At 38.0% G+C, this 69,423-nt stretch overlaps 4 protein-coding genes, 1 long non-coding RNA gene, 2 other non-coding genes and 2 pseudogenes across 7 annotated transcripts in view; 5 read left to right on the top strand and 4 right to left on the bottom strand.

The window, feature by feature from the left end:
- Positions 1–2,108, top strand: part of LOC149098037 (uncharacterized) — a 4,927-nt gene extending 2,819 nt beyond the window's left edge. The window contains exon 2 of the long non-coding RNA XR_016203689.1: positions 1,940–2,108. This is a non-coding gene — a long non-coding RNA (uncharacterized LOC149098037). The remainder of the gene's footprint in view (positions 1–1,939) is intronic.
- A 7,867-nt stretch (positions 2,109–9,975) lies between these two features.
- LOC149098036 (substance-K receptor-like) lies at positions 9,976–11,115 on the bottom strand. The gene has a single exon (XM_089278099.1). The coding sequence runs from the start codon at positions 11,113–11,115 to the stop codon at positions 10,228–10,230; it is 888 nt and encodes a 295-aa protein (XP_089134225.1). The 3' UTR covers positions 9,976–10,227.
- Positions 11,116–29,556: 18,441 nt separating this feature from the next.
- LOC149098035 (uncharacterized) lies at positions 29,557–31,088 on the top strand (annotated as a pseudogene).
- Positions 31,089–34,837: 3,749 nt separating this feature from the next.
- Positions 34,838–37,476, top strand: LOC110050927 (sphingosine 1-phosphate receptor 2-like; annotated as a pseudogene).
- A 3,324-nt stretch (positions 37,477–40,800) lies between these two features.
- Positions 40,801–41,986, bottom strand: LOC149098034 (small cysteine-rich protein 1-like). The gene is made up of 4 exons (XM_089278168.1): positions 41,897–41,986; positions 41,542–41,666; positions 41,273–41,394; positions 40,801–41,024 (listed from the first exon to the last, which is right to left on the bottom strand). Exons 2-3 carry the CDS (start codon positions 41,657–41,659, stop codon positions 41,273–41,275), a joined length of 240 nt encoding a protein of 79 aa, XP_089134294.1. The 5' UTR covers positions 41,660–41,666; positions 41,897–41,986; the 3' UTR covers positions 40,801–41,024.
- Positions 41,987–51,388: 9,402 nt separating this feature from the next.
- On the bottom strand, positions 51,389–61,848 carry LOC110050945 (vacuolar protein sorting-associated protein 26B-like). The gene is made up of 10 exons (XM_089277737.1): positions 61,776–61,848; positions 61,550–61,693; positions 59,794–59,869; positions 58,521–58,677; positions 57,706–57,807; positions 55,471–55,533; positions 54,949–55,055; positions 54,219–54,287; positions 52,523–52,665; positions 51,389–51,764 (listed from the first exon to the last, which is right to left on the bottom strand). The coding sequence occupies exons 1-10, from the start codon at positions 61,776–61,778 to the stop codon at positions 51,657–51,659; spliced, it is 972 nt and encodes a 323-aa protein (XP_089133863.1). The 5' UTR covers positions 61,779–61,848; the 3' UTR covers positions 51,389–51,656.
- Positions 61,849–62,568: 720 nt separating this feature from the next.
- Trnas-gcu (transfer RNA serine (anticodon GCU)) lies at positions 62,569–62,650 on the top strand. The gene has a single exon. It is a non-coding gene; the product is annotated as a tRNA-Ser (tRNA).
- Positions 62,651–63,437: 787 nt separating this feature from the next.
- Trnas-gcu (transfer RNA serine (anticodon GCU)) lies at positions 63,438–63,519 on the top strand. The gene has a single exon. It is a non-coding gene; the product is annotated as a tRNA-Ser (tRNA).
- Positions 63,520–65,682: 2,163 nt separating this feature from the next.
- LOC110050899 (uncharacterized) overlaps positions 65,683–69,423 on the bottom strand; it is an 8,310-nt gene continuing 4,569 nt past the window's right edge. The window contains exons 3-5 of the mRNA XM_020756876.2: positions 69,066–69,413; positions 67,873–68,173; positions 65,683–66,634 (exon numbers count right to left, since the gene is read on the bottom strand). Coding sequence (XP_020612535.1) covers positions 66,289–66,634; positions 67,873–68,173; positions 69,066–69,413 — 995 coding nt within the window. The 3' untranslated portion in view covers positions 65,683–66,288. The remainder of the gene's footprint in view (positions 66,635–67,872; positions 68,174–69,065; positions 69,414–69,423) is intronic.

Genomic DNA, 69,423 nt, shown 5'->3' with positions numbered 1-69,423 from the left:
AATCCTGTCTTTATAAGTTGATCAATGTATATATGTCCCACTGACTTATACTTCAACATTTTATCTTAAAGTTTGTTTATTTGTTTTATTGTGTGGTTCTAGAAAATGTCCATACCCACCCCAAGGAGATTATTGGAAATTCCAGGGATGGGGAGGGTCTCAAAAGCCAAACTTTTTAAAGAAAAGTATTAATAAAAATTGGAATTTCCATAGGGATGGGATGGGGAGATCTCTGTTTAATAAGTACATAAATAATATGTACAGACCCATTATCTGATGTGAAGACTGTGCAATATGTCCTGGCCAATGAGTTGCCAAGGTGTAGCTTCCTTGTTATCAATTTCAAGTACCAAATTAAAGAAGATCAGCATGTTAGATGGGAGAGGGGAATTTTTCAAAATATCATAAACTAAAAATATATATATTTTCCAAACTCAATCATGTTAGTAGTGTTAGTGGCTATTTATTTATTTATTTATTTATTAACGAATACCTGTGAAGAGATAGTCATACATTCTTGCAAATATTCTGGAAGTCTCCCACATACCATTTAGATCATCCAGTCCCCCAGGAAAGTTATGAAATTTATTGTCCAAGTAAACTACTGAACCATGGGCTCCAGTTGGGACAGTGCTATTATGATGCAATTTGCAGATGTGCTACATAATATGAGCTTAACAGTTTTGTTGCCATGGCAACAGACTGCATTTCAGACCTTCCCTGATATTCTAGGCTTTTCTGGCCACCTCATGGCCTTGATTAATGCTTTTCAAGCTGAAAATCACTGCATTATTGAAATTGGTTTAGAGCGGACTGGAAAAGATTGAGTTGCCAATTGGGAACATATTTTTATAGCCATATTAGTGTGTTGCCTGTAGAACTATAAGGCTATCAAGTTTCAATGATCTCTGCTGTATATATGGTCTGCACTTGATGTAATATTGGGTTTGGTGTATGACATCATCAGTCCTCTCATTTGCATATATTTTACACATTTTAAACTTAAATATCTCCAGAATTAATGCAAATATTTGTTAAGGTAAACAGCATTAAATTTTTGTAATCTATAGTGGAATTCTATTTGATACTCCTAAAAATTCTGAATCAAGGGGTAAACATTTGATGATAGTAGCATGCCAAATCATTGAGTTGAATTTATGCTGCTGACATTTACATGTACTGTAAGGTGTTGAAGAGAATTTTGCAGGGGAATTTGGTGTGTTTATTGAATTGCCAGAGGTTGGTTGGCTGGTTTTGTTATTGCTTTGTCATTATCTTCCATGTATTTTTTTTTAAAGCAGAGTGGTTGGTGGCAAAAGCAAAACTGGCAATATTCTCACTTACCCGTGTTTCTAAAGTCATGTTTTTAGGTTTTTGTGGTCAATCTATTAGTAGCTGCACTATCTTAAATTACAATAGAAAAGATGTGATGTTAATTATGTAAGTTATACTTTGGTATCGTTCATACCAAAATTATAGTATTTTCTGCTTCAATGTTTGCCTTTGCATTAATTTGATTAAACTACTGTAATTTATTTTTTAATGGAATTTAATTCTGTCAAAAGGGAGGTGGGAATCTGAGAACAATAGTGAACTAGACCAACAAATATACAGAAATCTACCACCATTACTTTCATGGCTGAGTGGAGATGAATCTAAGTCAGACCAAAATTAGAAAAAAAATTACTGATTTATTGGAGGGTTGAAATGGGATCCTGGCTATGGGAGAGTAGGAATTGGGGCTGAGGGGGGTGGGTGGTGTGCTTGTGAATTTAAGAACCTCTCTGAAAGTGAAAACAAACTGTAGGTTTGAAAAGTTTAAAGCGGAGTTAAAAATTATACTTTAATATATCTTGTTTATTAAGGTGGTAATGAGCATAATACCCACTTAGGGTGAGTCATTGAAACAATGACATAATTTATGTTTGTCTTTTCTTAGGTGGTTACCTCCTGGCATATACACCCCACACAGGCATACAATGTTATGATTAGATGATGCAACCTGCTTTCCCATGTTTAACATACACGTAAGAGTATTGATCAGTGGACCAGTGTACAAGTGTGATTTCTCTACTGATAATGAGAATTATAATAAAGATACAAAGCCACTCTGGTGTGATTTATTTAATTATTCCTTAACGGTAAAGTGAACCAGTTAAACCAAAGGTTGCACTCTGTAAGATCAGGTGTACAAAAATTAAATAGAAAATTTCACTACATCAATTTTATTAATTAAGAATACTTCTTTGCAAAATATAGTTGGTATTTTGTTGTACTGGTAAGAATATAATTTGGAAATTTTTTATGGGAAATGTTTCCATTTAAAAATGTAGCTCAGATGCCACAACTATAGTTCTCCTTTCTGTGGTGGTTTCTTTTGTGGTAAATTGCGAAAACAAATTATGTTGACCTACATGTAAGTTAAAAAAATATACAAGTAGTAGCTCTTCTGAAAAAAAAAAGTTAATTTGTTGTTGTTTCTTCCTGTTCATTTTTTCCTTGAACATTTTTATTTTCCTAATAAGTAGGGGGGGGGTGGGGGGGGGGGACCTTTTCAGAATTTCCCTACAAAGATCACAAGGTACAAGGGAAGAAGCAAAAATAGAATTTTAAGTGTTAAAACATATGTTTTCATCATCAGTTTGGGCCTCTCTGTGAAGCTGCATAGTATACTTGAGGATCATGTTATACCCATTTTAATTCAAAATACAAATGGAAACTTGCATTGACAATCACTTAATCTCTTGGCACTGTTTTGTTTTTTAATAGTTGCCTTTTTTCACAAAACAGTAATTTGAACATCTTTGTTTCACAAGCTGGGAGGGGGGGGGAGGGGTATTCTACAAAGTTTTAAATGGAAAGGCCTTATCTCAAGGTCCATTACCCCTTACCCTTTTGTATACATTTGTACCATTTTGATAGAAATGGCACCTCTTTTGTCGACCTTACATTGCAAAAAGGTAAATGTACCCCTTTAACAAACCTATTTAAGAATACTGCATCCCTTTTCTATTCCCTTGGGAAGAAGTTAATAAATAATATTATAGAATCTCTTCATTCTGGCTGAGGAGAGTAAATGAGAGCTTTTCAACAACATTTTAGAACCAGAAGAATGGAATCCCTAAATGACAGATTTTCCTACCCTTTCATACACCTCAACTTGTGAAATCCCTATCATTAAGTTTATACCTGAAGCCTGAAAAAGGTACTCATCGTGAGCTGAGCCTCCCCATATAGGTCATTACAGAGAGCCTTCCCACATACACAAGTCAGGAACTCTTGACAAGTACTGTAAGTAGATGCTGGCTTTAAGACTGGTCTGAGCCAGCTTCTTCAGTTTTTTAGCACAAACTTGTTGTTCTCTGTCAATTTCTAGTACAAAACCTTTTCTTTGCTGATCTGGTCCAAGTTCACAGACACTAGCATCACTCTCACGACACTGACTCTATCACTGTCACTCACAGTCTGATTCTTCAGTTTCACTGCACCATGCTTCATCATCACCCATCATTGTTAGACATGAGTTCATTAGCTTGTAAAATTCACCAGCCTGGCAGTGTCACTGTTGCTATTGCCTGTTCCCAGACTTCCTTTTATGGCTAGGTGTAGGGGCATGAAATTTCACTACTGTTTACGAACAATTTGTTTAGATGGCATATTGAAAGTGATGAATTACTGAAAATTGTCAGTATTGCTAGTGTTCTCTCGTTTCCTTAGGGATTGAAATATCTTGACGTAAGATTACAAAGAGAAAGCACACTGAAATATAATGCACAATTTTTTAGTAACCTTTCAAAATGGGTTGCCAATATGACAGGGATTAATAGATGAGGAACTTGGTCTGCAAACAGGGCAAATGAGAGGGTTTGAAGAAATTAAAGGTGCATGCTTGACCTCAGTTGGGGGGGGGGGGGGTATTGGAACTTAGCGCTGCTGACGTCAAACACTGTTGAAACGGAAAAATAAATTTGATTATAAAGGAGAAAAAAACACGACATGTCCAAATTACTTCATCGCCGTTTTCCTCTTGCTTTTTTTTAAGGGGTTCACGGCCTGCCTGTAACGAAGCGTTTATCAATTAAGGGATTGCTTAGGGAAAACATATCTTGTTTAAGGTTCTTAACCAATCGTAACATATTTTATGGCATCAGTTTGAGTCATGAGCAAACACACGAGTTTGTGTTAGTGTCGATCGGCAAGAAAGTTCTGCAAAGCGCGTTATGTGTGTGGGTCTATTCTTGCAGTGATACGATTAACAGCATTTAAGTACTCTCGAGTGTTTGGCAACAGTAAATTTTAAAAAAGGCGCTTCTGTTAATAAGGTTCCCCCATGTCTAGAAACCTGTCATTGTGCATTTTTCTTAGTGTAATGCCTACCTAAGAGAATAGGATATTTTAATTGAGTGCAACTTACCTAGAATTCATTATTTCCACACAAACGATGACTCCTGTGGAATTCAGCGAGGAAGAAATGGCGACATTTCGTAAAAAACACGCCTTCAAAACAGCGTGATTTTGAATAAATAATTACCCTGTCCTTCAAACAAACTGATATGACGAGGAAGAAGACAAAATTTTGTCTATCGTGGCCAAATAAAACGTTAAAAATATCCGGCCGATTGCAAAATATTACCATTTTACTTACTGAGAGAACGATCATGCCATGTTCAAATTTGATTTTGCCGTTCAGCGCTCTTTTTTACCGGATGTGACGTCATTTTTTGTTGGATGATTCAGATACACAAAAAGTGCCAGGCGTCGCAGAGTGTTCTCCCCCGCCCCTGGGTCGACTAGGTAACTTGTTTTCGAACGTTTTCGAGATGCATCGAGAACAAGTCCCACATTTGAAAGTTTGTGTTTGATAGTCACTAACACTGGTTTTTGTCATGATACTAGGATCTGTCATTTCTCACCAATCACAACGCTGTTTAAAAACAAGTGACTGTTGTTGGAAATTCTTGATGGAAAAACTCGAAATTTGCATGCGCTTAATATAAAATTACCTAAAAGAGAACGTTTTTCATTAAGTTTCGTAGTTGGTGCTATTTTAATTGGAATGGTTATCTTTATTTGGGCTTAGTGTGATGACCAGGTGAAATGCTAAAATGCATTTTACCTGACCATTTTCCTGGAAAGATTTATTGTTATTGATGGTATGTTCTGTTCTTAATGTAAAGTTATATTTTCTTCGATGTTAAAACACAGCAAACCTTGTATCTCTTGTGAAGATTACAGATGCACAATTTTAATATCTCTTAGTAACACTCTTATTAAAAAGAAAAGGTGTTATTCGCGGAAAATCGTTTAGAAGTCGGTTTCATTAAAAAAAAAAACTTTACAGCACGTACGTTAATACCTATATGAATTGATTCCTGTTATTGAAACTATCGATAAATTAAATATTAAAATATGGAAAAGTAGGGCTGCCTTTCTTCTTCAATAAGTAAGCCTGAGTTGTTGTTTGATAACGGGTTGAAAAACAATCCTTATTTGAGTTTTTCTGTACATTGATGTAACGTGTATTTTAATTCAATTCTGTAAAGAACATTCTTGTAATTTTTATATTGCTCTCGTTGTATTATTTTTGCCAGACTCTCTTGAGACAATAAAGAAAATGTAAAATGAAAAAGATTTCGACTCTGGTATTCGGTCGAAGGAAAATATGGTAGAGATTCTCGTGCGCAAGCGTAGTGCTGCTTAACGCGAACTGCGCAAGTCCTTACGTAAGTCTAGATGTCAGCTTGATACTTGATTGGCAAGTATCGACCAGGTCAGCATAAAAAGCGAGAGCAGAATCTTAGGGTCAGAAGTGTAAGAGCTGTAAGAGATACTCCGCGTTACTCTGGAAGAAATAAAGAAGAAGCTTTCAAAAGAAGAAGGCCTTGTCATCCATTTGTAAAAGAGGTCGTTTCCCCCAGAAATCTTTCTTTTACAATGCCGCGTTCGTGGGCCAATCACTGGCTAGCTTCGCTCGCCTACTTGTCTCTCGCGGCTTCAACTTTGCCCGTTCCGCAGCGCATGGAACTTCGAATCCCTAGTCACAAAAATCAATCAACTTTCCCACGTGGGGCCTTCGCCTCTGTTTAATTTTAACCCTTTTATGCATGATTTTGCTTCAAAAATTTGTTACGAATTTGTTATCGTCAAATGGTTTTTTGGCATGCAATGTTGCTAAATCGCACTAAATTTTGCTAGAAATGCAATATTTTACATTTTATCTAGATTTTCGACTAGATTTTTGCATCAATAATTGAACATTTGTTTTTCCAGTAGCTCTGTCAGCATTAGTCAATTTTCAAAATGGACATACGTATGGAAAGCTCTATCTCTCCTTAGTTCGCTGTTTATCAGAACAATCTCTTGACGTAGAAATTAATGACGTCACTATTAGTTTTATGTCTACCCCTCCAAATGTTGTCTGCGGACAACACTGGGCCCGAAAGGGCTAAAAATTAGCCTGCGAACAGGCTCCCGGTTGGATTTAGTGCGAGCTTGCCGAGTGTCGTCTCATGACATGGACGCTTAGCTTGTGCAGAAGAACTCTGCTCAAAATACTTGCGTCACAGCACATTTTACTAAATGTTTGGAACAAAACTAGCTACTTCATGTAATTTTAAATGCGAGCTACCTGTCAAATTAAACGATCATGAATGATCAATCAGCTTAAACCTACCTGGTTGTTTACATTGCAAACAATAGAAGGCAAGTTGTTCAAAACAAGTCATTGCTTTTAATACAAAATAAATCAAAACTTTGCGTTTGTTATGGAACAATTATGTTTACAAAGTTCTCCCCTATCTTACAGTGGAAAGCTATTTATATGTGGCGCAATCACAGTTACCAATTATCTGGAACAACAGATGAATAGAAAAAGGTATATAAAAGTGTAAACAATAATAAAACCTAGTCAAAAGTAGACTATCGGTAGTCCCTCTTTCGCTTAGTCCGTCGTGCGGGACGCGAAAGAAAACTGCGGGAAAAAAATGGCCGCGCGAAATTCTGGGGGCCATTTTTTCTCGCTGTTTTGTTTCGCGTCACGCACGACCGACTAAGCGAAAGAGGGACTACTCGTAGTCTAGGTCAAAAGATATTTTTACAACTTTTGTTAAGTTCAAAATTGAAAAGATAAGTGTAACAAAATTCGTCTTAAAAAGAACTCCTAACAGCTCATTTCAAAACGATTGCGTCAAAAGAAGATGAAATTAACGGCAAAGATATGGTAACCAGCATTAACAGCAAATAAACTCTTCGAATCGAACCTGAGCAGCTGGGAAAACAAAGCAAATTTATTACGGGATATTATATACACAAAAAGATTACCGCATTAAATTGAAAGACTTAACGTATATCCGTGGTTTCTAGGCTGTAAACTCGATGTAAAAGCCATTTGATTTAATCAGCCAGCAGATTGAACTGATTATTTACTTTTTTGCTCTGGCGAATTATGTAGCCAAGCTCCGCGGGAAAAATTGAATTTTCAGAAATTCAGGAACGTTAGTTTAGGAACTCTAGCAGAACTTTTGTACTATTGCACTATTATAGATGCTTTCATCACAGCGTCCATATTCAAACCGAAAAAAAAAAGCCTGAAAAAAGCTGACATTGCCTCTTTTTCAGGGGAAGTCACTAGTGGAGACTTAGCGCAGCTATATTTAGTAACCAAATTCTTAAAAGTAGAGGTTCTTAAAAGCCGCTAGTCCCTGCAGACGCAACTAGAGGCTTAGTTCCTGCTGCAGGGTACGTGGCATAGTAGGAGGTCCGGGGGATGACTTGAATTTTCAGAACCCCAGGAACGCTATTTTAGTTATTCTGGCAGACACTTTGCACTATTGTAGATGCTGTCATTAGAATACCTTAATGTTCAAGTAAAATAAACAAAAGCATAACAAAAAGCTGACATCACCTCTGTTTTATCAAAAGGAAGTTATTTGTAGAGGTTGAAATATATCAAGCAACCAAATGTTATTTAGACATATTTAGCAACCAAATGTTAAGAGGAGTTAAGTTCCTGCTGCAGGGTACCTAACAAAGAAGGTGGGTCCGGGGAAATTCTCTCCTGAGAAATTGTTAACTTCTCAGAACCTCAGGAACGCTATTTTAGGCATTCTGGGGGAACTTTTGCACTACTGTGGAAGCCGACAATAAGGTGATATTTTGAGTGCTCCTCCATTAAACATCATATTTTTCATCTGCCCCCCCCCCCTCCTTTTTAACCATATTTTTAGGCATGGCTCCCCGGTAAATCCCACCAGCCCCTTCCTCCCCCCCCCCCCCCCCCACGCTCCTTATAAAAAACGAACGGTCCCTTAGTTAGCTAGACAGACAAAATGAAAAATGCTACAACATTTCCTTTATTGGATATTTCTCTTTAAAACAGAAAATATTGTCAATGATATGCTATAACAAGTATGTCTTCAAGTCTCAAGTAAGTAAAGTATCTATTTTGGCATTAAGTATATACTGAAAAATTTCTGAGGTTTCTTGCAAACCAGAAAGTTTACCTAACTTGTGATAACTGAATAAAGATGGTGAAGTTTAAACTCAGTAATAAAATGTGAAAGGTGAACTGATCAAAATGACACGAGCGTAGGACAATGCTGATCCCAGCAGAATGCAGGACGCCTGACACATATGAACTCAGTTAGTTAAATGACTTTGTTCTCCATGAGTTCTCGTAGCTCAGTGGATAGAGCGCCCACCCGGTGTTCGGGAGATCATGGGTTCGATTTCTGTCGGGGACTCAGATTTTTTCTTTGTCCCACGCTCGTGCCATGTTGATCAATTCACCATTCACTTAACTTGTAGTTCATTATCAGCTGTGTAATACATTATGTACGTGAGTTTCTGTATGTTACATATTGTTTGCAAATACATTAAAATTTAAATACTGGGGTCACTTACAATTTGCATTTGTAAATGTACACTTGCATTCAAGTGGATTTTATAATTGTAGGGCTGCAATTGTAGTTTACACTTGTATCCTGACTCGCAATACACGTGTAAATTCCAGTGTAGAAAATACTTATATTGAATTCTTGTATTTACAAGTCGGACTTTACACGTGTAAATTGCACGTGTAAAAACTACAAGTGTAATTTCTTTATTAAATTGACCCCTGGGCTTATACAACTTCGTAAAGATTTTTAAATGGGCCGTAAACGGAAGGGGCTTATATATATCCAGGGGAGGAGCTTTTAAGCGGAATAAAAAAAGGTTCCGAAATGAGCCTTAGAGGTATTAATCGAAATACCTATCTCATTTATTGGCTTTCAATTAACTTTTAAAGCATCATAGTCATATTAAACTACAGGTATACCCTTTGTTTACAAGTAAATGGACCTATAACTGGGAGGCCGTATAAGCAGGAGGGCTTAAAAACGGTAGTTTACGACATTGTGGCATGTTTACCACGTCAGTGTTAATAATAATCGAATTAAACTGCATTTGTGCATTTGTGCTCAAGTTTTCTTGCTGACCCGTATTTCATTTCTATTTAATGCTGATGTTAACTGGCTGCCTGGCTCCGCTAGCCTCTTTGGTTATTCCACGCAGCTAGCACTCTAATTTTTACTTTTAATATTTTCATTGAAATTGTAATTTTTTTCTTTAGCAAGAGTGAGTACAAATGAAGATTGATTAAACATGTGATATGTTACATTATGTAGTATATTCCATTTACCCGAGTGGCCCATCAGGCCGGCGCTTATCTCCGGTTTCTGTAGCATAGAGCGACTAGGAGTATTTTTTCTACGCCCTAGTTGGGATGCTTGTCCATCGCAAGGTTATCCCCAGCAAGTTAAGTTCTCCGGCGTCCATTTATACACCTGGGGGAAGAAAGGCACACTACACAATGCCCCCGGCCAGGGCTTGAATCCAGACCGCTCGATCCGAAGGTGAGCGCACTAACCTTGAGGTCACCGCGCCTCCATACTGCTTTTCTAATGTAATATGTTATCGTTTTTATAATGAACGAAAACAAGCATAATATCGAAATAAAGTTACAAGGCTTCTGTAAACATGCGAAATTGTTATGTATTTGTTAATTGCGTATTTCATGTTTTTATATGGAGGATGCCTTACAATCAGCCAAACTAAGGCGAGGGGCCTGGAAACGACTGGTCTTACTACAAATAAATCCCGATTACACTTCATACGATGTCGTATGAAAGAACAACTCAAGATATTCCTCAAGAAAGGGACAAACTCCATCATTGATCCATATCTGACTTACATGTCACGGAGAGGAATAACTCGATCTTGGTTCAGCTGCTGAGGCCGTCTACGAAAGACTGCAACCAGAGCTCTTCTGAAGTCTGACATTCGCGTTGTGTATAAGATTGGATTCACAAGCGAGTTTACATAATACAGAAAATTCAGAACACCGTGTAATCGTGAATACGTGGAAACTAATTTGGAATCCGAATTGGCATAGTCGACAACGTGAAATATGGTATCTGGTAAATAAAACAAAAGAGATACAACAGTTGTGATTAACAATGTCATGGTCAGTTTTCTTTCTCTACTGGCTGCACCATGGTGTTGAGGCTGCGCTCCATAACGGACTTTAAAGCCAATGCGCGCGTACGAGATGCAAACAGTCACCAAACAAATTAAGTAAAATGAATTTCTTAAGTAAACATAATAACTACGCCGTGTAAATTCAATCAGAACTATAGAAGCAAGAAATAACAGCCCAGCTGTCAACCAAACGACAGAAATAACGATCGTATACTTCGACTTTTTTAGTACCCGATGTCTGTGCGGCCAAAACGTCGCGTGAAACCGTTCCAAAGCTATCGCCGTGATATTTATTAAAGATGCAACAGGAAATAAAAATTCAAGTGGAAATATTATATAATATGCCCAGTCTTCAGACGAGTACCACTTCCACAAATTACAGTAGTTATTTCCAGCGAAATAGAACAGCCTAATCCCAGCCGATCCTCCAGCCAGCATATCTACGACTGCCAAATTGATCATCAGGTACGTGCCGCGCTTGCGGAGCTTACGGGTTTTGATAAAAACAATTATTGCTATAAGGTTGATTGTTACTATAGCAACAGACTCCGCTAATCCTACAGTGATCCAGGGTATGCACTCAGATAGCGAAAACATCTGGGAAGATCGACTCTTCTTTACACTTGGCTGTTGGAGGGATTATCTTGACGGTCTGTTGAGGAAAACGCATTTTAATAAGTTTTTGACGTTTTTGATGTGTTGGAATGCTAAAAATTAACAGAGATGCCTTAATTATCCTGATGTATTAATGTTCAGATATTTTTTTTCTTGAAAACATTGGTGATACGTTTACAAAATTCCAGTCATATAAAAATTAGTAGCAATTAGATTTCTATCACCTCTCAGTAGCCACTCAGCCGTGTTCTTTTGGATTCCGCGAATCTGAATGGTTTTTCGTCTAGGCCCTAAAGTGGCAAAGATTGTTACAAATGTTAGATCAAAGCTATTGTCTTGATATCGGCTTCTTAATCATAATAATGTGAAATGAAATTTTATTTAAAATTCAATATTTATAGACACTTAGTCTGTCTTGTGAAGTTCTGTTAATGCAAACCAAATATTCTAGTTTATGCTTTGATCATTTCTTAGCATTTTTCGCATTTTTAGCACTCTGAGTTCCAAATAAAAATATGATTTACCGATGTGTTTAAATAATTATTTAATGGCGTGTGTTGAGTAATGTACATGTGAAGTTTATATGAAATAATTCATATATGAATTTCTTCTTTCCAATTGCTTAAATTGGAAAATTAACTGCGATGATCATTCTTCACTTTCATCCACAACCGCAGTTCATATATGAATTATTTCATATAAACTTCACATCATTTCACTCCTCACGGGAAGATATGAACTCGATTAATTGACCTCGCTCCCAATGTGTGGCTTCATAGCTCAGTTGGTAGAGCATCGCACCGGTATCGCGGAGGTCACGGGTTCGAATCCCGTTGAAGCCCTGATTTTTTTTTTCAGGCTTCTTCTTTCCAGTTGCTTAAATTGGAAAATTAACTGCGATGATCATTCTTCACTTTCAGTAATGTACATGATGATATTTTTACAATTCGTTAGGCCTTTCCACGAATATCATGTAACAACGCCAAAATATCTTCCAAGAAATTTTTAAATAATCTCGGTCTAAATATCACAAAATGTTTTCTAAATATCTCTTATATTTTTTCGTAAAAATAAGCCGATTTTGAATCACTTAGGTCAGAACTTCGCAGTAGTAGGAGTTGAGGAAGAAAATTCAGGCGCTTGGATGTTACCAGCATCCGCCATTTTGGAAAATTGCCGCTATAGCGCTTTCAGTGGTGTGGAATTTATTTTTTGGATGGGAACTGAATTGTTTCAATCATAGAATTGACTATTGTTTGAAGAAAATAGCGAGGAAACACAGGGCTACGCCAAAAAAAGCTACAAATATTTCTAAATATCCTTAAGTTTTCGAAATATCTAAATACCTAAGTATCCCGAAAACTTCCAAATATCCCAAAAAATATCCTGATATTAATGGAATTAAGGCCTACAGTTCGTGTTCATGAAATGATTAATTTTCTTGTAAGGTATCAAAAGCGCATTTCTGTCGATTTGAGCCACATTCATCGATTTCACAAATTCGTTGATTATGGAATGAAAGTCAGTACAAGCTGCAAGTTATTGGTTAAAAACAGAATAGAGCGCAAATTTTTGAAAATTGAAAATAAAGTCTTTTCGGGAGCAAAAAGTTTCTAGGGGTAAACTCTCTAAATAGACTTGCAGTGGTTCGTCCCAAGTCCTAAAAACAGGCAATGCAGATGATTTGACCACTGGGTTTATTCAGTCTGAAGACTAATTAATGTACTGAATTCATTAAATAACGTTATGTTAAGAGAAAATAATGTGTTTTAATTCTTCCTACAGTATTTTAATTGCCAATTTGGCGTTCTATATACTAGTGCCGGAGTACCAGAAGTCGCGAGTGTTATTCTAGTTTGTTAAATTGAATTTCAGATCTGGATCATTTTCGCTGAAAAGTAAAAACACACCAAACATTTATTTAAAATAAAATAGACAAAATTAGCATCTGGTTTAAATGAGGTCAGCGGCTAATGGCCAGTGAGGCAAATTTACTTCAAAATAAAAGATTTTCCCAATAATTAACCTCCATGGTACAGTAGTATAACAGAGTTTACGCCTCCATGTCTTGTCACCCGAAAAATCGAAAATGTGAATTTATCCACCTTCTTAGTGGTCCGGAATCCTAAATCCTTGAATCTGATTGACTAATCGCGCGCGCTCCAGCGGTCCTCATTTTCCCATCCGGAACCCGAATTAAGGACCGCTCCTAAATTTCGCTTCTAAAAGTTAGCGATAATCGTCAATCTTTTGCCTTTTTTTACACTTTCGTCGACGATTTGTTAACCCAAATTTACCTCTACTCACTTTTAAACGGCAAGGAAAGAAACTGTAACTAAATTCAATTCCGTGTTTTGAAGTTGTGAGAGTTTGCTTGGTTGTTACCTTGTAGCTTGGGTCTGTAATAGCGCATAATCCTGTGTTTCTCTCGCCGTGGAATTTGAGTTCATTCAGTTCAGTCGAGTTTACCTCTAATCGTTGAATTTCTGTGAATACACTTGACGAATTTCCTCGCTTTCTGCTATTCAATTTATGGTTAAAAAAAGTCTGATTTCAAGTGATTTTTTAATAGCAACGACTGATTTGATAACGATCAAATCTGATTTGATGCCGTAAAAAAAAGCAATTTTGGAGAACTTAACTGATGAAATAAATGCAACTAACATAAAGTAGCTCAAAATAAATCTGTTCTACATCAGGATATTTATGGAAATACATTTTTGTTTGCCTAGTATATGAGTTACTCGCTCGTTGCGAAGATTTTGTACGAATCGTTAGGACACGGCGCGCAAGCCGATTCAATGGCAAAGTTGGTTGCGGGAACAAACCCTTTTGTAATTAAAACTAATTATTATATAAACACCAGTGAAATACCACGATTTTTCCTTTTACTATATCTTCATCGCGCGCAGTGATACTATTTTTCTTTCACACTGTGAAGATATCATTCCTTTTTGATAACGTTTTTCTTTTGTCCTTTTAACTACACTTAAATATGTTGATGTATGATCGAACATCTTCGGATCTTCTTCGGTAGTCTTCGGCAATCTTCGGTAATCTTCGGAAAATGTTCAGAAATGTTCGGAAGCGTTCGTCTGGCCTTCGGAACAATTTTGGAAAATCTTCGGAAACATGTTATGCTTATGGTAGGTCCGTATAGTGAAAAACGGTGACCTTGGGCTTGAAAATGCTGCCCTCGGCCTGAGGCAGCATTTTCAAGCCCTCGATGACAGTTTTTCACTATACGGACCTGCCAGTCGGGAAATAACATATATCATATCTCTCAGTTAGTACGCACGCTGTGATTGGTCAATTTAATTTAGCGGGCCGTAATCTACTGTACGACCCGCTAAAATTTAAAGTTGTTTTTGTTGCCAAAATGTTTCGTGATTTATCGCCAAGTGTTCTTATCTTTTTCAGCAATTAAAAGTTTAAAACTTTCTTTTACTTCTGAAATTGTGTAATAAAACCTGCTAGCGACTTAAGAGTCACTTAACAACGATTTCGAATTGAGTCGTTTTGCTTCCGAAGTGCGTCAGAAATTTCAAGCCGTTCCGCGTGAACAGAAATCGTTCCTGAACCCGTCAGACACACAGTAGAGATGTAAAAAATATCTTACTAACCTCGTTTTCTCGTTCCGTACTGTAAGTCACGGATCCTCGATTTTCCCCTGCGATTTATGGCCCAAGCGCGAATCAATGGGGAAAAAACTCGGTCCGTAACTTACAGTACGGCCCTCGAACTCGGTTAGTAAGAGGTATTTATCAAATCCATTTTCGACCCCACCTTGTCGATAGGAAGTCCTTCTTAATGACTTGTCTTGCAACTTGAACTGCACAGACAAACTAAAAATATTTTACCATGCATTTAAACATTTCAGGAAACCAAAATATTACTTTTAGACCAACTGCGTTTTCTAATTGTTTCAGTTTTCAAGTTACATTGAAAAGGAAAAACCTAGTGCATTCTCAGTTGCATGATTCGGAAGGCGGAATTCTCGGATTTTCTTGAACTTTGAATGCCGCCTTAGTTTGCATTGTTATTAAGAAGTCGCTCCGAGTGAATTTTGTTAAACTAAAGCCCCGTCCACACTTCACTGGCGAAAAAATATTTGATGATCCTTTTGCGCAATTGAAACTCCAAATTTCAGAGCTTTGGATGAAAGAATTAGTAGAGGAAATGTTTCTTTTTTCTCAATATTGAACTTAAGTCAGCATCAAATTCATACATGTATACGGTTATTGACTTATTGCCTTGTAAATAAATATGAGAAGCAGAAACAATTTTCTTCATCAATAAAACAATACAGAATATAATTTGGTCAAAGCCAGATGGTTGCCACAGTGGGGTCTTTTAGATGTATAATGGAAAAGAAATTTAATGTTGTTTTGTTTTTCCACAAAGTTGTAACAATGAAATATATCCCAGGACGTTTTCAACACTTAAGTTAAAGGATTTTCTAGCAATTCAGTTTGGAAAAAAAAATAAACAGCCATTAATTGCTATTACGTCAACAGAATTAAACAATGGAAAACGCTAACTAAGCCAGGTCTTAACAGTCTTATCTTTTAACTGACAAAATAGAACAGTTAGTTGTAATTCAACGGAAGATGAACAAAACGTCCGTTCCAGTTGAACCGTCACGTTCATTCACGTGAATGAAATAAAGGAACTAAAAGTAGAACTCGAGGTATTTTCTAAAAAACCCGCCGCGAGTAATTATCACTAGTATTAGAACTGCTCATAAAAAAATAACCTGCATATTACTGATCACGAGTCCAACGTGAAATGTTTCAAAATATTCCATCCTAACTTATTCATGTTGTTTACGGGTTGATAATTATAGCTAGAGCTACAAAGCTAGAAAATTTCCGGAACTATAGAAAAACTATAAGAAAAATATAAATATCCTACCCACCTTATCCCACCTTTTCACTAAGACATCCTTCCTAGTGAGAAAACGTTTCACTGCAACGAGAGAAAAAAAAACGTTTGAAGGCCGGCTTGTTAAAAAGGGCTATATTTGTAAGCAATATAAACACCTCGTTTCGTGCAAAAGAAAAGTCTACCTCAGCGGGCAAGATTTTCTTGGGTACAGCCGGCTGTGGCATCCTAATCGCAAATAAACCTGTATTTTCATGGTACTCAGTATTAGTTTAGTTTTATCTCACCATTTGCGCGAGATATGCCACGGCTAATTTTGGGATCTGTTTTCCTCGTCCTCTTTGTTCTCTATTTGGATGTTTTTTGTTCAAAATTTTTCGAGGAAACTGAAAAGTTTTGACCATCTCGGTTACGAGGAGTTTCTTTTTCTTTACCTTTTGAAAAATGGTTTCACATGATTTAACTCGAATCTTTACAGGTAGCCCTAATTTTCATAGAAACTCTTGTTCATAAATTTGATAAGTCAGTCAAGAAAAAACAAACAGGGGAGTATATTGCTGAAGCTGAGGACTAGGCAATTTTCAAACAAGTCTAAAATGTTTCAAGCAGAAAACACGTTTTTCTCATTGTGAGAAAAATAACATGTCTAAAATGCTTCCTCACTCTCAAAACTGGACAAACTGAAGGATAAATGATTCGGGTCGGTTGGTATTACGTTCGTTTATCGTTTATCGGTTCAAAGCGGTTTACATAACTTACCTTTTTAAATGAAAATAACTGCAGCTTTTCTCGCTGGACAACAGCTCTTGAGAGCGGAGATAACCGTCACTGTTCAGTACACAACAAAGAATGAAGGGACGGTTTACAACAAGTGACGCTCAATAGATTCCGACTGACATACATGTCATTGGTATTGCCGGCTGGAATCAGCTTTATTCATAAACCAGCGCATGCATTCCAATTCTAAATTTTTTTTTTTTTTTTTCTAATTGATAAAAATTTACGGATTTCGGTTTCAACTTTAAATGACTCTTAAAATGAACCTCTTTAGTTTTACGTACGCTTTCGACAATACGAATTCACCCATGCAACCCTCCTTATAAGGTCCCAAAAACACACCATGATAACCATGAGAAAATCAATTCATGGGTTTCCCCTATATGAGTATGGTGCTCTACTATACTTGGCGTTCATTCTGGCCGCCGGAGCTCCGCTGTAAAATTTCATATGAAAGAGCAACTCAAAGATTAATTTATGTTATGGGTTTTTATTCTTCATAAAAGAAACAAACCCTCATAATTGATCCATGCCTGCATTACATCTCTTGAAGAGGAGTAACTGGTGCTTTTTTCAGCTGCTGAGGTTTGCGAAAGAAAGCAATCAGAGCTCTTCTGAAGTCTGGCATTCGAGCAGTGTATAAGATTGGATTTACAAGATTGTTTGCATAAAACTATCAGAGCAGCAGGTAGCCGTACATCCATATACACTAATTTGGAACTTGGATTGACAAAGTCGACAATATGAAATATAGCAACTGGTAAGTACAACAGAAAAGATACGACAGTCACGATTAACAAAGTCGTTGTCAGTTTTCTTTCTCTACTGGCTGCACCATGGTGAAATAAAAATATCACTTGCATAATAGAGAAAACTACTTATTATAAATGGGAGCCACATTAGCATAGATACAACAGTCACAATGAATAATGTCATGGTCAGTTTTCTTTCTCTACTGGCTGCACCATGGTGTTGAGGCTGCGCCCCACAACGGACGTTAATAACAATGGACACTTAAGAAACACAAATAATCAATATGAAGTGAAAGACTTTATTTAATGAGGGTGACCCGTGACAGTAACTTAAGTTACTGATAAACTTGGGGCCCTCAGCTTAAAATAATTAGAATGCTAAAAATATATTATTTACAATAAAATGCTAAAATACGATATTATTTACAATAAAATACTTAATTAAGTTACTATTAAAAATGGTTACAAATAATAAACTGGACTTACAATTTCAAACATACTACGAATAATAAGAGTTAAAAAATTCCATTAGTTTTCTGAGAGTTAAGAATAGTATCACATAATTTAGCCTTAAACGATTTAACGGACTTCTCTGTTTTTAAAGACCGGGGTAAACTGTTCCAATCTTTAATAGTTCTGACGGCGAAAGTGCGTCCTCCCTCAGAGGCGTTTCTGTGAGAGGGGCATAATAAATTTAAATTACAATTTCTAGTACTTCTCGAATGGACGTCAGAGTTTTTCCTTAAAGATGTGTTCATGTATTCAGGTAAAGTTCTGTTTATCCTTTTGTAGGCCAGTGCACATCGATTTATATAAGCTTCTTTGTAAAAGGGGATCCAGTTTAGCTTATTAAATAAAGTGACAGTTCGACTAGTACGTTGTGCTGCAAGAATAATACGCGCAGCCCGTTTTTGCATACGGAGAACTCTCTCGAGTGCCTCTTTGTTACACGATGTCCATACTGTGCTTGCATACATGAAGAGTGGTTTGATTACTGCGTTATAGTAGATCAATTTTTGATTCTTTTTCAAGTAGCAGCTTATATGGCGTAGAAGACCAATTCGTTTTGAAAGTTTGTTACATAGTTCGTCAACATGTGCTTCGTAAGTCAGGTTCTCGTCGATTATCACTCCAAGAAGTTTATGGCTACCAACTTGTTCAATTTCTGCATTTTGCATCCTAGCTTCAAATTTTCCTGCGTCATGGGTTATACGTCTGCGCAGACGCTTTCCCGTAGCCAACAACGCTTTGGTTTTCTTGGTATTTATAAACATTTTGTTTTCACTAGCCCATTTCTCAACTTCTGTCAAGTCCTTTGTTAATGATTTGTTTAGTGCAGGAATAGCTTTCCAGTCTGAGCTTAAAGACAAGGTGGTATCGTCTGCATAGATATCCATAGTTGACTTGTGAACGTTTAGAGGCATATCATTGACAAACAGGAGGAAGAGCACTGGTCCCAATATTGATCCTTGGGGAACGCCCTGTCTGATAGTCAGCTGTTCAGATGTGGTTTTCCCTAATGTAATAAATTGCTTTCTCTGAGACAGGTACGATTGAAACCAGGCAACAGACGGAGGGCTTGCACCGTAAATAGACAGCTTTTTTAGAAGAAGTTCGTGATTTATAACATCAAAAGCTTTACGAAAATCTATAAATACCAGACCGGTCACTTCGTCATTGTCCATGTTTTTCAGGATGTGATCCGTAAGTCTGATTAGAGCTGTTTCTGTAGAGTGACCTGACCTGAAGGCTGATTGATACTCATATAACATGTTGTTGTCATGTAAAAACTTAAGAAGACAGCTGGCTACGTGTTTTTCGATAATCTTCGAAAAGACAGGTAAAACTGATATCGGGCGGTAATTGTTGATATCGTTTCGTGTGCCACCCTTGTGCAATGGTGTAACTTTTGCTACTTTCCAACGGTCTGGAAAACTGTTTGTCGATATTGAAAGGTTCAGCAATTTGCATAATGGACTTGCAAACGCTGGTGCAATAATTTTGAGTACACGAATACTTATGCCATCGTGCCCAGAGGCCTTGTTACAAGCGATTTTCCCTATGGTGTCAATGATCTGCTTAGGCGTTATTGGAGGGATGTTGAAAGCCACATTATCATTCAATCGCGAAGAGACAAAATTTTTCAGCTTGGTGTCATCAAACTCTACGCCAGCGTCGTTTTCCTTGCCAATTTGATCTAGGATGTTTACGAAGTACTGATTAAGCTCATTTGCAATGGAAGCTTCGTCACTAATGATGTTGTTTCCTGTGTTTAATTCATCGATGCGAACTCGAGGTTTACTAGTCCCACTTAATGTTTTGAGTGCTTGCCAAACTCCTTTTGGATTTCCTTTGTTTTCGTCGATTTTCTTGCGGAAGAAACTTCTCTTTGTTTTTTTGATGAGACTTGTAGTTTTACCCTTTGCATGCGTATAGCGTTCCCAGTCTGCAGGCAGATTTGAAATTCGCGCCGTTTTCAACAGCTTGTCTCTTGTTTTCATAGACGACAAGATCTCTTTAGTCATCCAAGCTGGCTGGTTCGGGTTCTTGACGCGTTTAGATTTTAGTGGAATGTGCCTGTCCAAAACGTCATTTAGCATTGTTTCCATTGTAATCAAAGCATCGTTTAAATCATCAAAAACAAAGGCAATGTCCCATGGGGCACATTGTAGATCATGTAATAGTTCATTTGTATTCAGATTTTTGAAGTCACGATATTCTATGGTACTGTGGGTTTGATCTCTTTGCTTTTTGGAGTATTTACGTCTAATAAAAACTGTGTACAATATGTACATTGCATTAAATGAACTCAGTAACAAAAACAAGACCCCGAACTCCTTCATATTTCAAAAAAACTGCATGTAGCAGTAATTCATATCAGCCCAGTTGTAACCCAAACAAACGTAATCACCAATCTGTAAATGCTGATTGCCTGAGGGGCCAAAATGTCGCGTGAAGCCGTTCTATGGAAATTATAGTGATGTTTTCCTGAGATGCAACAAGAAACAAAAGAAGCAGGACCGCCAGAAGCAAACGCCACTCTTGAGATGAGTGCCAGTCCCACACAGTACACTCGGCTACAACCAGAAAGACTAGAAAATATGGGGCAACTCCCCCAGCCAACACATCTGCAACTGCCAGATTGACAACCAGGTATGTGCCACGCTTGAGGAGATTACGGTTTCTTATAGAGACAATTATTGTGATGAGGTTTAGTGATACTATAGTAACAGATATGACTACGCCTGCGGCAAGCCAGGTTGCACATTCGGGCAACGAAAACATCAGGGCAGCTCGGTACTTGTTTACGATTCTCAGTCGGGAGTAACTGTGGAGAGACATGCATAATTATGTCATTTCAGGTTAACCTGACGTTCTTTCAGTACACTCTTTTTTTTATAAGCATATTGTTTTTCCGGCCGAGGCTGAATCTTCTTATTTTTCTGCTGATTTTAGGCTGAAATTATTTTTGTGAATATTCTTAGTTCATAGCATATAACATTTCTGTTTCCGTATTTGGTGTATTTGGTGTATCTGATGTATCTGGTGTCTGGATGGTGAAGTAATTTCGGATCCAGCCTGCAGGCATTAAAGTCTGCTATGACGCACATAACTTCTTACAGAAATGTTATTAGCATGGAACATACGGCTAGTGCTGCTTTTGTTGCTTTAAGGCTGGCTTTGCCATTTACAGAAAAGAAGAATTTTGTACGGTTTAGCTAAAAGCATATAATTGTATTGTATTACACACTTTCAACACAATAAAATTATATTCTCTTCAAAAATCTCGGCTTCGGGTTTATTCTAAAATATTCTTTAAAATTTGGCAAATTTCAGCCTCAATATTCTTACAAAATGTATTATATAAAAAAAGAGTGTAGTCGGATGAGGAAAATACTTGTCTTAATGTTACAGTTCATGATACCAAAGCTTACGTTGTAGAACGAAATAGATTCTGTAGTTAACAGTTTGACAACTAATGTTAACAAAATTGACGAAATACTCAATTCTTCTCACCAACCGCTAATATAAGTAACTTGCAAGAGGGCTTTTCTAAAACTCATGGTCGTGCAATGCTTTACCGAGTTGATACAGGAGCCATAATCGGGGACGGAGACCGTAAGTCTTGGGATCCGCGTGCACCTATGATATGGGACAATTTTTCTACTTTTAGAACAAATTGCGCCATCATGACGTCATATCCGCGCGGATCCACGCACATGTCGGGGTCTCTCGCGTGGATGTTGTTACGTTGCGTGATCAAATGGTGAGAGTCACGAGATTCTCTTGCAGATTTTTCACAGCGATGGCAGGGAATATGGCAGCAAATCAGAACCAGGGCTCTAAAGTGTAGTTTTATGCTCTGAGCTAATGGAAAAGGTGAGTTTTTCAGGGTCGGAAACATGACTTCAATTTTGCGCTGTGAATGAATAATATCTGCTCGCGCTAGTTGTACGCGTAAGCTTTGGCGTTTGTTCTGTAAAGAAAAGTTATGTGAGAAAACTCTTTACTCTGGTATCGAGTTAATTTGTGAGTTTCCCAAACAATGCTTAATCATAACCAAACCCTGTTTTTGATAGTTTCTTATTGTTTCTGTTTGTTTGGCGAGTTTGCAAAAGTTTTTGAAAGGAAAGTCTGACGAGTACATTAATTAGCTCATTTGCATAGTACAGCGCTTGCACTTTCAAATCCGAGTCGGTGTTTTCAATTGTCAACAAATCTTGACAAAGATTTCTTTCGCTGTCTTTTCTGCCGAGATGTTGCAACAATTTTCACCAGAGACAAAAGGCTACTAACATCATGTGTGTTTCTTTAAAATAGTGAAATTTTACACTGCGAAAATAAAATAGACAACGAGTTTTGATAACTCAACCAACAAAATCGAAATCGTTCTTCGAGTTGATTAAAGAAAGCGTCATCGTAATTTTGCTGGTTATTTCTGCTATATTTACCTATTTTAAGCTAAGCTTTTAATATGTTCTCAAACATTTATCAACCTTTGAAACATATTTAAAAACTAGAAATATTATATGAGTTCGATGTACGTTTTCATACAAAATTTTTCATGTTTTACTGACTGTACAAAGCACTCATCGGCGGGCGCTTTTATTAATCGACAACAGACAGTTTATTGGATTTTTACACACAAAAAAAACTGAGCAGCATCTACAGACATAATCTTTATTGTCACTTATTGGGCCTGATAAAACATCGAGCGTTGCTTACAATTCAGACGAATCTCAAACTTGCAATTACTATTTTATAAATTTTCGGTCGAGAGAGACTCTACGAAATCCTCGCAAGCGTGTGGTAAGAGGAGGGAAATTTTGAAGACCTGAAACGCTGCTATATCCAAATATATCCAACTAGGTTTTTGCTGTGGTTTGGAAATGCTGTTAATCTTCAACATATGTGAAACTTAGAGTGGAGTAATGTGGAGCTCTTGTAGAAGAATAAAAGAAGAGCGGAACACAACTTGGTCAGTGATATAAAGCGGCGCATAACTAAATTCGGCACTGTCTTACTTCACTCAAACTGGAGCAGCTTACGACGAAAATACTGAAGTAAACTTCCAACAGACATGAACGTATTGAGTTGTGGGCCTAAAGCATCAAACATTTCAGGAATTTCGGACGCCACTTCCCGCGCTACATCAGCAAAAACCCTCGCAGCATGTACGCGGGATGCCGCAATCTGTTCTAAAAATAGCAAAATTGTCCCATATCATGGGGACAGCCCCAATACTAGAAATGGTGCGCGCTTACGGTCTCCGTCCCCGATTATGGCTCCTGGTTGATAACAAAATTTTTTCAAGGTTATGTGATCGGAAAATAAAAAGACTTACTTTCAAATGAACCCGCTGTGACGATTATATAAAAGTCGACACTAACTCAATGTTCATTTTGTCAATTGTGTGAAAAAGCGGCGAAAATTTTTCCTGCTTCTTCCTACCAGCCCTTCTGAATAGAACTCAAAAGAAATTCACCTTTTAGTCGAAGAGGTAAAATATTGAAAATTTCCCAAAACGGTTGTTTCCACTTTCACAGCAGAAAAAGGGACGATTTAGATTTCAATTTCAATTTCAATTTAATGACGGAAAAATAACGCATTAATATTCCCAATTTCTGATTAGTTTTCTGATAAACGTTATTATTAGTAAAGTAAATTCCGAGAAATGCAGCCTTACGGACAAATACCTCATTCAGTTTTAACAGAAACACATTAAAGGAAAGGTTTTAAGCTTGCGCTAATATTTTAGACATGAATATTTGGGAAGGCGAATGCATGTACGACTTCGGTGTCCGCCGAATTAATTAATCTGCAAGAACTTCAGACCCGTCTTCAGTTTATGCTGTTATTAGGAAGGCGCTCCTGGTGAATTTTGTTAAACTAAGCTGTTAAAATTCACACTGTAAGGGAAATATATTTGAATATAAATTTGATCAGCTCATTCAGTGCAAAATTTCAGAGCTTTGAATGCATGACTGTTCATATGGGAAATTTCAGCCCGGTCGACCGAGATGAAATTCAAGAAACGCAACCAAAATGGTAGAGCATAAACTTGTATCGTTCGCGGCTGTCACAGCCTTGTGGACTCTTGTAACTTAGCTAATAAAGCTAATTCGGATAATCCTAAAGTGGAAATACATACAAGACAAAAATTATGCCATTTTGGCGCTATGTTGCGAAAGCGAAGCTATTTTTTCTAAAACGTTTCGTCCCGGTTACCCGGGCTGAAGTGTTCATATGGGAAAATTTTCATCCCGGTTACCGAGACGGTCGCAAAAACCGAGGTCTCGGTAACAGAGCCAGCCCGGCTTCTCATATGAACACATCGATATTTTCACGAAGGAAAAAGTGGCGAGTCTCGAAAACCGAGCCAGCCCGGTTGACCGGGCTCATATGAAGAGGCCCTGAGTGAGGAAATGCCTTTTCTCGATATTGAACTGAAGTCAACATGAAATTTGGTTACTGCCTGGTAAATAATCGCCTTGTAAATAATTAAAGCCTTCATCCACAAAGGGGTATAATTTGTTCACAGCCAGATGGTTGACCCATTGGTGTTTTTTAGACGTATAATGGAGAGAAGAAAGAAATTTATAATTGTTTTTTGTTTTTCTACAAAGTTGTAAAGAATGAAATACATGCCATGACGTTTTCAAAAACACTAAAATTATGTTGAAGTAACAATTTAATGATTTCTAAGCAATTTAGTCTGGTAAAAAATTGTAAGATGCGTTTAATAAATATGATTTCCAATTGCTATTACGTCACTGATTAGCATATACCACGTATTTATTTAAACTTGCATGTGTTAATTTCTTTCAAAAATCCTTCATAGACCCTTTCATAAATGGCTTTCAATTATAAATTCTTTTGTAAGTATTAAAACTAGCCTGACTGACCTCGTTTTTGAGTTGATAATTCAAAAGAATTGTTACTCCCAAACGAGTTTAGTGAGACTAATTTAAATGCATACAAAAGAATTTTAAATTGGCAGCCATTTATGAAAAGGGTCTATACTCTTTTCGATCTTGATTGAATTTTTTTCTCCTTTCTCCTAACGTTATGATACATACATATTTTATTTGATAAGTAGGTTGTTTTCAACACAAAAATTAGCGAAATTAATAAGTGACGTTTCGACATCGTCGGATGTCATTGCCAAGTAAATGTGCGGGTTAGTTCTTGAATTATAAATAGATCTACAATTATTGTCTGCGGAAAAGACGGCTTTGATCTGCGGAAAATGCAGATTAACGCGAAAAAGTTATTTTGCTATCTCTCTTTGTTCCAACACTGAGATGTTTCCTATTTCCAAGTGTATAATATAATTGATCATTGTCGCCAACTCCGTTGGACCTGTTGCGGAAACATTCTCTTAAAAATGGTCTCTTAGCGTGTGTTGTCTACCCTCCCTGGGAAAGAACAGATTAAAATCTATTTTACGAGCTTTTTTCTAAGAAATGAGCGTCAAACATTTCACACCAGACCAGGTCATACAGCAAAGCATGCATTGACGCGAATCACACCAATATCGAAAGTGCTTCTCTCTAAGCGACCCCTGATCTTTGGAAATATTATATATTAGTATATAACACACAAGTGAATAGTGCTTTTCGCGCGTTCTGATTGGCTAACTCCGAGGTGATTAGCGAGTACTATTCACCTCCGAGCAGCCGGCGCAAGAGATTTTAAAATTTCCGACCGCTTGTCACACAGAATAAAGTTTTGGTCCGCTAATTATTCAGCTGGTGTGGTATATACTAAAACAATTATTGACCTCAGTGTTGTTGAAAGTGATGGATATTTACCTCCACTTCGGTGAATAATTGTTAAATAGCATACCCACTGTTACGAGTATCGTTGTAGAGCAGGGTTGGTTCCAGACAAAACTCAGGATCGCTGGTAACAGCAACAAACTAATTTATTTCCGTAAGGTAACTTCACGAATTTACAGCACTAAGCTTCTTCAAATTTGAACCAGTCACTCTTACAGAAGAAACTCTCGCTCTAATATACATGAGGCTTAAAGTTCTAGAAACTTCTATTAGGAGCTAAATTAAGTAGTTTGACACAGTTTCTAATCTGAGTTATTACATAAGGATGAGAATGCTCTGGAATGTTCTTATACAAATTGGTCACGGCTGAATGACTTCCGGTTCTAGGTTGTTCTATAGCTTGACTTGGACAATTTTTCGTAACGCCCGATAACGGTGAAGAATAGACAGTGCTAAGAACTAAGTAGGTTCGATATTTTAATAGTTACCAGTTGCTCGCTTAGATTTTTAAACACAACGGACAAAATTTTCATAAGTCTTATTGTTTTTTTTCTGCTAATGTATAAATTTCACAACAATTTTAAGAGTAATACGATAGAGCATTGAGGAAACGAGTCAATATAACTTCTTAATAACCGAGAGTGAGGTCGTTACGGGAAAATCTCAAACTGAGGTCTTGCCGTATTGACCGAGCGATAGCGAGGTCAATACGGTAGGCCGAGGTTTGAGATTTTCCCGTAACGACCGAACGGTCGAGGTTATTAAGTTGTTTATTATATGGCTCACGAATTAAAGAAAAAAAAATTATTCGAGCGGAAGTCGTCAATGTATATCCGGCGATGCGCGCGTTTACCGATTCATTCATCGTCTCAAACCCAGGGCAAAACTACACAGTCAGTGAACTTCACTACTGTAATTCTTTACGGGAAAAATGATTGTCACAGCCCTCAAAAAGGTATTTTAGTATCGTGGAGCCACAACTTGATGAGGGAGTTTTTCCGACTTTTGTGGCGAAACGTCAACGCATATAGAAAAGACAGAAAGTGCTTCAAAATGGTCCAAACCAACGGTCTTTTAGTGAAAGAAAATACTAATGCTTCAGAATGCACTGCTCAGAATAACTCGATCTTCGCATTCGCTTTCGACAACATATCTTGGCCTTCTTAATTCTGGGACTTATGAATGAACTTTTCAAGCCTTGTGAGCGTCTAAAACTTCCTGCAGGTATCAGAAACACTGCTACCGACAGAAACCGCCCGATTGTTTACACCTGATGATCCTGGAAGCTGATTTTCACTTGCTTGTGTTGAAGCGAGGGAATCTATTTAATGAGAACTGAAACGGAGTTCAATATTTCGGTAATTATTGTGACTAAGATGATAACTTATAAGTTTCTTCGTGGTTTTCTGCTCAGGATACGTGACACATCTGCCGATGGTGTTTTTCACTTAACGATTTTAGCTTTACTCGACACTCGGCAAACTTTGATTGTTTTTCACTAGTGCTCGCCAAGGTTACCGGGAAGTCAAAAACGACTTCTATGTAAATTTTATTAAGGAAAAATCCCTAAACTTTTAGCTACTTGGAATTAAATTTACTTCTCTTACTGTTTTTAATCGGCTTTCATCGTTTCAATGCGCTTGAATTTTCCGAGCCGGGCTCTTCCTAATTTGCATAATCCGTAATCGGCCCGTGGGCATTACGGCTGCATAATGACCGCTCAGATCTCGCTCTTAGCCAATCAGAGCGCGCGTTATATCGGCCACAAACCAAAGCCATATTTATTATTAATTATATGGCTTGTGTTTGAAGTCGATATAACGCACGCTCTGATTAGCAAATTCTAGGGCATAATTCTCCACGGGCCGATCATGGGCCTGGAAAAAAAAAGTGCAAAAAGCCATATAATAAACAATGTACTAACTTCGACAGTTTGCATGTCTTTACGGGGAAATCTCAAACCTAGGCCTTGCCGTATTGACCACCCCACTGCTTGGTCAATACGGTAAGGTCTCGGTTCCAAATTTTCCCGTAATGACCTGACTCTCAGTTAATAAGTGCTTAATCATAAAGGCAGATGTGAGTAAAACTGAATGGAGGCGTCAATTTGGATGACATATTTTCAAAAATATTTACTCAACACACCCCGCTTAATACTTATTTGTGCAGTTTCTTGAGTTCTCTGAACATCTGCGTATCTTCTGTGTCTCCTAAAATTCAAAGATACAGAAAATATCTTCCAAAAAGGTAAGTTAAGTTAGCCAAAAATAAAATTGCTTTAGAGATATACGTTTTGTTACGATTGAATATTAAGTAATTTATATGTTTTCTTTGCAGCGTGAATTTCCCTTGAACCAGACCATTATTCACTCTTCAGCTAGGGCTCTCTGCTCAAGTGTAGGTTGAATTCTCTTTTAAAATTATCTTTGACCTGTTTTGCTGATTGTTTTCGTTAAAAAAGACTACAATTCTTTGCAAGTTCTAACGTAGGGTTTAAATTTTATTTGAACGTATTGTTTCTGGAAAAATGAAATCGAGTATTTATAATCTAATTTAAGCATCGTGAGTGCTGCAGTTTGGTGCGAAAAGTTGTCCAGTAATTGCTCAGTAAATGGATTCTTATCGCTTTTTAGTTGTTTTTTCCTCTAACAGGTGAATTTTACGTGTGAATTTTAGCATGCCATAGGCACACACCCATTCATGTCCAACACACCAAACCAGAAAAGATGGTTGGACGGTTTTTCTCTGAAGGCAGAAACCGTCTTTGCGTTTTTGTGACCTAAGCTAGATACAACACGTATGGGACAATAGCCGAAGCAGTCAAGTTGAAATAATGATCGACAAAATTATTTCTAACTGGCTATCGTATAACTATCGTTTAATGATCGCATTTTAACAGAAACTCTCTCCGCTTCGATAAAATTTGCCTAGATATTTATGCAACGTAATACTCCAGAACAACGTTCTCCTCCAGAAATGTTTATAAATGCTAAAAACTTTCATGTTTCTTTTCGCAGTTGAGCTTGCGACACCATTCATCAGGAAAGACTTCCTATCAACAAGGTAGATCGAAAACGTTTAGAACTTATTTCCAATCATTTCGTATGTATAATTTTTCCGCTTTATTTTTAGTGTAAATTAGAACTGACAAACTAGACTATTGCAATAGTTTAGAGGATGTGCCGGTCAATACTGGCATGAGCTGAGCATTTTCTGACAGTAGAACTACATTGACTGATTTTTTTACGAGCTCATTTTATCGAGGAATAAGCTGTATATTACTGTTCAGCGGTAATAATCAGTAGCACAAGGTTGCTTTTGGATTCCAATTGAGAATAACACTCAATTTTTTGGGAATAAAAGTATTTATTGGTAGAAAAATTTCTGGGAAGACTTTCTGAAATGCCATGTACACTTTTCTTCGTCGCAAGTTCGAAAAACAGGCAATGCTGTAGCTGTAACAGATGAATTTTCCGCAGCTGCTACTCGTCCATGTATTTCCATGACTGAAATAGACACAACGCTAAAAGACGGGGAAAATAATTCATGTCTGGCTATTGTATTGCTTCTCAATAGGGGTGCAGTTAAGCAGCAGATGACTTTTTCCGCGTTTACATAGCCTCTGCTAAACACGAGGCGGGGAGGAGGAGGGGGGGTTGAGAGAATTCGACTGGAAAGTTATGCAAACCCGAGAAGCATAACTTTCTCCCAACCCCCCCGGTGTTAAGATGAGGTTATGTAAACGCGACAAAATGTCCTCTGTGATGAGAACGCGTGTACTGTCTCAACAAATTCATAATTCAAGATAGAGAATAAATGTTTGACTACCAAACAGAAAAGAAAATTGTGAGTAACACAAATTCTGCAGCTGCATGTTTTCGTTAAAATCTTCAACAAAAACTTTCGGGAAAAAAGCCTTTGAAGCCTTTGCATGCGCTCATAATAGCATTCCTTTTGCTTCCTTGTTCAAATATTCTTTTTCACGAATTCAAATCAGAGTCAGTATATTAATTATAGTGAAAAACTTTCTCTGGTTCAAAAATGGATTAAACACATAAGCTTTCGGCTATCAGTCTATAGCCTTTAACGAATAAAAAAATGTAAGCGCGCGAAAGGAATATATATGAAAAGAAGTGTGAGACTTGTTCTGATGACATCGTTTCTCTACTGGATCTAATCCTTTCAAACAATTATTTTGTCTATAATAACTGTATATATACAAGCAGATTCACGGCTGTGCTATGGGCGGTCCGTTAGCCCTATCGTTGCCAACCTCTGTATGGAAGTGATTGAAGAACTAGCTATAAGTACGTCATCAGTCCCACCGAGGGTTTGGAAACGTTCTGTTGACGACAGTTCTGTGATCATCAAGAAGGACGCTGCCTCTTCCTTTCACAATACTCTAAACGCCTCCGATCCCAAAATTTCTTTCACTATTGAACTTGAAAACAATGATAAAATTGCCTTCTTGGACACCTTGGTTTCCAGAAGAAATGGTGTTTCCGTCATTGATGTGTATCGGAAAGCAACCCACACAGACCGATACTTGGATTTCTCTTCCCACCATGAACTAAAACACAAAATCAGTACGGCCTCGACCCTTCTGTTCCGGGCATCCAGTCTCCCTAGCAGTCATGATGGAAAAACACGGGAAACCACACGTCAGGGCCGCGTTAGAAGCTAACGTCTACCCATCGGCTGTTATTTCTAACATTCTCAATAAGAAGCCACCTTCACCTAAAGTTCCTCCATCGGAAGAACTGGTTTCTATGTTTTTCAATGGGTCAAGCCATCGGATACGTACCAGGGTTTTGCATGCCTCCCTTACATCAGCGGCCTAACCGAGCCTCTTACGAGATTACTCCGTAACAATGAAATCCGCGTGGTCAACAAAATATTTAAAACCCTTCAACAAGAATTCCTGTCTCCGAAGTTCAGACAACCTTCAGATTTCCAATGTAATGTTGTTTATAAAATCCCATGCAAAGACTGTCCTTGGAACTACATAGGAGAAACCGGAAAATGTTTCCAAACCCGAAAAAAGGAACATCAACGAAATTTGAAGAACTATACAAAGGGCCCAAATGTCGCAAACCATGCATGGCAAAACAACCACTCCATTGACTTCGATAATGCTTGTGTTGTTGACAAAGGCAATTACCGCGTTCGAAAAAGACTAGAATCCTGGCACACAGCTAAAACCGTCGACGCGGATAATAACTCAAAACCGTTGCCTAGGCAATACTCCATTTTACTGTAATTAGACCTTATTTGCCTTTTTATTTTTCAGCTTTTTTCACACTTCTTTTTGTATTCTATTTTCATAAATTTTTCACACTTCTTTTCGTATGTATTCTATTCGCGCGCTTATTTTTAAAATCCTTTTTGAGTTATTTTTTTGTAAAAAAAAAAAATACCTCTTAGTCGGCGCGTCGGGTATGTTATGGACGGGTCAATGGATGAGTGAGTGAGCGAGAGATGTATGTATGTCACACCAATCAGATTGGATCTACTATAAACAGCCAATCAAATTTCTTGTTGTAAAGGTAAATGGTATGTGAGAAGATTTGATCCCGATAGAGTTCAGAACGGCCATATTTATTCTTCTATAAAAGAGGAGGAAGTATTCATATATTGGGCTTACTTCGACATTTTCTGTGGGTTAGGCTGAGGATTTTAGTAATGAAGGAGATGAGCCTTGAGGTTTGAAACAGTTCGTGAGTTAGTAGTATGCAAACGGTCGGGATATTTTCAGTTTTAGTTACAAAGGTAACTTGACACTTTTGTTTTTCACAAGGAGTAAATTCAATTAGAGGTCACCAATCTTTGCTTCTAGTTCTTAGGACATGTTTTAGAGGAGACGAGACTATTTAGATTTGAAACAGTTCTAACGTTTACAATAGTAAGTGTGGGTAACGATTGTTTTGTTCTTGTTGTATGCAAATATAACGAGATATTTTTATTTTTTGGCAAAAAGTTTTTAATTTTTTATAGTTTAGGTATCCTGATTGTTACCAGGATATTAAACAAAAAAGAAGCTTTCATTTCTGGACGGTTTTTACGTCTCTGCAGGGGCAGTTTAATAGTTTTATTTGATGACATTCATTTCTGTCCGATGTTTTTAAAGGTGAAAAGTATGAAAACTGTTCAAATGTTCTTTGAAGACTGCGTGGCACCAAGTTAAAGTGCAATTTAATTAAATCAGACTTTCAACTTGTCAGAGAGGGGTTTTTTTCTCTTTCTTTCTATTTTCGGTGAAGTTGTGTTGTGTTGTGTAAAAAGGGTAAACTTACGACTCGTACAAAATGCGAAAAAGTCTCCTAACTGATTAACTTAACTTGGGGGTTGGAAGGGCTATGTGATCGGTGAGTGAGTGGGTTATGCATGTGCGCGGGTCATTTCAATCACAGCGCGGGTTGTATCAAAGAACGAATCAAATTGCCTGTTAGAAAATCATCTATCTACATTATCTGGAGAGTAGTATCTACATTAATCTGGAGACGTGTCAGATTACTGTAGTTTGTTCAGTCAAACACTTTATGGCTTACTATTTAGCTATCTTACCATGACCAATGTAACATCGCATGTACATCATAAATTCCCAGTTTCTTTCTTGGTGTACATCGCAACCAAAAAAGCTTGTCAAATTAACCAAATCATTACTGTAAACAGCTCCATAAATGCTCCTATCTTCGACACTTCGCAAAAAAAAAAAAACTCTTGCACGCCTTGCGTGCCTATGTTTTAACTAGAGAACGTTTTTTCACTTTAATATGCTTCGTCCTAGTTACAGCTCTATTTTGTCTAGTAATTATAGTCTAAAATTAAACTTAGGAAATACATTAAAGGTAAAGTTGAACATGAAAATAAAGTTGAGAAAACGCATAGACGGTATGCAAAGGTCTGTGCTACTGAGTTGATCAACCAGGTTACATGTAGATTTGTTTGATTTATTTTCATTTCAGTTAAAATTTCAGCTGATAGGCGTCGGTCGATTTCAGTTCGAACATATTTGTCTTAATTCAGACTGGCCAAAGAAACGTCGAATTAAGGTTACAGTATACCTTCAGGGGTGTCTCGCGCGCAAGCGATGTAGCGCGTGTAGTTTAAGCTGTAGATACCTAAACCCCTATATCAAATTAAAGCTTATGGAGCTGGCTATCAAACTATACCAACAATTTTGAAAGAAAATGAATTGTCGAATTTTTCACGACCACTAAATGCGAGCGCCCGAATCACCTTTCGAAAGCTACAAGTCAAAGCGAATTTCGTTTTTCGCCAATTTAATTTTTTCCTCGGTTTCAGGGCCCAAAGCGCTTAAAAAACGTGTCTGCGTTTTGGCATATTCAATTGCAGTAAAAAGTTACAGAACATTTTCGAAATAGGATTAAAAAAATGTGGAGTGATCGTACAAAAATCGCTCTCGAAGAAAAAGTATTTCGAAATTAACAATTCCCAGACACGCTTTTGTAGTTTATATGTTAAACTAGCCACTGTCCAAATTTAAGAGCAATTGAACAAATTCCCTTTGAGTTATAACTCTTTAAATTGTCTGCTTCAAGTGAAAAAATTTATTCGAGTAAACAGCGCTAAAAAAATTTTTCTGCTTCGCAAACAAACTCCGCCCACAAACGCCTTCAACTGGGTTCTCAGATAACTAAGCCAATCAGGGCAGGGAAAGTTTACTACCGTTAACCTCCTGGTGAAATTTACGCGCGAATCTCTAAAAAACTCTTGTGTTTCGCAATGCGCTCAAGGAACCGAAGGCAGGGAGATAATTTTTCTGTAGCTCAGTTTTTCTTGAAGCTGGTCTGGCAAAATGGGGAAGACTGAAAACGGATACGAACGCTAGAGTGGCTGAGCGAAGGAAACAAACACAAGAAAGCGCGGAGAGCAACTGTGTGTGGGCAACTGTGCATGGATAATATTTCAAATGGTCTCAATGAGTCCGACGATTCGTCGATATCGGACTCATCAGGAGAGTCTCTGTCAGCATCCCTGTTATTGCTGTCAAGTTCCGAAATTTTTACAGAACCTTTCTTTTCTCTTACCACGAATATTTGCCCGCCTTATACGATAACTATAGCTTCATCCGCGTGGCGAACTTTCGCTTCTTCACTCGTTGATGTATTTTCATTCGTTCTTCGCTGTTTTCGCTTTTTCGAACTGGTCCATGGTTTAAACGTGGTCTATGTTTACTTATAACATAATAGAGACACGCCTAATACCAAAAATGCTGGGTAGTCAGAACAACAATGCTGATCAATTGAGCAGTCAATTCGTGACATCCATATAGGTAATTCCCGCGAAAATCGTCTCGGTTGATTGCATACGCGCTATAGGGCTGTCAATCAAGAGGTAAACTTTACTTCCGGTGAAAACGTAAAACCGCCATTTCTCCGCCAATATTTAGCCTTTTTCAATTTTTTTTTCAGAAATTAGAGATTATTCTTCGACCACTATTTTGACTCAAAAATCCAAATTTGAAGAAAATTGCCGACCCGAAGGTATACTGTAACCTTAAACAAACGCTTCTGCGGTAACAGTTTTTATTGGGTCAGTGGGTCAAAAACAGCCGTTGATTAAGTGTAATGGTTTCTGTTAGGCTGCAAACTTGAACAATATTTAAAACTAAACACAACTAGTATTTACACAATTAAAAGAGTGAGTATTCTAACATAACAATTGCTTACAGACAAAAAGCTCACTCCGATAAATGCAACCTCAGCAGAATTTCATCGACCAGTATTTAAATCTTTTATGAGCAGTACGAGTTGCAAAAGGAAATTGATGAAAGTTTTTCAACATGCGGGGTTAGTGCAATGCCATCAATTTCGTTGACATTTTCCCAAGCCATGATTATTTAACATATCTCCGGCGTCACTATACTCGTTACTCGTTAAGTACTTTCAAGCAATAATTAAAAGAATGCTAAAACTTATAATTAAAAGAATGTTAAGACTTATAACTAATAGAAACGTATTTCTCTCAACAGGTAGAAAAGCTGTTTCTTCCAGCAGCAAAACTGATGTTTTCGTTTGCTGAATGCGTACCCTGGCTTGCTGTAGCGTTGATGTTGTCTCTCGCTATAATAATACTAAATCTCGTTAGTATAATTGTTTTTATGAAAAAACGTAGTTTCCGCAAGCGTAGCACGTACCTGGTGATAAATTTGGCAGTTATAGATATGTTGGTTGGGGTAACTGCCACCGGAAATTTTGCTGGTCTCGTTGGACAATACTATTGTAATTTATGGAAGGACGGTTTACCTGATAAGCTAGAAGTCTATATGATAGTTCTTTATGTTTTGTTTCCTGTTGCATCTGTAACTAACATCAGTGCGATTTCTTTGGAGCGGCTTCACGCGACGTTTTGGCCGCTGAGGCATCTTGTTATGCAAAAATGGATTTATGTTTTAATTTTTGCTATCACTTGAATTACAGCTGGGTTGGTATCAGCTGGGGTTGGAGTTCTAGAGCAATTTAAACAACGAAGTCATTTTTTTTACTTATGGAATTCATTTAATTCAATTTGTCTGTTGATTATTTCTGTTTCGTACGTGGCCATTGTTATTAAAGTCCGTTGTGGAGCGCAGCCTCAACACCACAGAGCAGCCAGTAGAGAAAGAAAACTGACCGTGACATTGTTGATTGTGACTGTTGTATCTATGCTAATGTGGCTCCCATTTGTGATAAGCAGTTTTCTCTATTATACAACTGATATTATTAGTTCATTATCCAGCATACCAATTCGTCGGTTAAATCTCGCGCTGATCGCTCTGTATTATGTAAACTCGCTTGTGAATCCAATCATATACACTGCTCGAATGCCAGACTTCAGAAGAGCTCTGGTTGCTGTCTTTTGCAAACGACCTCAGCAGGCGAACCAAGCTCCAGTTATTCCTCTCCGTGACATGTGATGCAAATATAGTTGCGTTATGAGGATATCTTGCCGTTTATTAATCAAAACACGATAAGCCGTGATTAAGTACATTTTAGGCTTGGGGCACTCCTTGTCACACGCTTTAGCTGTGTTATATATAAATAAGCTCAGTCGTTACATGGCCTTTCGTTATAATATTGAAGGTTCGCTTTTACTCAGTTAGCAAACGCCTCAAGATTAAACTTGATTTCATTTCGGCATAAGCTGCTTTTAGACGCTTATTTTACATTATTTTTATGACTATTTTTATTTTTGGACATCTGAAAGGAGTGTGCTTATCAGAATGGTGGCTCTTATGGAAAAGGCTTTTTTTTTTTTTCTTTTTTTTTTTTTTCATCAGTGACACCCACGCGTGTAAAACGAAAGACAGATCTTTCCTTTGAAGGAATTGTGTCGTCACATAGGAATAATAACTGAGACCTGGAGACAACTAAAATGAAGTAGGCCAGTCTGTCTTTTTTTTTTTTTTTTTTTTTTTCCCTCCCTTTTTTGAGAAATGTGGCGTGACGGGAGCTCTTCAGAAGGAACTGACATAAAACCAATGTTCTCAATGTACTGTAGTGACTTGATGACACCGATTGTAAAAGCAGTGGGGAGACTGAACTAATTGCGCGCGCTTATCAGAATTATGATAAGGCTTGGGTGCTCTCACTGGAAGGAGGCGCTGAATTGAATCATTGTGCTAACTGTAACACAGTAGATGTTATATTTATGACTGGATTTGTTACAATTCAACGGTGTTAGAGAAAGGTTCGTTGCTTTACTTCAAGTGCCGGAGCAACTAAAATTGACTTAACGACACCTAAAGGCCTGAAAATCGCTCCAAGAGATGAAAAAATCATTGGAAGTGTACAAAAACAAGGACCAAAAAGAAGGAGGAAAAAAGACTGGCATTCTTTTAAGGTTTTCATATCGCCTACTTTAGAGAGAAAAACGCTTATGTTAATTAGACCGAGTTTCATTTACACTGTTTTAATAAATCCAGGCATATTTATTTGTTTCATTATTTTGGTTATAGGTGATTATTGAGACTTTGTAGATCTATCGCAATATTCAGTCATGCCATTATAATTGCGATTTACGGTAAAAAAAAATGTAATGCAAGGAACGTGATGTAAATAGTATTCAGAGGTTTACGAAAGCAATTCCCTTTTGTTTCACTTTTCCATTAGCACTTTTGCGATAGGATGTCACCTTTACTGAGTAACCAAACCCAATCGCGCACATGACGCCAGTTAAAGTACTTGCTTCGGGTCCTGATTAGTTCATGCGAGTAATATCTATGTTATTTACTTTTGTCCAGAGTGATTTTACCAACATTCAACTTGGGAAAACCTCTCTAATACAATTTTAATAATGTAACATAAGTAGATGTACTGGATACCGCATTTGCTTTGTCATGTAAGAAACTTCAAGGTTGTTCCTATGCACGTAATGTTATCATAAATCTTTGATTTATATTGCTAAAGCCTCAAAGAGGTCAATTTTTTTTCTCGCACTTGCAATACATCTTTGATTTCCAATGTGTACTCGATGTTATAATACATCCAGTCTTTGATTTCTAGCTATTTTAGGACTCCAATAAGGAGATTATAATACACCTTTCAGTGATTTCGATGTTGTGATACATCTTTGGTTTCTGGTTATTATGTCCTAATGGATGCTCGATGTTGTAATACATCTTTGGTCGTGTTTTCCATTGTAAATAAAAAGATCTAGTAAAAGGAATGTCATAACATTGTCAGTTTCTAATGCTTTCTAAAACACGATTTCGTTCATCTAGACCCGACCGCCAACATTTTGGCGTTAAACGGCTACAGCATGATAACCTTCAAACAACACATTCCTAATAAGCTCCGTGAGGGCCGATTTACACGGTACGACTTTGTCGCATGCGACAAGCTTGCGACAGGCCTACGACATGAATTGTTTCGTATAAATCAAACCTACAACTCGCTTACGACTGTTGTGTACGTCAAAAAAAAAATGTCGTAGGATTTTAAAACATGTTTTAAAACGCTGCGTCAATCTTAGCTGAGATCGATAGAAAATAACGTATCTCTACTGAGTAGAGGACGAGGTAAAGTGTTCTTGTGTCAAAATGGCGGACGAACGTGTTGTTGACTGATTCACATGAAGACGTTTCTCGAAAAGTACTGAACGGATTAAAGCGAAAAACATCTCTTTAGGAAGTTTTTCCAAAGCGCAGGACAGCTAGAATAATTTTTACTATTTGTTAGAACTTTCGCTCCGAAAATCCAGGTGCAAACTTTTGCATATTTAATTTTGTGAGTGAAAATGTCGAGCGCGCGTAAATGGTCCTAAGTCATGTCGTAAGTCTGTCGTAAGCTTCTCGCATGCAACAAAGTCGTACTGTGTAAATCAGCCCTAAGGAATACACCAAAAGTTGCGCCCTCGGAAGAATTAGGCGTTCTGTGCCTACATCTAGAATACTGTAGTCCCCTCTTTCTCGGAGTGGAAAGAGTACAAGCGAATCGTTTAGAAGATCCTAATTACTATATTTTTAGGGCCCTACTGGGAGAGCCCGGGGGAACCCCCATATAAAAAGGTAGGGGTGCGCGTCGGAAATTTCGAAAAGAACCCCTAAGAGGTACCAAAATCCTGTTTTGTGAGCGTAGCTTGAGACGTTTCTCACCCCTAAGAAGTAACAAGTCCTAAAACAACACCATATCTCCTGTCATATTTTTTTTTTCGGCTCAATACCCTAAGCTCCCGCTGTGGAGCTTTTGATGCTGAACACCCTCAGAGGTTTACCCAAACTGCCTTTTTAACCCCTAAAAGGTACGACGACCACTCCCCGTCCTTTTATATGGGAGCCCCCTCCTCCGGGATCGGAGTATTGCAATATTCAAGTTTTCACAAAATTTTATAGCCATCCCCAGCCGTTAGAGCTGAAAAAGTTGCTACCCATAAGTGACGATTATATTGCACAAAGGAATAAGACCAGATCTTCGTAAATATTCATAAAACTCATCATAAACGATCCTGCTTAAAAGCAAAGTTTCACGGTTCGCCGTATGCCCAAGTTTTCGCATGAGAAAGTACCTTTCTGGCGTTCTTGCATGCAGAACCATATTTAGTTTAGCAGTCTCAGACTACAATTTGGGTAAGCAGAATGACCGATGCCTAAATTTCGCGGAAGATATCCACGGATGTACATAGAAAGTGTCTATTCTACTAATGAACATTGAATTCGTTATTCGGGCCGTAGAATGATGTCTGGATACACGCATTAGTTATCTAATGGCAGTGTTCATAACCATGGCTTGAGGTGTCATGCGGGGCACGATGAGGAATGATGATGAATGTTCATGACCAATGGAATCTAGCTGTGCCCGGGAGAGGGTACATAAAAAAGTCATTCTTAAGAAAAATACCATCTCTATCGCGGTGTATTCGCGACTAACCGCGAAAGATTCAAACTGAAAATTTCCCACAGAAATTATCAGCTCGCTTTTGATTGCTTCATAAACAATGAAATCAAACGGACTTAGAATGTTACAGTTTGCAAATGCGCCGACGCGACCGTGAAACGATCCTTTAAATTTGAACTTTGTTCTTGTTGAGCGGTAGAGTAACCTTAGAGCATTTCCATTCTAGAGGAAAATTTCCTGATACAATATAGATCTAACAAAGATGCAACAAAAGGAACTAGGGATCAAATCGATGCCCTCACGAACTTTAAAAGAAACTAAAAGCCTGATGGTCTCTAGAGGTCACCTCGCCTCACATTAAAATATTTATAAATACTGTACATTAAGTAAAAAAGGCAAATAAACAGAATGAATGAATGAAAAGACATTTTCAGAGATTTTGTCTCAATTCATCGCCTTAGATTTTCATGATTTAGCCAACAAAAATTCATTTGTTTAATGTTCTTAGTTATGTTCGGTCCCCTTAACCAATAACATAATGTAAGAACAACAGCTCTTTCCCACCGAGTTGAATTTCATCTTCATGTACATACTTTGGCACATATATACGTACATATATATTTCATTTACGCTCGAAATTTACAGAGTAGCTGTAGAGCTAATATCTTCGAGAACAGAGGTTACAAAAAGAAAAAAATTATAATTATAGTAATAAAATAAATAAATTAGATTATGTTATTTTTAAGGGGACCGAATATAACTAAGAACATTAAACAACTGAATTTTCAAAAGCGATTTCTTTATTGGCTAAATCATGAAACTCTAAGGCGACGAATTCAGACGAAATCTCTGAAGACGTCTTAAAGTTGGTGACGGCACCGATTTGATCCCTAGTTCCTTTTGTTGCATCTTTGTTAGATCTATATTGTATCAGGAAGTTTTCCTCTAGAATGGAAATGCTGGCTCTACCGCTCAACAAGGAGAATGTTCAAATTCTGTCTTAAAGTCGGATGGTTTCACGGCTCGGAGCATTTGCAAACTGTAACATTCTAAGCCCGTTTGATTTCATTGTTTATGAAAAAAATCAAAAGCGAGCTGATAATTTCTGTGGGGAATTTTCAGTTTGAATCTTTCGCGGCTAGCCGCGAAAACACCGCTATAGAGATGATATTTCTCTTAAGAATGACTTTTGTATGTACCCTCTCCCGGGTACAGCTAGATTCCATTGGTCATGAACATTCATCATCATTCCTCATCGTGCCACGCAGGACACCTCAGGCCATGGTTATGAACACTGCCATTAGATAACTAATGCGTGTATCCAGACATCATTCTACGGTCCGAATAACAAATTCAATGTTCACTAGTAGAATAGACACTTTCTATGTACATCCGTCGATATCTTCCGCGAAATTTAGGCATCGGTCATTCTGCTTACCCAAACTGTAGTCTGAGACTGCTAAACTAAATATGGTTCTGCATGCAAGAACGCCAAAAAGGTACTTTCTCTTGCCAAAACTTGGGCATACGCCGAACCGTGAAACTTTGCTTTTTAACAGGATGGTTTTTGATGACTTTTGTGAATATTTAAGAAGATCCTTTCCTTTGGTATAATAAAAGAGCAAAGACGAACAATTTCGGAAGATTCAGCCTTTAATTCAATTCAGTGTTCTTATGCTTAAATTACAGTCTCGTTAATTTTGTATTTTAGTTATTTTTAAAGTTGCTAGCAATTCCTGACTTCAGAGTTTCGCATTTACATAGTTACTTAAGCGTTTACTTATTTTCCATGTAATCATTTAACTACTAATCTAAGGCTGTCATCATTAGCACCATCAGCAGGACCCTGCTGTTGTGTACTGAAATAAAAAAGAAAAACGTGATTTTTTCAATCAGTTGTAAATTTTGCTTCCGTTTATCAGAGAGAAGTGAGGTTATGTCAGTAGCGGCTCTACGATTGCACGTTAATAATTTTTATGTCTTAAAAGATATTTTCCATGTTTTACGTCCATATCCATTCCCTTACGGTCAACATAAAAAGAATACATTTAATGATACTAGGAACAGTTTACTTAAGGGTCAGGGTTACAATCAAATTCATACGTACTTAATCATAGCAACAGCACCTAGATGGAGGAAATCCACACTCGTGTGGATCATAACCACAGAATGAAGTTCCTGGGGGGCAATAAGCATTCACACAGATACCGTTCCTACTGGTACAGTACACTAAAAAAAAAAAAAGAAACGGATTGTTTAGGTGTTTACAACAAAAAATTTAAAGTCCCCAAACTCAACTTCAGACGTGTGCTACAACTCAGTTAAACAGAATACAAACAACAAACGCTGTTGTCACCAATGCAAAGGAACACTCACTATCACGTTTAGCGCCAACATGCAAGGGATTCTCCAGTTTGTTTTCGAGGCGTGCTCCCTGCACGGCAAGAGTCCCCAAAATGATCAGCAAAAGGTTCAAACAAAACTTGCCTTCCATAACTGTTCTGCGACAAGAACAAAAAAAAAAAGGAGGCGGTGAGTTACTGTGCTTCTGTTAAGAATCGAACGAACTACGATTAGTTTGACTTAATAACGGCAAACGTTAAATTCTCATATTTAAACTCTTTAGAACCTAACTCAAAGCTTATTTCAGTCTGGCGTAGCTTCAGTCAAAGGTCGCTCTGTATAACTCTAGATACTGCTGTCAGAGAATCATTCAATATCCTATCTTTACCTTTTTCCTGAAATTTGCAACAGGTTAAAACGCAATGTCAAATACCGCCTTCCTCAAGAACTGACAACGAATGGTTGGAGACGTTATTTTTATACCCTATAGATCTTCTATAATTTATGCTTTTGCGTGATGTGAATGTAATGAATTACAAACAAGTCAAGCTAAAACAGGAAACGAAATAAATCAACTTCAGGAAACGGAAATCCAATTTTAGAAGAACATGGAAAATATTTGATGTACTTTTTGTTTTCCACACTGTGGTAGGTGCGGCAGCCTAATTGTTATTAGTGCACTGCACTCCAAGTGCTCAGAATAACGTTCGTTGATACCTGAATTTCTAATTTTTTTACGGGTTTCCAACAAGGCGCAATTACAAACAGTTACTCTGTCCTCAGTCCTCTGTGGACATTCGAGGGTTGCGACCGAGTGACGAGAAGTGAGCCCGACAGCTCAAGTTACTTTGTCATTTATTTATTTGTTTTATTATTATTATTATTATTATTATTATTATTATTATTACTATTTCTTTTCTGAAACACGACCAGTCAACTAAGATTTACACGCAAGAACCGATCACAAAAATGCTTAAATTTATCATTAGTCTCTCGAACATGCTTGAGATAATTCAAGCATGATGCCCAGTCGACAAGTAAGCTTAATCAAGTGCAAAAACCACAGGAAGGAAACACGAACAATGCAACCAACGGAAACAAAACGGTTTCCGGAAACGGAAAACAACAACTTCAGGAAACGAGAACAATTAAGATTCAATGACGCTTTGTTTCTATTGGGATCAACTGCATAAGTGAATTGATTGGGTTTATTTCTTGGTCTGTTGGGACAAAACTATTTTGGGTTTACAGTGGAACCCAGATATAACGAAGGGCCAAGGCACTCAATTCAATCTTTGTTATACCGGGGCTCGTTGAAGATGAAACTCCGTTGTATCGAATTTGCGGTTAATAGCTTGTGAAATTAAATCATCAATAGAAGATAGCGACACTGATTAAATGAATATTAATTTTTTTATAACTTAAGTTCATACAGCGTCACTGTACGTTTTTAGGAATCTTGCTGAGAACTTTAAAACAATTGATTTCTTGTTGAAATGAAAAAGATTTTGCTTGGGTCAATTATCAATTTATAATTCCCGTGTCCAGCATTTGATTGAGGGTCCTATCAATGCAAGGTTTAGGTTCTCTCACACACCTTTTAAGCACTGAAGCGTTGGACAATTGTTCTCGCTGTACCCGCTGTACCATGGAATCTTGGCCGTAGGTAGGTAGGCCGTAATCCTGGCCGTAGGTAGCAGAAATTCTATAGATCATACCGACATGATCAAAATTAAGAACTAAAAGCTACGAAATTTACAAAATATAAAATTTGGCATCAGCCTTAGTGATTGGAAATGCCGCATTTAGATTATTACCAGGAGACAGCTTGGCCGGCGGAGTGGCTAGCTCGCCGGACTAGAAATCCGGAGGTCGCGTGTTCAATTCCCTCCCTGACAGCCGGAGTTGTTTCACATGAGTTACATGAGTTATAAAAAAAAAATAATATTTATTTAATCAGTATCGCTATCTTCTATTGATGATTTCATTTCATAAGCTATTAACCGCAAATTCGATACAACGGAGCTTCATCTTCAACGAGCCCCCGATATAACAAACATTGAATTGAGTCCCTTGGCCCTTCGTTCTATCTGGATTCCACTGTAAACCCAAAATAGCTTTGTCCCAACAGACCAAGAAATAAACCCAATCAATTCACTTATGTAGTTGATCCCAATAGAAAAAAAAACGTCATTGAATCTTAATTGTTCTCGTTTCCTGAAGTTGTTGTTTTCCGTTTCCGGAAACCGTTTCGTTTCTGTTAGTTGTTGGTGTTTCCTTCCTGTGGTTTTTGCACTTGATTAAGCTTATATGTCGACTGCACATTATGCTTGAATTATCTCAAGCATGTTAGAGAGACTAATGATAAATTAAAGCATTTTTGTGATCGGTTCTTGCGCGAAAATCTTAGTTGACTGGTCGTGTTTCAGAAAAGAAATAAAAAACAACAAACAAACAAACAAATAAATGACAAAGTAGCTTGCGCTCTCGGGCTCAGTTCTCTTGACTCGGTCGCAACCCTCGAATGTCCACAGAGGACTGAGGACAGAGTAACTGTTTGTTATTGCGCCTTGTTGGAAACCCGTAAAAAAATTAGAAATTTAGTATCAACGAGCGTTATTCTAAGCACTTGGAGTGCAGTGCACTAATAACAATTAGGCTGCCGCACCTACCACAGTGTGGAAAACAGAAAGTACATGAAATATTTTCCATGTCCTTCTAAAATTGGATTTCCGTTTCCTGAAGTTGGTTTATTTCGTTTCCTGTTTTAACTTGACTTGCTTGTAATTCATTACATTCACATCACGCAAAAGCATAAATTATAGAAGATCTATAGGGTATAAAAATAGCATCTCCAACCATTCGTTGTCAGTTCTTGAGGAAGGCGGTATTTGACATTGCGTTTTAACCTGTTGCAAATTTCAAGAAAAAAGTAAAGATAGAATATTGAATGATTCTCTTAGTGTAGTATCTAGAGTTATACAGAGCGACCTTTGACTGAAGCTACGCCAGACTGAAATAAGCTTTGAGTTAGGTTCTAAAGAGTTTAAATATGAGAATTTAACGTTTGCCGTTATTAAGTCAAACTAATCGTAGTTCGTTCGATTCTTAACAGAAGCACAGTAACTCACCGACTCTATTTTTTTTGTTCTTGTCGCAGAACAGTTATGGAAGGCAAGTTTCGTTTGAGCCTTTTGCTGATCATTTTGGGGACTCTTGCCGTGCAGGGAGCACGCCTCGAAAACAAACTGGAGAATCCCTTGCATGTTGGCGCTAAACGTGATAGTGAGTGTTCCTTTGCATTGGTGACAACAGCGTTTGTTGTTTGAATTCTGTTTAACTGAGTTGTAGCATACGTCTGAAGATGAGTTTGGGCACTGAAGAGTTTTTGTTGCAAACACCTAAAGAATCCGTTCCTTTTTTTTTTTTTTTTTTAGTGCACTGTAGTGCTTATAACGGTGTCTGTATGTATGGTTTGTGCACCCAAGGAACTACATTCTGTGGTTATATGCCGGACTGTGGAGCTCATCCAAATATATGCTGTTGCCCTGATTAAGTACGTATGAATTTGATTGTAACCCTGACCCTCAAGTAAACTGTTCCTAGTATTATTAAAAGTATTCTTTTCATGTTAACCGTAAGGGAATGGTTATCGTAGATATGACCGCAGATACGTACAGAACTATAACAATTAGCTAAATATTCCTGGTGTATTTTTTTCACTTTCTGGCACTGAAATATAGTAAATAAAATGTCCTTCTCGCACCTGTAGTTTTACCACTGCTGCTGAAAGTAAGGTCTATTTGACTATATGAACGTATAGTAAAACATGGAAAATATCTTTTAAGACATAAAAATTATTTGCGTTGAATCATAAAGCCGCTACTGACATAACCTCACTTCTCTCTGATAAACGGAAGCAAAATTTACAACTGATTGAAAAAATCACAAGTTTTTCCTTAGCCTACGTGTAGCCGTACCTACCCCCCGAGGGAAAACGGGAGAACGTCCCTGCCTCCCGTTTTTCCTCGGAGGGTGGGTACGGCTACACGTAGGCTAGTTTTTCCTTTCTATTTCAGTACACAACAGCAGGGTCCCGCTGATGGTGGTAATGATGACAGCCTTAGATTACTAGTTAAATGATTACATGGAAAATAAGTAAACGCTTAAGTAACCATGTAAATGCGAAATTCTGAAGTCAGGAATTGTTAGCAACTTTTAAAAATAACTAAAATACAAAATTAACGAGACAAATTTAAGCATAACACTGAAATAAAGGCTGAATCATCCGAAATTGTTCGTCTTTGGTCTTTTATTATACCCTAACCCTAGGAAAGACACGAAGTTGATCCTGGTATCCCTCCATACAAAGAAAAACGGAAAACAGAAGTATCTCTGCTTGCTCAGTTTTTAGAGCTTTACAATTTACGCTTACTAACCGAAGACAGGAGTTAGTGGGGCTTGCTCAAGTAGCGTGGTGTGCTGATAACACCATTATATAGTCACACGGTATTAGCATATATAGAAAATCACCAAATTATGTCCCTCAATAAGGCATTTGTAAATTTTTGTATACTTCTACAAGGGCACACAACGAGCCAATTTGTCAGAATTTATCTGGGACCATCATGGCCCAAACTAATTAACAAATAAGCATTGTTAAAAGTGTTTTCTAGTTGCAGGTATGTTTACTCTTATCCTTTTCCCAGCAGAAATTTGTGTAAACATTTTTTCTTCAATAAACATCAGAAAATTTTTAGGACAAGAAAATGCTTCCTAGTCTCCTCAGTCTTATTTCACTCTAAACGGAAGGAGGTCAATTTCTACCAAAAAATCCTGCACTGAAAAAAACCGAGGGAAAAATTAAATCGTTCAAGGCGAGCCATAAGAAAAAAATCGAGCAAGTGTTTTCTTCTATATAGGTCGTGTGCTTTACTTAAAGGAATCATTGCACAAGTTATTTCCCACCAAAACAAATCATGCGCAACCAAGGGTTGAGAAGAAAACTTTCGTTCCTCAGGAAATTGCCCACCTCCACCCCCCCTCAACAAGGAGGCTGTTTCCCTACATGTTCTAGGTATTTCGGTTCATCGTTTTCCTCATCAAGGTTAGGATTTTAAAGTTCAGCGACACTACTTTACGTAAGCAAGAGTCTGGTGCCTCGGCCGCCGGATTGAGCTGGCACACGTGGCTATGAATGCCTTGAGTGCTTTATGATATTATAGGTTCAACGCAATCAAACAATGACGCGCGTTTTTTGCTAAATCAAAACTCATTGGGTTATTTTAAAAGGTACGCCAAAAGTAGCGGGTTAATTCGACCGTAGGGAAGCTAGAAACCCGCTCAAAACGGGCTCGGAAGACTACCAGAAACAATGATAACACAGAAAAAGACAACATATGACAACAGGTGAAATTTTTAACAGTTTTCTTCACTTTTCTTGCACTTTACGATCGGATTTAATATCCATGTAGTACGCTAAATTAGGCTAACATGTGTGTGGCTTCAGCAAATTAACGCCACCTATAACATTATATACGAGTCGGACTCCGAATTCTTGGAAACGCTCGGTCGTAAAGCCTGGGTTTCAATTACGACATCAGCGCAAACACAAGCAAGGGCATAACGGTAGTGGGGAAGCCCACGGTATTAGCACCTAGGCAAGCGCAGAATGGGCAATTGCCTTATTTTCGGTTCCATAGCTCCTCGAACAGTTTTTAAAACGAGACGGCGGACTTTCGCTTATGGTATGTTTACAGCAGGGCGTTCTCACTTGACATGTGCATAAGCACAAGAAGAACAAAAACGTTTGTTCTGCTTATGCTTGTGCTTTGGGAGTCCTCACTACCGTGTGCTTTTACTCATTTGACGGGAAGGAGGATAGTCTTGATGTACCAACTTCTTTTTTTCAAAACCAGCATGCAGTACAAACAGGAAGGAGAGTGGAGATTCCGAGACAGGGAAGATTTTAAAACATTTTCCATCTTAATTTCTCCCAGATCAAAAGAACGAGTTTTAATTCCAATCATTTGTTGAAACAAATGATGTGACAAAACCAAATCATTCTTGTATTCAAATTGCATTGCTTCATCGATCTGTACATTTTTTTAATATTCTCAATATAACCTCTGTAAAGAAGAGAGCTTTGATTGTTTATCACATATATACACTTGGAGACCGCTATCTCTAATTCTCAGGTGGAGACGAAAAAAATCAGAGATAACGGGAGTTTGAGATACCCGATAATAAATGAGTGAAAAATATATTTAAGTGATCGAGAAGTAAACACAATTTGAGTTAGCTAGATAACCGAGTGTGTGGCTCTACTATATATGGGAAGCTAGAGACTCTCTGGTTACTAGCTAGAAATGGCCAGTAACAACCATGATAGTTTCAGAGAACTTAAGGAAGGAACCAATTTGGTCACTCGGTGTTGTTCGGTGAGTTTGTTTTTGCTTTTGTCGTTGTTCTTGTTCAAGTCGTTATTCCTTCACTCTTACGTCTAACGCCTGCTCTTACGTCTAACTCGGATTTTTACTGGGCGGCTTGAATGTACGATGACATGCCTCGGAGCCAATTAAGTCAGCGCTAACATTATAAAAGACTAATCCTTCTGTCTAACCAAAGCGCCTTTTCTATGCGCAACCTTAGTGCGGTTCTCTCTGCGCTGTGCTTTGTTAACTCTATGTTACACGTCAGTGCCCAAACGGGCTGCATTCAGCGATGATTGAGGTATCAGTATAACCCATTTGACCATCCGCGCGCGGTCCGATCTAGCGTTCGTGGTTTCAGCAAAAACCCATATAACCCGTATATTTATTGGAAGCTTAATAACTACAGGTTATGACCCGATCTGTTTAAAACGGTAAAAATTTACCGTGTTTCGAAAATGTGAATATGTTTACAAAGCTTCACGACCCCATAAATCAAGGTATAAGCCCGCTAAATTTAGGTCGGAGAAAACGATTAACATGGCATTCGTTTCTTCAAACACTGACCTCAAAAACAGTGTCTCAAATTTTTGGCACATGCGTTTGTTATTATTTTACAAGACGATAAAGTTAGAAAAGGGAAAAAAGAGGACTTCCCGCGAAAAAAAGGCATAACTTCTTAATGAAAAGAATAATCAGAATTCGCAGACACGCTTTTGTCGGCCAACGTTCCGACAACATTCTCTCCGAATTTCAGCCAATTTGGTCTTGGGGCTACCGACCTGGAACTCGAAATACACGTACAACTCACCTATTTTTTACTTTTCGATTATCACACCAAGGGAGACACCGAACAGGAATCAACTTTCTGTATAACAATAGGACTATGACAGTTAACATGGAACAGGTACAAATTTCCCGCGACGGCGCGCGGTAAATTATTCACCACTGAATAATTAACAATTATTCCATGAGCGCGCGTTGGATATGAGATGGTAAATAGCCAACGAGGCCCGTAGGGCCGAGTTGGCTATAACCAATCTCATATCCAACAAGCGCGAATGGAATAATTGTTTTATTAAATTCGGTGCGTTTGTATTCTTGGAAATATAGCTTAATTTTATTGGGTTTTAATTTTACAAAGCGACCGGAAGTCGATGTGACAAAAACAACAACAAGTGGGAAATCACATGACATGCGCGCCGTTTGTAAAATTAGTTGAATGAAAAATTTGAGAGCGAAGCAAACGAATTTGCTGAATGAAATTGCAATCAAGTAGAATTCAAGAAACGTCTATCAAATGAAGGAGATATAACCTTGGCCAGAAAGTTTGAAAAGCGTTCAAGTTCGAGTCATGGAGAAGAGCCAAATAATTGTGCACTTGCACATTGCCATTGTAATAATGCTGCGGAAAACTTTGATCGCCATGTGACACAGACGTTGTGCCAAAATTATCCTCGACAAGATCTCTCTCAGGATTTGAAAGCCTTGGTATTTCGAGCTGTATGTGTGGAGCTCATTGTTGGTCAGTTTTAGAGTCAAGGACAGAAACTATCTTAGCGTCAGATTCATCTTCAGAATCTCCGAGGCCACCCTGGTGGTTTTTCGTGGCTGGTAAAGAACCGGGCTTACTTCGGTTCAGCTCAAAACACTCAACTCCTTGAGGTGTTTTTCGCAAGGACAGAATTGTTGGCGCTAGCTGTCGTTGATTCTCTCGTCGTTGTCGCCCAAAAAAGAGACTGAGATAAAACTAGGTCGTCCTCTGTAGCTGTGCGGGGTTCTTGCTCTCGGCCGATCCGAGCTTGCTTAGTCGAAAAGTTTCCTCATCTGCTCATTGGGAACTGGTTTCTTATGGACTACGCCGGCAATTATGCCTGTTTTCCTGCGGCCTTTTACAAATGCATATGCTCTAATAATTTATTTGCCTGGTCAGAGATAATGGAAAACGGTTTGTTGTGCGGCGGCGTGCGAAGGAAATGATCAACTGGCGGCTTTAATGGATTAAATCAATGAACTTTTGCAATACGTGTCATCTTTCTTCCTCGCAGACGAGTAAAAACACTTCAACTGAACATTCAGTTCTTCTTTTGACATTTCTTATATCGGTTTCGAAAATTTGGTGCCACCAGGACTAGCAAGCCATTCTGTTCAGGTAAAATTTGTTTTTGTTACATAATCTTCATGAATGCGTAAAATCTCGCCGGTCATATTTTAATTTTGCAACTTTAAGGGAAACTTAACGTATACGTACCGTTAAATAATCTTATCTCGAGCTTTGTGGCTTTTTTGTTGATACTGGGTCGGCATTGTCCATAATTTCCTGTATTTGCTGTGTAGATAGCTCACCGAATGTGCTTTTTTTCATCCATTTTTTTTGTGGACGAAACTTTGCTTCACACGAAAAAGCTCATGCCGAGCGACATTTGCCGCTTTCATTTCCATATAAGGTCAAACGCAGGTATAATGGCTGGTAACCGAGATCCAGTGAACCAATCAGAAAGCTAGAATTGCATTATCCAAGGCTGAGAATTTAATAAAAGCTAATAAACCGCTTTTTCATGTGTGAAGTCAGAATTCCAAGGTTAGTAAACGTGAAATCATCTTTTGATTTACTATATTAACTAAATTTTTAACAGTATTTCAGCGCGGCTTGCGCTCATTTCGGCTTGCTCGCTGGCTTCGTGATCGCGATCGTTGTCGAGTTCATCCAGCAAGTTTTCTTAGTTGTAAAACGACCCTTTGACGCTTTCCGCTAATTTAGCGGCTCACTCTTTGTCGAAAGTGTTTTTCGCCCTCTTTGGCCTTCCTTTAGCCGATGAAAACGGGCAAGATCGCTTTTTCTTCTTCGAAGACATCCGGCACTGATTATGGCGCGCGAATCGCGTGTCAACTCAGCATGATCTACATGTATGTGACTTCTTGCCTCGATAATTAATTCATTTGACAGAACTTGGTAACTCTCAATTAAGTAATTAATATGAAAAAAATCTTTCTCGCGCAATAACTAGCGGCAGATATAATATTTTTCGTACAGTGTTTTTTTATCTTAAAGATTACCTTAAGATTTATCCAACCGCTTAAAAAAGTAAAAGTAGGCAAAATGGTAAATTTTCCCTTTAGTGATACCTTAAAGTCCTCCTCCAGAAAAAAAGAATAAGAAAACGCACACACACACAGGAAAGACCTCAGAAGCTGGAGCCATTCTCAGTAACTACACAAGATAAACCATGGCGCAAGGCCTGAGACCAACAAAATGAAAGGACTGAACAGCTCCGTTCAGATGCAATTGGAACAAGAAACACAGTTTGGTTCTAAATTTTGGGAGAAAAGGTAAACAATCTGTTAAGAAGTTTTCTTACAAAGCAAAACATCATACTCAAAACAAATGCAAAAACTGATGACACCGGCACAAATCACGGATAGTTATCAATGGGGATGGCTAATAAAAATGCATATCTTCTCTGACTTTTATTGTTTTCTGCACTATAAAGAAAGTAAAACTGAGTGTCTTATTCTCTAAATTTTTCTTTCTCATTACAAAGCCGATATAAAATTATTTGATCATAAAGACCTGAAGAGATAACCGCTCAGTAAGTCCCCAAGAGAGTGAGCACATTTCTTCATGTACGACGTGTTCATTCAGAGCACTATTAGCGACACAGTTTGTTATAGTCTGTATGTTCTATTTATCATATCTATTCATTGAATAGCGCCTTTTTATTCCTCGGGTTCTTCAGGCTTGCTCTCTTCTCTTGAGTGTTTTAGTTTCTCTGTTAGAATGCCCGGCTTCTTCTTCAAGTCTCCTTTTCTCCACAAGACTATTTCCTATAAGACACACAATCCTGCATAAGAGAAGCCTCATGCACAACAAACTTTTCTCGACATGTCCATTTTCAAAAGAAAGTCACCCTAAACAAGGTGAGAAGCCTAACTCTGCACGACAACTTTTTCTACACACGAATATTTTCTTAAAGACAAGCATATTAACATGTAGATTTGAGATGAAACTTGTCATGATACAGCTCCTAGAGGCATGCACGTCAGAAATGTTGCATGCCACATACACTCCTGGCCAAAATTCCTATGGACACTTGACAAAATACCAACCGTGGCAAATGATTTTGACGTAACATCAAGTGGGAGATCATTTTTCAATTTTCCGAGGCCCCCTCCCCCACAAAACTATGTTAGAATAGTGGGTCAATTTGGATGGATCAACTCAACATTGTGTTGAGGGTGGAAGGGGGAGGGGAAGGGGAGGTGGGTGAACAGAGAAACCATAAGTTGGAAAACGTGCAAGGTGTTTTGGCCAGAATTGTACATGCATGAGTCTCCAGTGACAGTGAAATCTCACCGGTTGATGTGGTGGCACCATGTTTGTAATATTATTGTAATCGTGTCTGTATATTGCACAAAGATCTCGCAAAACAAAAAGACCCAAAGTGAATAATTTCGTTTGAAAGACCATTCAGTAAGAGCTCAGAAAATACTTTATATTTGGCTTTTCAACAACTCCATGCTAGCAGTAAAAGATACATCAACTAAACATACTACAGTTACACTCTTGACAACAAAAGGCATACCTGCTGTTTAAAGTATCTTCTTTCCTCTTCATCAACTAGGACAAGATTTAAGAAGTACCTCACAGAAAACTTCTTGTTGACATCTTTAAAAGTGGGCGTCAGTTCATAGCCAGCTAGGAAAAGTCGGATGGGAATGGACTCTCCTGAAAAGGAAAACATGCATCACCAAATGTTAAATTTTAACAGTAGAGGATTTAACTAACAGTAGCGAGTAGCATTTGCCTGCATATGTTGAATGACATATTTATTGCCACCCAATTTTAGAATTGCAAAAAGGAGTGGAATGTGGCCTCTTAATGGCAATTACAAGTTTAGTTCATAAATTGTTGATGTAACATCAAGATCACTTGTACATGACAGAATGTACCATTGTAAAAAAAAATGCCTAACATCTGTCAGGATGATAGCCTGCGGACAGGCTCCCGATGAGGATGGAAATAAAAATTGGTGAGCGAAGCGAGCTAACGAGCATGAAACTATAGAACTCGGAGAGCGAAGCCATCGGGGCAAAGTGCTCGCTGGGAACCTGTTTGCAGGCTGCCAGGACCTTCCCCCAGTGTGCAAGGGAAGTCCAGTCTGATAGCCTGGGGCTAGGGCATTTCTAGTTGGGCTAGTAGATTCTGTCTGTCACTTGCCTCACATCATCATCATCATCATCAGCATCAGCCATCATCATGCCAACAGACACATAAGGCCTCACAGGCGCGTCAAATTTCTTGGGAAAATTGTTATGGAAATTCAATTTGGAGGAGTATGGTAAAGAGGCAAACTTTTTGCTAGCTTCTGACTAAAACATCATAGTTAGAACTTGCCCAAAGGGCAAGCCCGAAAATTTGTTTTCTTTAGATGTTATACTTTTGGTCTGGCTGCGCTAACAGGTTGCTTACATTTTTCCTATTTACTTTGTAAACTTAAAAGCACTGTAAGAGAGTACAGCATGTCCCCTGGAAGAACTCAATCTGCTTAATTTTCAAACCTGGGCCACTTGATCTAAGATCCAATATGCCAACAGGTACAATGAAACCTGTACTGGACAGACACCCTGTGTAACACTGACACTGGCCTCAGTAAGTCCCGAACTATTCTTTCCAAATTTCCTCTAAAATGAACCCCTATTAAGAGGACACCTTTTGGCTTTATCAAGAGGACACTACTAATTGTCGCATGTCAGCCTCATACAGGTTTCACTGTACACAGTCCATTGTACCCTGCACAACAACACAAGGACCATGTTAGTTACAAGTGGTTTACTAAGTTTTGGAGTATCTCACTGAAACGTAGCCATGAAAATTTCCAACATGTGATGACATACTTAGAAGTCTTTTAGCACTATGTGGAGTTTGGAAATGACATCTTTCGACAAAATTATGGGAGATGTTGTTAATAAAGTAAGGATCTGAACAGTGTTTGGAAGTCACAATGTGTTTAGTCTCCATCTAAACACATTGACAAATTTAGATCACTTGGTAATTTCTAAGGCTGCTTTCTTTCTTCACGTACTGCTGAAGAAGGTTACTGACGGTATTTTAACTGAAACGTCCATTACTTTTATCAGTTTTGGCCAGGGACAAAATGTTGTTAGCTTTTTAATATACAGTCATGTGTTCTTTTACCACTTTGCCACTGAACCTCTCACAAAGGTATGGAAGTTTTTAAATATTCATTACACAAGAAGTAGAAAATTTGTTGCGCACACCTCTCACAGGAGCTCCATCCATGATCTCATACTTGGCAATTGTCTCATTCTCGTTATAAGTATTGGGGCCTATAAAAGAAGTGTACAAATCATGAATTGTTTTATAATGTAAGTGGGCAAGTTGAACCAAATCCTTCCTTGTGATTGGTTTCCCTAACAGGCAATATGATACTACAGGAAATTGTCTCATTCTCATTATACTTATTAAGTATTGGGGCCTATAAAAGAAATGTTCAGATCATGAATTGTTTTATAATGTAAGTGGGCAAGTTGAACTAAATCCTGTCCTGTCATCAGCTTCCCTAGCAGGCAATATGATACTATCTTGTCCACTCAGTATTACCTGCTGTTTTCTGAAACAGAGTGGCATTCTATGCAAAAATTCTGCTTTTCACTACGCTTCAATGGGCAACAAAAGTACATGTAGTTAAGGCACTTTAGATTTATGTTTAACCTCTTATTCTTTTTTATTTACACCTAGCATTAATTCTCAGACACCCCTGCCCCCCGCTCAATTAAATGTTGTACAGCTGCTATAGGTGATCTTGTCTGCTCAGTCTTAGAAATAGAAAAATCAACATTGCTAGGAGGGGAAGAGGGTGAATGTTTCCAAGACACTCAAAAATAGAATTTTATTGCGAAGTGTCTGAGCACTTTTGTCGCTCACTGTTGTTTCATCAAGATGGCAGAATATTGGCCTGTCACAATTTAACCTTTACAATCTGCTGACCTGTACCAGTTGTTTCTCTTTTAATAATTGCTAATTCCATGTGTTTGATCTTGATTCGCACAAGAAGAAAGTAAATCTTGCCCACAATCACATCTTTCAAGTGATACCTAGGGAACAGAAATGTATTTGTAAAAAGAAAGAACCATTACACTAACCTACATGTAGTACGCTAACTACATTTTAAAAACCTTTTGCTAAACAACACTTCTCTCCATGGACCACAAGAAGTGAGAAGTATTGTAATGATGGCTTCATGTTCCAGCTGGGACTATGAGCACGAGGGAGTGAAAGATTGTCAATCAGATAAAGTGAAGTGAATAAATAAAAACATAAACAAGGAAATAATTTATAAGTGGTAGAAAATGCATTCAAAAATAAAATCACATACAATACAGTGCACTTTGAATTTCATATTATATTTTTTGCACAATCTTTTTATATTTTGTATTATATGACATCAACAAGGAAACATGGTTCCTCTTCACACCACTTGTTACTGACGCATAAATAAACAGCGCATACTTTGATTTGTTGTATTCAAACTCTATGTGCAAACAGTCTTCAATACCAACTTCCATTTTGATGCTGAAAGATACGGACAAAAGATAATTATTAATCAGTATTTCAATATGGAAGTTTTGGGAAAACATTTTAAAATAAAAACTAAACAAATTAATAGCAAAGATTTCACTGTTCTCATGACAACTTTGCAAAGTTCAAAATCTCAGCATCAGATCTATGCCATGAGGTATAAAAATTTTAGTATGACTGTAGATCTAGCAAGATAAAAAAAAATGTGAAATTAAACCAGATCTTAACACTCAGTCTGACTTTATGCGTACATGTACTAAGCTTCTCTCGTAGACCAATGCTATCCCAATTTTTATACTTTACCACTGATCATATTCATAAATACTTCACCGCATTTCTTAAATTTAACTCCATCACACAAAAGATAAAAGATAGAGTTACCTAAATTTAAAATCAAAATGTTTATGGCAAGTTCAGAGTATTTAAATCAGTGAATGATCTATGTAAGCTAGACATCAAACTTTCCCTCTCTCCAACTCTAAGAAGTTCACAACAACTACCAGTTAAGAAAAACTTGTAACTCAAGTAACAGATTGCCACAGATATAGAATTATATAACAAAAGTTGCCAATAACTAGATCAGATGTTACGTTTTATTTTACATTTTTATTTTACATTCCCATCATACACTGTAGCACTGCCTGGTCTTAAAACTGAATGAAAACTGTTGACAATGATCCAAAGCATTTGAAAAAACATATGTGTAATAGACAAGAAAAAACATGCAAAAAAACTCTGCAGGGTTAAAAACAAGTATTCGAAAACAACCCTAAGAAAATATGCACACTGATTGGTTAAAAATCATGTTTCTATAACTCAATAGAAACACAGAACTAGCACAAGCTGTTGAAGTAATGATGGCGCGAGCAAAGAGAATTTACGTTTTGATGATCAAAGTAAACAAGTTGTTTCCCTTTTCTCATCGTGGCGTTTTCTAAAAGAAATAGAAAACATGTTCTCCGTGTTTCTATAGAGTTGTAGAAACACTCATGAAAGTTTGGGAGCACTTGAAGAAGCTGTGAAAACACTTGCCTGCGGCTCATGTTCCCAAAGCATTTCTCATTCTCCCAAACTTCCACTCGTGTTTCAATCTATAACTCAATAGAAACACAGCACATGTTTTCTATTTCTTAATTGAAGGTCAAATGAAGACTAGTTAGATAAAACAAAAAACTTGGTAAACAAAATCTTGTGTAAGATCTTATCGATAGAATACTTTACACTGCTAAGATCCATGATGATCCTACAAGTTGTTAGTAACATTGTATTCCCACATTGCTATTAGGATCCAAGGAATCAGAATTTGAAAGGGATTTTGCATGTGACAAATTTGGTGTCTACACAAGAATACCACACAGCTTACAAAATTTCTAAACACAATAATGTGACACACTAAACTGGTCAAACAGTGAGGCCATGTTAGGGGTTTCTCAGATATGGGATGTTTAGGCAAAAAATTAACAGGGATATACGTAGGATAAGGGATATTTGGAACAGATTTTCCAGGATATCAAGTAAGAAAACTGTTAAGACGGATTCCGCTCAAAGTTCAAGCAATAAGTGCAAAAATTATTTACCAGAGAATCTACTCACAGCACGGTAACTTTTTAAATACTATTTAAAACATCTCAATTAAATTAATTTCTCTGTGTAACCCCACGATTAAATTCTCAGGCATTCTCAAAAAAGTTAATGTCAAACCTCGCAAGAATGCTTAATGCGTGTGTTATTGTGTTTTCAACTAACGTCAAATATCCATTTTACTTGAAATATGGATAACTTCAAGTTCAATTTTCTCTCACAGGGTCAGCTTGAGAGGGTAAGTCTTGATAAGTTCTTCTTACCTTTATTCAAAACATTACCATGCTATGAGGTTTTTTTGGTAACTTTATTTTTGTCATTATTGCTTGAATGTTCTACAGAAATCATCTTAATTTTTGAAATTGAAATTTACGGGATATGAGTATTTAGGCCAAAAATTAATGGAATATGGAATAATCACCCCCTCCCCCCTTTCTAATCAGGTCTCAACAGTGGTAAAAAAAAAAGAGATCACTAAGCAGTTAGAGATCAGGGGACTTATAATTCTGAGATCTGAAGCAATATCTTCCTTTAAAGCTAAATGGGTTTGCATACAGTATAACTTAAAAGTGTAATAAGCAATACCTATTGTTCATCTCAGGAAAGCTCGATAGAGTGTGGACAGCCAGATCAAGCTCTTTACTTATGTCACTGATTCGTCTGATGACGGACACTCGCAGAAAATATCTGAAAAATAATAAGGTACACTAAGGAAAGTCTGCATACAAGCCAAGTGGTCCATCAGGCCAGAGTTTATCAAGGTTTCTGTAGCATGAAGCTACTAAGGGTATTTCTACCCCTCCCCTGGATGGAATGCTAGTCCATCACAGGATTTCCCCCAGCATTAAGTTTGCTGGTACCCATTTATACACCTGGGTGGAGAGAGGCACTGTGAGAGTAAAGTATCTTGCCTAAGAACACAACGCAATGTCCCTGGCCAGGGTTTGAACCTGGACTGCTCGATCCAGAGACAAGCACATTACCCATGAGGCCACCACGCCTCCCACGCAAAAAATAATGTTAAACAAACTAAGTACAAAGGGTTATGTCTACTCCATACTAATCATCAGTGCTGCTATGCATTACTCAGGTCCCTGTCACCACTCACCCCAGCTTCTTTATGTATCAATAATACCACAAAATGCAATCGCAAGTTGAGCTTGTAACTTCAGAGTATTCACAGTTTTGAAAGGTTCTACTAATAACAAAAATCCAAATTGTTTCACAGTGCCAGAATGCTCATGATGACTACACTGTAGACGGCAGTGTTCACTGGTCACTGAAACTCACAGAGAATCTTTGCACTTTGTAAACACAATAATCTTTGTGTTTAAACATCTACTCACAATCTCTGCACACAAACCTCTAAAGAAATAAATATAATAAAAATAAGAACCTACCTAAGTCGGACATTTGCTCCAGTGTAAGTCTCATAAGGCTTCTCTACATTTACAAACTCAAAATCATATGTTGCACTCTGCGTTAGTTCTCCAGGCCTTGCCAGGTCTCTTACCAATGAAGTGAACTCATGATGATTACCACGGTCATAAAAAAGCTCTGGAAAAATTAAATATTTCAAGTACTGTTATGAACCAGCTGAGCTCAAGGACTGTTTAAAAGAAAAATAACTATTGGAAACCACGGTACAATAGATGAGGTACAATGTAGCACTTAGAAGTGTGGAATACTCTAGAGGTGAATGGTTGCAGCCCTTTTAATAGCTGTAAATTTTAAGTAACAGTTCCCGATTCATACATCAGTTTTGTCTGTAACGCCTCACTGACACAGGAGTGGTACTACTTCATTTAGTGGTTAAAGGGACACTGTCACCATTTTTAGCACAATTTTGGAAATCTCAAAAACATATATCAATCATTGGAAGTTGAACAATAATGGTTTTATTTTGTAGAGCAGTACTCGACAAATGATTAAAACCCATTTGGAAGTGAGAATGGCTAACGATGGGGAGGATGGAAATGGATGGCGACATGGATTTTTGAAAAAGTGTTAAGATGTCAGTTTTTCAAAGGTTCAAGTTTGGTTCAAAAATCATTGAAACTTTGCAAAAATGTTGCTGCAGTGTAGACAGGCTTCATGAAATTGCTTTTAATCATTAGATGATTACAAACAATTTCTTGAAGTGGTCCCTAAATTTATGTAATAAGAACTTAATTAGCTTCAACTAAATGTTAGCCAGAGTTAATTAAGTTATTACATAAATTTAGGGACCATTTCGTGAATTTACAACAGTTTTAAGCAAATATATCATGACAGTGTCCCTTTAAATGACAACTGAAACTCGCTGGAGCAAAGTTAAAATTACAAGTTGGTTTGAGAAACCTGCAAGTGCCACAAAACTAAAACTTTAAAAATATTACCAATCTCCTCTGAATGTAAAAAGTCAAACAGAGCACATATAATTATAGCCTAAGAGGACATTCAATACTGTGTAATAATACTATACATCAAAATTCTAACATGGTGCTGCAGCTTCTGCCAAACATCTATGTTTGTTATTGTTATCTTTGTATCAAGTCTTCTATGGAAATTACCACGAAAAGAAATTTAATATATCAAGCACAGACCATGAACCAAACCACGTTTTTCCGATGGCAACTAAAATTGTCACCACCATATTGTCTGTCAATAGTTGAACGACAAGTAACTCCTCACCTATTTGTCCCACGAATTCTATTTTTATCCCATGATGTTCCAGTTTTTTTCCAGGAACTTTCAGGTTTACATGGACCTATTCAAAGAAGCAGTAATTCATAAACACTTCAAAAAGTACATTAGTATTACCACCAAAAATTCCCAAGTTAGATCTCCCTTACATCAGAACCTATTCAGTCTAACATGGAAAAATTCAGGTTCTCATACACAGGTTTTAACCATATTCACAGAATACATGAAAGTCAAATTCATTGGTAAAGAGCCATTTGGCCTACCATCAGTTCACAAATGTCTTGTTAGGTCACCAATTGATGTCTTAGGTTAGTTCCACTGCACTGCACGCAAGGCTCTTCAAATGCTAGCCAGCCAGCAGGCTCACCTTTGAGTCACATGTGCGAGCAGTGAAGAGCAAAGCGATCTGGCGGGAAGGAGTCTGGTGAAGAGGCACCAAGAAAGTGAAATATTTGCAGAGATCAGAGCAGGCTCACTTTCTATTCTCGCGGCTTCCCTGCTCGATTTTGTGCTAGCAGCTACACCGCATGCACCTGTGCTCCAACGTCAGCCTGCTCGCAGGCTATTCAAATGCAGGCTTGACCTCAAGCCATTTTGGGAAACTGGTTTACTAAGCTAATATTTTAGTAAACAGGCATGTGTATAGTAGTTATGCAAGGCTTTCAAGTGGTGAATCATGGAGTATCACACCAGTCACACACTCGCCTTAAGGTTCAAGTGTATACAAAGAAAATACAAGTGACAAGTGGGATATTCCATGATATACCACGGGAGAGCATTGGATAACTATTTTATACCACACCATAGAAAATACAGTGGTTAACACAATCAGTGACATGTGCCTTCGCATGGTGCATGATGCATGATGAAAAGGTTAGATGTAATACCGTTGAATATACAACCGCTTTCCTGTATTACCACACATACAATACTATACAATACTTTATTCAAGAGATACAAATAATATGTAAAAAAAAAAACCTCTTGAGGTTAGCCCTATACATGTATTTGTTATGGCATTGTATAAATGAGTTGCTAGCAAGTAGGGCAAACACAATTTGTAAATTTCCTTGAAACTCTTTCAGAACAGACTTGAAAATTCTGTTCGCAGTACAGTTGGTGTATTACCTGAGCAAAGGCACTGTCCCCCCCCCCCCCCCCAACCCTGGTATTCCCTTCCGCATATGTTCATTGCAACCTAATCAAATTCATCAAATTCACTTTTTACTCTCCGTGAGTGTGACAGCAATTAATTAACTCCAAAACAACACTGTACAAGCTTGATCAATATTGAGTTTATCACGTAAGAAATGTAAATATAGCTTGAAAATAAGCTCTAGCAAAGATTCGAAAAGATGATCTCGACACCGGGTGACTCAGCTGTAGTGTCGAGCTTGCAACTAAAGCTGTGATGTTTGTTGACTAGTGTTATGATTTGATCAATTTGTGAGGCGAATGTTGATACTTCAGTATTAAACTGCTTATCGACTTTTCAGTTGGGCTTGAGCCTCTATTTCAGAATGCGATCTCAATGCAACGGTAACCATGCACCTGACCAGCAACGAAGAAAATAAGCTTGAGATCAACTGCGCACAAATCTCTGCTCTTGTATTAAGATTAAGCTTTGTAGTTAAATAAACCTCCATCGAGGCATACGCAAGCTCGATGCAAATCAACTCCTGGCAGACGATCTAAAACAACATTAGCAAAATTAGAAAATCTAGGTATTGGTTCCTACCCCTACCTTTCCAGCTACAGTTTCACCGTCGTAGTACAAAAACAGTTTCTCTTTTTTGCCATCTTCGTTTTTTACGTCGACTTGCTTGCGGTTTTCGGAGTTAGCAAGCTCGATTTCCACTTCGGCAGACTGGCCAAATCCGAAGAAGCTCTGGGAAGAAAGAGTGGAGATCCTACTGTTAATGAGTTCGAGAAAGGCTAGAGCAACTCCACCTCTAATTTGCGATACATACCATACTGAAAAAGTACAACTACTACAAATGATATCCAAGATGGCCTTCTTCCTCCAGATTAGCCTCGTTGTGAGGCGACCGGCCGCGAACAGGCACATATCAACCACAGGCCCGGAGCTGCCACAGGCATACCAGGCAAAAGTTCTGAATCCTCCACTTCGTTCCCTCGGGACAAGATTGCATTCGGCGGACTAATAAACTGGAAGTGTGGCAAGGAATGTAAACATTTTCCGGTTGGTATGAAAATGCACGTTTACCGCCATGACATTAATTAGCTTTATAACACCAGCAGCTCATGACCTCCTTTCCCGTATATCTTTTTATTTTCAGTAACAGCATTTCCCGCGAAAAATACTATTTCCGTCGCAGGCTGCTGGGCTCAATTTGAAGCTTAAAAACTGGTGGGCAATGTTGCCGCACATTCCTGTTACCTTCCTCTGACCTGTTGCTGTTTTAAAATGTTATTGCAAACTATGCCCACAAGACTTGACTAAATGGTATTCTGGTCTTAATACCTCCTACTAACCGAGTTTGAAGGCCGTACTGTAAGTCATTTCCCCATCGATTTATGGCCCATTAACTCATTCATTAGAACTTTATCGTGTTTATAATGAACACCACTTTTTAACACGCAGGTGCACAGCCCCTCTCCTCATTAAACCTTTTGTTTAGCGACGTTACCATTGCCGTTGCCGTCGTGGTTTTCTTAAGCTCCCTAATAAAAATGGCGGGAATAAAATTCCTGAAGAATGCGGATTAAATTCGAATTTTGCCACATACATCTTGCATGCAATACGAGGTGGCCGAGTGGTTAAGGCGTTGGACTGCTAATCCAATGTGCTCTGCACGCGTGGGTTCGAATCCCATCCTCGTCGACTCATTTTAGCAAAATTGCCTTAAAACCATTTTAACTCTCCTTATGATTTCATGCTTTTGTAGTATTGATATTGGAGAATCAATGCTTTTAAATAAACATGGAAAATAATGATTTAAAGTTGTAAGTTTAACAGAAGAGCTATTTTCAACTTGTGCCAGTTTTAAAGAACTGACGGACAACAATACAGGGCTTTCTATTTCCCTTTTCTTCAGGTCTCGCAAACGATTTCCTTTTGGCTTCATAGGCATAGTTGACTATTTCTCTTTTCCGAATTTTGTTTTTTTCCCAGCTAACCCCTGTACGTGTCTTCATCACAGATCGAGCGCGTGTGTTTTTGTTCATCAGTCCCTCCAAAATTTCATTCATGTTACTTTTTTAATAGAGCGGTTTTCACTTGCGTATCGAAAGTAAATTCGCACTTCCTTCAAGGTTTTGTATTAATGTGCTAATAAGCGATAAAAACTCGCGTCCGTGACTCTGTCATCCAACCAGAAGGAAAACCGTCGTCACTCGTTTTCCCGGGCTTTCCATTATAATTTGCTTTTAGAGTTGGTTCACCGCTGTCTATTGTCTGTGTTCTTTGTGATTGGCCAGAGTTATTACCGGGATTAATTTGGTTTTGCTTTTACGAAACTCAATTGAAAACCGCTCTGACTTGATCAAACGAATTTTTATGCTGAAAAATAAATGACGAAAACTGACGAGTAAAAATAACTAAGTGCCTGATTAATCCGATTTCATTGTATTATAAAAGACTTGACTTAATTAAACCCTGCAGATCACAAGACGAGGTGGCCGAGTGGTTAAGGCGTTGGACTGCTAATCCAATGTGCTCTGCACGCGTGGGTTCGAATCCCATCCTCGTCGGCTCATTTTAGCATGGTAATCGATTATACACTGGACATATATTGTTCATTTACGCTCTGATTTTGACACACGAGTTTTTAATTTTGCGTTTTGTGTCGGAAAGGAATGTTTGTAGAGGTTATCAAACGGTTTCGAGTTCAATTTGGAATTAATTTGCACGAGTGAGTTTTTCAAAAAACTGAAATTGCACGAGCTACTTCGGCTCGTGTAATTTTAGCTTTTTGAAAAACTCACAAGTGAAAATTAATTCCAAATTGAACGAGAAAAATCGTATGATTACTTATTTAATAATATACATGAAAGAATCACTCGATTCTGATTGGCTGAGAACAGTGCAATTCAAGTGTAACATCAGAGCAAAAAGTGTAACACCAGTGCAAAAAGTGTAACACCAGTACAAATTACAAATTGTAATTCTGGATTATGATTGGCTGAAAGACGATAGGAAATTTTTTAAGCTAATGATATCACGTAACATGATGACGAAAATTTTGTGCGGAAACTTTGAGAAAAGTTTTCTCGAATGAGAAAAAATGGCTTCAAGAAAGGCTTCCGGCACTTCCTCCACGCGAATTTTTTCAAGTGGCTCGTGCAATTTCAGCTTTTTGAAAATCTCACTCGTGCAAATTAATTCCAAATTGAATTCGAAACCGTATGATTACCTATACTTAAAAAATTCGAGTCGAGGAAGTGCCGGAAGATCTTTCTTGAAGCCATTTTTTCTCATTCGAGAAAAGTTTTTTCAAAGTTTCCGTCCAAAATTTTCGTCACTTTTAGTGATATCATTGTTTTAGAAAATTTCCTATTGTCTTTCAGCCAATCATAATCTAGAATTACGATTTGTAATTTGCACTGGTTGAACTGCACTGCTCTCAGCCAATCAGAATCGAGTAATGTTTTCATGTATATTGATTACAAAGGTAATCGTATCTATAACAAAATTCTCGATCGTGATTGGTTCTCCGGTCGCCTATTTGACACGTAATCGGCGCGCGATCACATGGGTGTCCAATTATAGGTATCCAATTCGAACTTTTCGTAATTGGATACCTGTAATTGGATATCCACGTGATTCGCACGTCAATTACGCGCTCTTTGATGGCTTCCTTCGCACTGTTTTCTACAGTTTCCAAAACTTATAAAAGCGTTACAGACGTTTTCGCTCAAAAGAAGTTCTCAAAAGACATTTTTAATTCCGAAATTTGTTATAGATACGATTAATTAGTAATTGGACCTCGTGTCGTACAATTCAGGGAGTATTAAATCGTACTCGTAATTTCAAATCGGCCTCGCGCTTCGCGCTCGTCCAATCTTGAAGTTACTCGCGCGATTACTTCCTGAATTGTACTCTACTCGGTCCAATTACTATTACAAATCACATGAATCTAATGAGTTTCCGAGAAGAAAGACGTTGTTTGAAATGAAACCTTAACTTGTTCAGTGTAGGGAGGGAGAAGCGCTGTTCTATGTTGAAATAAGGGGACCTTTAACTCAATCCCTTCCGATCGACCGATTTTGGTTAGCCGATGCTATTATTAGGTACGAGCTGACTGCAATATTTAGAGAGCTTGTGAAACTTGGCAAATGGAAAAAGTTGTAACTCTTTGAACAGGGTATAATATTGACGCTAATGAACCCACAAAAGCGGAACAAAAACTATTTAATACATCGGGCTCAAATTTCTTGGGACAGTTAATCGTACCATACAAGTGAATATATGAAAGATCATATATTTGAACTGTGGAGAAAGATGTGAAGACATGATTGATCATCGCAGGTTATTGAAGCCTGAAAAAAATTCACACCTGAACGGGATTCGAAACCATGACCTCTGCGATACCGGTGCAGTGATCTACCAACTGAGCTATGAAGCCAACTGGGAACTGGTCACATCTTTCTCCGCAGTTCAGATATATGTTCTTTCATATATTCACTTGTATTCTTCACCATCTACGGGTATATTACGAACTCACAATGTGACCAGCTCTCAGTTGGCTTAATAGCTCAGTTGGTAGAGCACTGCACCGGTATCGTAAAGGTCATGGGTTCGAATCCCGTTCAGGCCTGAATTTTTCAAGGCTTTAAGTTCATAACTGCGAGTTAACATTTTTTCCTAGCTCAATCGGGAACTGGATCATTCATACAAATGAGGAAACGTTGTAATAAAATATTTCCCTACAATGATACTTGTTTACTTGACATTTTCTAAGCCATCACATGTTATTATTGCTACCGCGAATGCATCTTATCATGTCTTGTGGAAAACAATTGACAATAATATTCAAGTATCGAACCAAATAACGCAAGTTACAAGAATTCAACATTAATTTAAAAAAAGCGATCTGAAGTTCGTGAAACGAAACAACTGCAAGACAGGGGCGAAAGAGTGTTCACGATATCAAAGGAATTTTAATGCCATTTTTGTGAAGATATCTTAGCTCATAGCAGAACATAGTGATTCAGTTCAAAAACTGAAGCGCTAGCTCATTTTAGCGAGTAATATTCTCCGAAATTGCTGAACTGGTGAACTTTTCGCACGGCGGAAAAGGTATCCTGAAAAGCATACATATATTAGCTATTTGCATTCTGATTCTCAGCAGCATTTTGTTATTTAAAGTACAGTGACGTTCAAATTTGCAGGCTATGGCTATGGCAACGCGTGTCTCGCCAACCAGACCCTCAAAGAAGGCCTTCATTTCCACGAATTGCCGGCCTCGCCACGACTTCGCAAGAAGCTTGAAATTAAGATACAGTACGACATAGAAAGGGTTATTCACGAGAAAGATTCCTTTCTAACGATTCTACGTAATCCAGATGAGTGTGCAAAAATATTCTGGCAGATTCTGCCAGTCTCCTTAAAATTCTGTCAAAGTCAACTCTTCGCCCAGTTTTGAGGAAGAGTTTAACCATCTTTCTAAGCGCCTGGAATGCCTGAGTGCTGAGGTCGTTGGCCGGCTTTTGAAGTGGAACTCCTCGTAGAATAGAAATAAAATTCGAGTCCAATAGCTTGGTGATCCACTGGTTTTCTTCCAGCCAGGTTTCCAACTGTTCAAGTCCTTCAAAGTTTAGTCGGAGATTTCTAAAGTGGGATTCGCTCCCTGATTGAATATATGCACTAGGATGAAACAAATAACACGCACAGGTCAGTTTTCATTCAGGGTGTGACGTAAACCAGAAGAAACCCACTCAAAGCTGCTTGTGTGACCGTCTTATTTTCATCCATTAAATTATCATCAAGTTTGAAGCTTATACCCAAACGGCAGATCTAAGCGTTTTGAAGAGTTTTGTTCCTTCAACAAACAGTGAACAGGGTCCGGACACAAAACTGACTCAAAACAAAACCCTTCAAATCCCTTACTACATGTACAGGAGTTCCTCTCCCTTATAGGCTTCATGCAATGCACGGGGTACAGTTTTATATCTACTACATTTTGGATGAGGGTCATTAAATGTGTTCTATATACATTCGTTCCAAACATAATAAAATTATTACTATTGTTATACATTGAACTCACTATCTCTTTTCTGATTGGCCAAAAGTGTACAGTGAATTTTTGAAATCAGCGCCTGTGACGTCATCTAGCCGCAGATTATACATTAATCATGTCAAGGACACTCATAGCCTGCAGAGCAGGCGAAATTTTTTCGAGCGAGCGCTCACATCGTAAAAAGTTTAGCCGCCATCTTGAATTTTTCATGCAGTGGAAGACTGGGGAGAGAAAGAAAGTTTTACCAAGGGGGTGAATGATAGGCAAGAGGAAGGATAGGGGAGGCGTGGAGCGAAGAAAATCTCATTTTTCCCCTCCCCCATCCCCCACCGTCTAACATGGCGGTCTAAAAAGGCGGTCGCAAGGTTGTAACGCTAACTGGCGCCAATAAGACGCCTGCACTACAGGCTAGGACACTCATGTCATGTATGGTCGCTGAGCATGATTACTGAAGGGTAATCATGTCAAGTTCGTGCGTTTTGTGTTGCTTGCCGCCAGTGAAGAAGCAAACACATGATTGTCGGGCTAAACTCCAGAATACCCGGCCACTTATTAGCATCTCATTGAATAAGAATAGCAACTATTGTTATATACCTCGTTCTTCAAAGCCCACCGGCACATGTAAATAAAGTGACCGGGTATTCTGAAGTTGCTCCGATTGTCGTGACCATTGTCTTTTTCGTTCAATGTATAATTATAAAGCAATTATTAGATTCGGTTTTTGTGATATCCAGACTCGGTAAGGGTTATCAGCCTTAGCCTTTGGCTTTGGCTGATAACCCATACCTCGACATTGATTATTCTGGATATCACAAAAACCGAATCTAATAATTGTTTGTTAAGGACTATAAAACCTTCAACTCACCTGTAGGATGGATGAGCTTTCACAACTGGACAATCTCGAAAAGCCTGCCTGGCATCAGCTCCATTTTCATTCTGCCAATTCCAGACCCTCTTGACCCGTTCAAAGTAATCTTTAGCAACATCTAGGAATTCCTCTGCAGAAATAAATCTTTGGTGCGCTGCTGTGGACAGCTTGTCATAAACGAGGAGAACACATTCAGGAATGTCTTTTGAAAGCTCGGCTATGTCTACTTCTTGTTCAAGTCGTTTGGCAAACTCAATGTAACTTTCTAATTGTTTAATACCACTCTTGTGAAGATAACCTAGAAAAAAGACCAGCTTTTCTGTGTTAGAACCTTTGCAACCTTGCTACATGTAAGTGAAAAGAGATGCGCAATCACTTTTGCTTTGTGTTACCACAACACATTGTCTCAATATCAAGACTTTAAATTCACGTTAACCATGAAGTCAGCTCTCTGAGGCTGACGACCTCCAAGTTTCAGTTGCATGAAACAACTAGGAGTATTGCTTACTCCACCCTGGAAGGGTGCTAGTCTATCAAAGGTAGACTTTCTGAAAAGTCCATCGTCTTGTTTATTCAGTACCCGCCTGACCCCTCGCTCGGCTGCTTCACGACCTTAAAAACGGCCGCCTTGCAGCCTAACATCTTCTACCCCGCTTCGCGGCCTTACATATTCTACCCTGAAATTCATGAAGTCAACTTGTGGCAAGTCTAATGGTGGCCAAGTGGTCTGGGTTTCAGCCCTGGCCAGGTTCATTGCTTTGTGTCCTCACAGTACCTCTCTCCACCCAAGTGTATGTGTGTACCGGTACATCTATAAATGGGTACTGGGAATTTAAAGCTGGGGGGTCAACCTGCGATGGACTAGTATCCCATCGGGGTGGGGTGGAGGTGGGGGGGGGGGGGGTAAAAATACTTCTACTTGCTTCATGGTATAAAAAAAACCCCAGAGATTAGGTCACGGAGCTCAAGCACAGACCATACTTTTTATCAATCTTGGATGAAAAAAGAGTTGTCATTTTAAATGTAATTGTATTATTTAAAAAACTTACTTAACGATGTTTTAGAAAGGGCTGCCCTCAAATAAACACCAATCAAAATGTAATACATGACTTGGGAGAGTGACACTACAGCCTTCTCGTGAGTAAATATGGAAAAAAAAAATTTTTTGTCGAATACTTGTGATAACTAACCTTCAATGTAATCCTGTCCAATCTTATGAGGGGATTGATAACTTAGAAACTCGCTCACACCATCCTTTTGCTTTGAAAGAATATTCCTCAGGCTCCGATGCTCATTTTGGAATTTATTGAAGGCTCTTTTCCGCTGAGATCGTGAGGCCTTTGGAAAGGTCTTATGTATTTGTTTCTGACTTCGCATGCATCGTTTCAAAGCCACTTCATGGAATCGCTGTCTGCTCTTGTGTTTACACAGAGCAGCTTCCAGGCCATCTGTCCAAGTGTAGTATCGCTCCAGTCTTACTGCAGCTCCAGACTTGTTACATTTGATTTGGTAATTAGTCAAATCTTCCTCTGTAAGACCTTTGGCAAG

This window comes from Orbicella faveolata, unplaced genomic scaffold (genome assembly GCF_042242905.1).
Source record: "Orbicella faveolata isolate gen_17 unplaced genomic scaffold, um_ofav_v1 contig_46, whole genome shotgun sequence".
Taxonomy (NCBI): Eukaryota; Metazoa; Cnidaria; class Anthozoa; order Scleractinia; family Merulinidae; genus Orbicella; species Orbicella faveolata.
The sequence above is the reverse complement of the archived record's forward strand: the minus strand, read 5'-3'. Positions and strand labels throughout refer to the sequence as shown.

Coding starts and splice junctions, on each gene's coding strand:
- LOC110050945 (XM_089277737.1), bottom strand. Junction 58,678..59,793: donor AGAATTCGTGGGACAAATAG/GTGAGGAGTTAC, acceptor TAATTTTTCCAG/AGCTTTTTTATGACCGTGGT. Junction 55,056..55,470: donor TTTGAATACAACAAATCAAA/GTATGCGCTGTT, acceptor TCTGTTCCCTAG/GTATCACTTGAAAGATGTGA.
- LOC149098036 (XM_089278099.1), bottom strand. CDS start 11,115: ATGTTTTCGCTATCTGAGTGCATACCCTGGATCACTGTAGGATTAGCG.
- LOC149098034 (XM_089278168.1), bottom strand. CDS start 41,659: ATGGAAGGCAAGTTTTGTTTGAACCTTTTGCTGATCATTTTGGGGACT. Junction 41,395..41,541: donor TGTTGGCGCTAAACGTGATA/GTGAGTGTTCCT, acceptor TTTTTTTTTTAG/TGTACTGTACCAGTAGGAAC.